A 72,089-nucleotide genomic window follows, 5' to 3' on the forward strand; every position below is an offset into this window, starting at 1 on the left:
CTCTGGAGTTTTACCAGCGGGCGCTTTCTCTGCTCGACTCTGTCTTAATATCATCTGTCTCATGCACAATAGATCACAGCTCTCCATCTCAAGGCTGCCTTATCTGTGCTGAGAATAAAAAAAAGGCAGGAAAATCCTGGGCTTGCGAAGAGCTGCTAATAGATTATTAACAACAGTCACGTCATGGATTTGTATTAAGACTATTGTGTTAGTTACCAGAGACCTTTACAGTAACACTCCTGAATCATCCCTCACTTTGCCTTCTGGGTGATAATCACTCTGTGCTCTTTAAAGCCAGTATTTTCATCTTCTGTTTCTTTTCTTTTTTTTTTTTTTTTAACATGTATGCATTTATCGGCATGTCTGCGTTTGCAAGTTCTTTTCTAATCATTTGCAAATAAAATGTGTGTGTGTGTGTCGTGTCTGACTGGCAGCTTGCGTGTAAAAGGCAGAGTTACTGGGATTTAGCCCAGGGCGCCTGCGGTCAGCCCGATATGTGTACTATAAATAATTTGACTATGCCGTGCGATTGTGTGAGCAGGGTGAGAGAGCGAGAGAGAGAGAGAGAGAGAGAGAGCGAGCTCCACACACACCGGGATCAGGGCTTCCTCTTTTGTAAGTGTCTGCAGTCAGAGCGCAGGTACAATAGGGAGCATTGTTCAGCTGGCAGGCCCGTGCGTGCCGGCTCCCCCTCCATACCTGAGCACAGAGACAGGTGTATTTCTTCTAGTCACGCATAGCCCTGCCACACTCCCAGCTGCCTACACACTGAGCGCTCACTCAAACACACACTCAAAGAATCCTCCACTGTCTAATGCTGGCGTTGGCTTTCCCTCTGAATACAGGTAGAATCTCTTAACTTTAAAGTTTTTCAAATTAAAATTTTAATATTAAATTGATCTTTTTAGACAAAAAGAGCAACATTTCATGTAACTTTTCATTTAAATAAAATTGCCAACATGTATTGAAAAACTGAGGCTTTAAATTTAGATTTTTATGTTTTCTGCTTGACGTTGATACTCCTGCCCTGCACCTGCAAGGCAAAAGGAAACCTCCCGGTCACACTATGGTAAAGCTCCAGGAAGGGAGTGTTTGTCCAAATAAATTCCCCTCCTTTCCCAGTGTCGGAGTGTGTGCTCAGGAGGAAAAGCCAATGAGTCACACTTATGACAGCGATACTGTAGGGTGAGAGCGCGCCAAAAGTCCATCAAATTTCCTCTTTCGTAGGAAAACGCTCGAAATAAACATGAGACCTCCATTTACGATCCAAGGGGAGTGATCCTGGTTGAGAAAACACAAGATAACTACAGATTTCAGGAACAAAGGTGCTTAATTCGGCAAAATCTTTACGGTCAGCACCGATCAAACGGGGTGTCGGAGGAGGGTTTGTGTCATTGATTACATGGTTTCCTTTTCAAGGGGCCTTTCTCGCACAGATCTGACTCCCCAAGGTGCTGGAAGAAATCCAGCCCTATCAGTCTCCCGGTGCAAGAGGATTAGCTCTTTATCCTTGGTGATTCTATAGAACAGTGCTGCATGCCACATTATGTCTCATTATGTAAAGGAGGCACAAGGCATTTCTCAGCAGCTTTCACATGAAGAAATCTTCATTCACGTCACTCTGGAACCTCGCCTCGACCCCTGCTCAACTCCGCTTCACCCGTTCCCAGAGCGGAGCCAAAACAAAGCGTGCATGTCGGTTGTACGTGAACGCGCGGCCGCTGCCAGCGCTCTATCTAACATCAGGTTTTCCTGCCTGATGTCTACCAAATGTTCTCCCAAGTGCACGTATAAGTAACGACACTTATGAAAACGAGGGAAACCAATCGCGGCAGATTAGAAAGCCTTTGATGCGAGCGCTGCTAGCAAAATAGCTTCGAGCTATTGGGAAATATTTTGTTTCTATAATGCATTTACCAACCACCCGTCAGCTCCACACCCATAATGCAGCTCTTAGTCCTCTGTGATGCTCTGAGTGACGATACGGTTGCACTGATACAACGTTCTCTATCTGTTCCCGATCCTTTCCTAGAAGTTTCGGCCACTCGGAGCCGCATAAGGAAACATTTGTTCCCGGTCTGGTTGAATAGAGCCTTGTGTTGGAGGTAGTCAAAGAGATACAAGGGGATCGGACATCCACACAGTCCAGCACAAGAGCTGAGCTCTGAAGCCCCTCTCTGTCTGAGCCGAGCCCGTAATGAATGTGCCTCTAGTCTTAATCACTATCCGAGCACACACTGGAGATATGACTGACTCGATTGTCCTCGTCTCCGTGTTTTGTATGTTGAAAGCAGAAGTCACTGAGGTCAGAGCTTCCAGTAAATACCAGGTGATCGCTGCTCCGCCTCACCTCTCAGCCGCCGTGGAATCTTAAGTTTGACCTCTTTAAGGTGTACTCTGAAGAGAGAGAGAGAAAATAAAGGCTGCTTAACATGATCAGAGGCTTCTCTGCTCTCAGTCGACCCTGTTCCTCCTTTTTCACTAATGCGTTCCTCCTTTTCCTCAGCATCATTCAGAATGGGCTGTGCACTCTCTGGATATGATTATCCCTGTCACACCAACCTGGAAAACATCTGTGAGCACATTAGCACACCTAACATACACACATAGGTGGAGGACGCACAAAATGGGTCACACTTTGAATACATGTGTTAAACACAGAGACAAGCTCAGAATAATACATTTAATTTGACTCTATTGTGAAGCTGATCGGGTTTAAAGAAGTACTTATGCCATTGTTTACATTCGCCACATAGTTTTGGATGAGAGACAATCTTCTCAAGTACCATTCAAGATTACAGCCTTAATGCATTTCTGATTAATGACTAATGAGCTTGAAGAGAATCTTTAAGGAAGGGGTGAGATCAACACCCTGAACCAGATAAAAATGTGCAACCCTTCTTTTTTTTTCTTCTTCTTCTTCTTCTCTAAAAGAAAACCCTTCACACAGCAGCGGTGGCTTAGGAATGCGAGACAGGAATGCTGTTGAGTTACTATAAAGGGGGTTTGATCACTGAAAACAATGTCTTTGTGTTTTCATCCCAGGCTCCAGTCACGCAATGCTGTGTGCGCAAACCACCGGCAACTTTTCAACCCCGGCACACAAGAAAGCCATCAAGTACCTGCAATTGACAGAATCGCGTGCAATTCAGGTACTGCTCCACTCTGCTGGACGCCAGCCAGAGGAGTGAGGGAAAAGGTGGAGTGGAGCCTCACCTGCTGCAGCCTGCAATGGAGCACATGGAGGCGCGTGCTGCAGTTTGAAGTGTGGGAAATGAGTTTGTAAGAATAAACAGAGGAAGAAAATGTCCCCCCCTAAGACAATAAAAAACAAATAAACTTAAAAGCTTATTTTTCCTAATTGAATCTTTTGGACCCGTGCGCCATTCCAAAAACATTCCAGTCCTCCTTTTGGGTTTTCAGGGCAGCTATGATCCCAGAAATACAAGCAAGCCTGGAGGTGGTTAGGACATGAAAGTGAGGTAAGTAAGACAAGAGATTCATTCATGGGAAGGCGATTCAAGGCACCGACATCTCTGTATCTCTGCGCGGCGACAGATGATCATTATTACTCACACACGCTGCTCACGCAGGGCTCACACGCAACCTGGAGCGCACTGACAGATGATGAGTGACTGCGGCCAAATTACCCAGAGCCGCAGTCTTATATAATTCGACACCAACAGTGTCAATTACGAAAGTGTAAAATAAAGAATCTACCATGGATTTGTCACTTTTTAAATTATACATGTTGTAGTCATATTCTTACATACACTATAGAGACTAAAATATTTCTGTATTTCCACAATTCATCCAAACTCACTGTGGTTTTAATGCATTGCACGCAGTGATTTAAAACGTGTTATTTTATTCCACAGAATTGTAGCTTTTATAAATTAATGCACATAAGACACTTTGGAAAATTCAAGGTGTAAGTTAATTAACAAGAGAAGCAGCACTGGTAGTAATATCCATAATATTCATAATCACAGTAATGTTTTTAGTTTTTAAGTAAAATTAAATCAACTTGTCCAAAGGACGACAGTTAGGAGAAGCCAGTAATTTTTATTATTTGCTCAGGATTTCCATTAGTCTTTACATTAAAATTCTTGTTTTACGTTTGGAGCGATTGTGTTATTCTCACGTTTCTTTGTAGGGGCCCCTTCATTGACTACACATCCCGTCATGCCGTGCGCGCCTACGTCCGCAGAGAGCAGCATGTGCTGCGCCGCTGCGCTCCAACTATGGCTCAGTGAGGCTGCGGCTCTGCTCAGGAGCGCGTCTCGTCGGGAGGAACTCTACGAGGAGCCGCAGCAGTTTCCATCACCGCAACTGGATCGTGCGGGAAGACCCGGCGTCTGCCGCCACTTCACGGGAATAATCACACTTGATTTGCCACGAAGCGTAAAGGATTCTTTGATCGCGTCAAGAGGATTAACTTACTCTCATTTCGAACCTGACACGCGCGGGGAAGTTATTATTATTGCTGTTTTTGATTGATCACGATGACCACAGTTGATGGATTCAGAATCCCGGCCATGGATCTCGCGCGTTATGAGGAATGTAGTGTGATCTGGATGCGCGTCCTGCTGCCGCAGCGCCGGACAAGCCGAGCCTCCTGGGATAATTGGGATACACGCGTGGTCAAGTTTGGCAATTGTCAGAGATGGTCCGTGTCATGTGCTGCCATATGTTTGTTGAAACGGATCCTGCTTTGGGTTTTGGAAGCAAGATGATAACTTGGAATGTATCAGGAGATGTCCAGTGATTTGGATAATGCGCACCACCTGGACCAACAGGTATGTGATCACTGACTCTTATAAAAACTTTCCTTTTTTTTGGGCTGTGTACAGTGGTGCTTTTCTCAGTGTGTTTAGGAAATTCTCAAGCTGTGATTGCTCCCAAATAACGCGGGTCTTATATTTCAAATCATGCCGTTGCGCAAACGATTAAAACGTCCACTGATGTCTGTTTTGGGCAAAGGTCCTGTCCTTATCTCTCCAACAACACACCCATTTTCTCCTTATCATATCTTAACTACTGAAATTACAGTTTATAATCAAATTCCCTTTGTTTGGGACTCAATAGAATAATAAAAGTTCTATTTGTGTCCCTCTCCAGTTCAGAGTTGCATGTTTTACATAAGAAGTCAAAGTCTTGAAGCGTCTCTCTGGTAGATTCACCTGTTCACGGAGGGGCAGCTCTTCTGCTCCGTTATTCTCTGTAATCCAGAGTGCATCACACATAGGTAACTCTCAAATGCACTGCTTTACATCCAATGTGTGAATGTTTTCCACCTCGCCATCAGCATGCACCTGCAGTGCCAGGTGTCCGCAGAGCGCTGACCCGGCTCAGGTCATGGAGACCAGGGCAGCAGAGTAAACGCGCTGTGTGCTCCATAAAAAGCATGTTGTGAGCAGCTCCTACACTGACTCCTTTCAGGTTAAAGCAACTCAGTCTGAGCTCCATGCCGGCTGCTTCTTCCAGTCATAAATCACAAATCTGTGTTGGAAATTATTTTCAGAAGGAGCCGGATTGTGTGAACTGACAGAAGCATGTGATCTTTCAGTCTTGGGAAATACTGGAAAACAGTGACGTTGCATCCTTTATCTGTGTGTCTGTGTACTGTCATTTGATGGTGTAACCACCCCCCCCCCCCCCCCCCCTTCTTAGAGCATCTTCCTCCTCCTTTGTTTTTCCTCAATGTTATGTTATCCACTTCCTTAGTAATAAAGAATTCTCTCTATTGTTAGGGCTGGGCACAGAGCCCCACTATATGTCTGTATACAGCACAGAGCACAGGCTGAGCAACCCCCCCCCCTCCAATGCAGCCCCCCCCAAACACCCCCTCTATTAAAAATCTTCTCCAAACAAGACCCCCTTTCTCCAGTGAAGAGGGACCCTCTGTCTAATGCCAAGTGACTCTCATGGCCAGCATTGACGGTGGGACACTTGCTTGACAAAAGGGGCTGAAGTGTCAAATAAACTCGGTCAGAGCCCCCGACACACAAGAATTCCTTTATCTGGCACCCTGGGAGGCAGACAAAGACAGACTTTGTGTCAGTGAGCAGGCCTTGACTAAACACTGGGGCTTTAAAAAAAAAAAAAAAACTCCTATTCTCACAACTTGTGCCTCTTCTTCCTCCTCTTCCTCCGTTTGTCGTTCAAACGGCGAAGCGGGAGCGCGTGTGTTGACGTGACCCCGCCGGCCCAGCATCTGTCCTGCACACGGCCAGCATCCCTCCAGCGCAGCGCTCCCTCACAGCTGTCGGATAAACATCTGAGCAGACGTAACATTTCAATACCCGCGTCTGTGAAGTGAATACTGTCTTTTTCTTCTTCTTCTTTTTTTTTTAAATAATAGCAGGATCCATAGCAGAGAACGCCGCTTTCTCACAGGAATGAATGTTCTGGCTGTGCTGTCATATGATACGCTTGTGGTGAACCGCAGCAGAGAACCATGTACACACCAGGGAAAGACTTAACAGCCCTGTATTTACTCCACTCAACATTTCCAGAGAACTTTCTCATCACTGGCAGTTCTTCAGGACTCCCTAGTTCGAGCAAGAATTGTGCTAAACTTTCACCTTGAGTTTATGCGTTTATGGAAATGACATTTTTGCAATGTCAGCTTCCGTGACCTTAAATCGGGTCACGCGCTCTGCAGTAAAAGAGCTGGAAAGAGACGCGACAGCGGTGAAACGTCACTTTCTTAGTGGTACGGACTCGTCTGGCCCCTCCGTGACAGACGTGCACATCAGGCCCTCCAGACGTGCTAATACACGCCTGCCCGGAGCGCCGCAGTCCCCGGCGTAGTGGTTGAGGTAAACAGCTCGAGTGGCTGTGGTTGAGCGTGTTAATAACGTGTTTATGAGATTACCTTGAGTGGTGATTTATCATGCCTGCCTGCCTGCCTCGCAACGCCCCGGCCTCGGCGGAGCTCATGAGGTCGCTGCACTTAACAGAGTGACCTCCTGGTGAACCGTGTGCCAATGTCACGAGCATTTAGAATCACTAAAAGGAAATGGAAGGCGGCGGAAATGTATTAGGCATCCATTACTCTGTTTATCTTGTCTGCAGGTAGAAAACATCCTCACATCATTAGTGCCGGATAACATTTTAATGAGAAAAATGAGGCTGTGGAAAAATCAGCCGTTGTGCATCAGGTCGTATAGAGAAGCCTTTACGCTTGCTGTGCGTGTGTGTTTGTCCAGAGTGGACCCTAAAGTTTGTCTAAACAGGAGAACTGTCATTTATTAGTAGTGCGGGAACAATGGGGAGCTTGTCTCTGGGGTGGTGGGGGCCAGTGGGGAGCCGGAGGGGGCCGGCGGAGCCGGGGGAGGGCGGCCTGAGATTGGGCAGCAGCCTCTGACCAAGAACAAGCCCCTGTCTGATGGAGGGAACTGCTGACCCTTCCTGAGTAAAATGGCAGCTTTGTTTCAAGGTGTATGTGTTTGTGCCTATGTGTTTATACGTGTGTGAAAGAGAGGAGGAGAGGGGTTTAGAAAAGCTGGGAGCGCCGCGCCGGAGTGTTTGTCTCAATATGGAGGCGATTTTCCATCGCTTCATGGCCTTTCTCAGGTTTATCCTCAGTGTTTGTGACGGATTCTCACATGATTCAGCTGCTGTTGTGAAACATTTCATCCATGAGGCATAATTAAAGCCATCAAACTATGCCCCGGTGTGTTTTTTTCCCCCTCATCACTCCAGCCATTAGAGTATCCGTGATGCCACACACCGCCTCGGCCTTCTGCAGCGCCATGACACCAGACTGCAGCTTTAGACTAATTAGCTATTTTGTGCGTCCCTCTGGCCTGTTGCCACCGCCTGCGTGTCGCTGTCTTCTTACAGGCCTGCGAACAATCGCTTCCCCTCTAATGACGCTCACGGGGGAGAGGGGCTTTGTTCGAACATCGGGGTAAAGAAACAGGAGGGAGGAGAGAGGAGGCCTGATTGCTGGTGGGTAATAGCGGCGGATTGACCACGGCTCGGAGCACGAGGGCGGTGCTGTCCTGGTTTGGGAGCGATCGGGGAAGCGGGTGAGCATGAGAGGGTCTTCTTCGGAGCAACGCCTCTGGGTCTGACACTTTAAACCTGCCCTCGGCTCCCCACTGCACCAGGTGTGAGGACCTCACCCTGTGAAAGAATAACATCCACTGCTCTTCTTGAAACTTTCACGATGATCCCAGGATCCCCTCTGTCCTTTACCGCCTGTGTGAGCACAGCAGGAATACAGAAGATGATACAACAAGATGAAAGGATGGGTGGAGAACTGGATTTTTTTCTCTCTCTCTCTCTCCTCTAACATGCACTTGACCTGCACCCAGTGCAAGTATACACACCAGGGAGCAAACAGTGAAAAAAAACCCCGTGCAGCACAGGGGCATCTCTGTCAGCTCAGACAGACAGAAAGCCGTCCATTCACTGCCACAGACGAGTGACGGGATGCTCGGAAATAGCTGCAGCAAAGCTCCGCTGTGATGCTTTTACAGCGTGAAAATGTCAATTGAGTTCAGCTAAATGGCATTAAGGAATGTTGTCAGGTGTCTCTGTGCATTTTTTCAGTTTTTTTGGACGGGGTTATGTGTACAATAAGGACAATATGCCTAAAACTGACCCTCAGGTGAAATCGTAACCTTTCCTTCATGCAATAGAAGGAATCAGTCTAATCTAGATTGTGCCATACTTTGAATTCCATACATTTCTACCTCTGTTTTCTCTCAAGCCGACCTCGCTTGTTCTACTATCGCCTCCGTTTTGGAGGGAAAAAATTCCTCCCTTGTGTTGTTCTTCTCACAATTGTCACATTCCAGTGAACCTGTGACCACGTCCCTCCTCCGCCCGGCTGGGTGTGGGTCTCCATGGCAGCGTTTCAGCCAGTCACACCTACAGGAGGAAAGCCATCCACATTCAGGAGTTGTTTTCCCCTCTTTTTTTTTTTTTTTTGTCTCGCATTCAGTCCACTCTTTCTTTCTTTCCTCCTCCCTTTTATTTGGCTCTCGGTGGGGAGGATAAAGGAGACATTTTCAGTGTGAAGAGGAGCGTGAAATTTCCTGTGTGACCTCCCTGGGACGCGGCAGACCACCGGGCTCCTCAGACAGCGCTCCCTGTGCGTCCGAGTCCGGCGCTGGTGTCGGGGATGTGTGTACGATTTGGACAGCCTTTCGGTGCATGACTGTTTTCATCTGCTTAACGGAGGATGAATGAAGCAGACGTGCAGGCCTTTTCCACACAAAAACTGCAATTATGGCTAACCGCTGGTTACCTCGGCGTGCCCCGACTGCTGCAAGATGCTCACTAATTACGCCATATTATCGGTCCAGGTTGGCTCATTAGGTGGCAGATGCTGTTATGTTCCCAGAAGGCCTGTTTATATGTCATTAATCTACTGCAGTGGCCCCGGAGCCCCACATGGTGTAGAAGTGGAAAAAGTGGATGTTTATTCTCATGATCAGAGGGAGATCTCAAGCTGTCATCAGCAGACATCAATCACTGAAGTAAGATACAGAGGGGGAAAAAAAATCAATCAGAAAGAGATGCAAAAGAAGCAGGGGGCAGTAAAAGATGAGCATTAGACTGTGATGTAATGTTTAAGCTGCCTGCAGGCATTGCTTAGACTCTGCTGCCCTCTTGCGGAGAGTTTCTATCATGACATGAAGGCGTTTCTGTCTGCAGTTCAGAGTTCTGCCACTTGCTCCATGTGGCGCTGTTTCCAGGTGTTTGGGCACGCGGGGGGGGGGGGGGGGGGGGGGGTTATGTGGGGGTCATTTATCACAGTTATGTGATGAATGAATGGCTGTGAAACTTCCATTTCACAATTAATTGAGACGTTTTTTCTGATCAGTGAATAGAAAATAGAAAAAAGGGGAAATTTGCTCTCTCTCTCTCTCTCTCTCTCTCTCTCTCTCTCTCTCTCTCTCTCTCTTCGCTATTCTAAACCTTTCTTAAAATAAAATTTTCAACATTTAGTACTTTCATTGCTCATGTATTTGTTTGATAACAGGTTAAATGTTTCAAATGAATATCAAGAAATGTTTTGGAAACCATCCAAAAATTATACACAAATGTGCTGTTATGTATCTTCCTTAATGCACCTTAGCAGTGCTGTCAATCGATTAAAAACTGGAACTAATTAATCACGTTGACCACAATTGATCAAGATTAGTCGCGCCATTTGTGAACTTGTAATCAACACACAAAATCACCAATTTAATGCACAAAAATGACAGAAAGAGATGCAAAAGAAGCAGGGGGCAGTAAACTTAAGAAAAGCAATTTCACATCAGAAAATACTCACCAATGTAGAAGCTATCCAACATTTTGAAGTTGAGATGCTCAAGGGAAGACCAGTCCCATTTTCTCTTTCGGTGTGGAACAGTCCAAAACGCCACAGGAGGATATTTGTAACATTTTCAAGCTTCAAATGAAGAATCCGATCCTCATAATTTGCCTGTACTGCACAGGGATGATAAAAGCAATGTCCCATTGACAGTAAAATCAGTTTTCTCTCCTCTTTCTTTTCTTTGAGCCAGTTGCTAACCCGAACCCTGTAATTCTGGACTAATCACAATTTCAAAAAAATTACACACAGGGCAAACACACAGAGGCGGACAACCACACACACTTCAAGGGTCAAATTCGTTCAATTAACCTCACATGCATGAGGAGTATAAGTAAGATGAAGAAATTAAATATAAAGTTATCCTCAACTTACTAATCTATATAATGCATAATGAGAGTATGTTTGGGTAAAAATGTAAGCTAGATAAATTAGTTTAAAAAAACACTATATGAGGATTCATGCTGCTGGGTCTGGTGTGAAATAGTTCTGCAGAAGGTTATCATCTATCGTTTCCTCCAGTTCACCACTAGAGGTCGCATGTGGATCACTTTTCTGTTGATAGAGGACTATTGGAGGGTCTGCACTGAGCTTTCTGGAAAGTGGAGCCTTTTCAGTCACTTGTCTCCCTGGATAAAGTCTGAGGTCTCTGGTGATGCATTGAAGTGGAGCCTGAAGAGTTGGAGAACCTTACCCTTGGTTATTTTGCCTGCTATTTTGAACTTTCATGGTTGTCTGATGGCTTCAGTCTGAGTTTTGTGCTTTTGCAGTTTAAAAATGAGATATTTTTTGTTACTGTGCAAACAAAACATTTTTGGAGACAATAATGCTGTTGGAGGGTTTTTTTAATAACCTAATGGAAAACAGGACAGAATTATTAGCTTTTTTCTTTACCTTTAGTTTTAAACTTTAATGCAGAAAGAAGCACAGGCCAGAAGTTTAGTTTCAATCTTGACCACTAGATGGCAATGTGGCTGCATGAAAGCAGGCTGTAGTTGTTGAAAGTAAAAGCCACATGTGCCTGTTGCAGTCACCCTGTGATCTCTGGAGTAATGGATGTAGATTGGCATTATTATCTCCTTATTGCCCCTCATTGCAGCTCATCTCCCTTTGAAGATCAAAGTGTTTGTGTGCCTCTGTGTGTACCGACGCTGATAAAACCAGAGTGAACTTCAATAAAGTCAACTGTTCACGTTGTACATCTGTCTCTCTCGACCCTTCTCCGGCATTAGAAGTTGTTTTGCTGTCAAACACACGGCCGTGTAGATACAGACTTTGAGTAAAGTTGGAGATATTATTTGAAAACATTATGATTTTGAGATCAGAGATGGGGAAAAAAAACCCGGCACATCGGCCAGTCCAAGTCGAAAGTGCTTTTGGTCTTTGTTGGCTTCACTGCAGGTCTCTGAAAATCAGACATTACTGAAGGCAAAATGAATGAAAGAGACATGCAGGTGACGGGGTTGAGGAATGGGTGGGGCGGCTCAGAGTGGCTTGACAGCCATCGCACTGCTGCAGAGCCAGTTCACTGGCTGGATCTGATCTGCTGCATGTGACCTGTGTGCCTGCACATGTCAGCGCTGCTGTGCTTCTATATCCAACAAGTCCAGGCCAGGAGTGTTAGCTCACGATTATCACTGGTGACTGTTTCTCTGGCTACTGAACTTCAGAGGAAAATTGTACCAAATCCTTTCCAATTTAGTTTCATCACGTCCGGCGTTGGAAGAGATTCTGTCGTTTTCACTGTTCTCTTTCAAGTTCTATTCTTTTGGGTTCTCAGTTTTGAAGGCCTCGTGTTTCATTTCCACGCTGCTCTGGTGACCGTTGGCCAGTTCGCTTGCAGCAAATCAGATTTGAGAGCATGCAGTCATTCAGGTTTGTGCCATGGGATTATAGGAAAGAGTGTCATGGGACATTGTAATCGCAACAGACTGTTGTGCAACTTGTTGCACATGCAGAGTGTTTAAATGCAAGTGCACACTCATTTCACGCATGCACATGCACATGCACATGCAATGCATTTTTTTTATTATTTTGTTTTGCCTTCATTAACCTCAGACTCTCGGGTGCAGCGCATTTACAGTTTGTATGCACAGCCACTCCTGGTACAATAGTACAAATTACTTCCACAGTCTGCAGCTAATCAAATGGCTCTTATCAAATTCTCTTGCACTTGGCTGCTAAGCTATGCACACACAGAACACAGCCTTCAGCATAGCTCAGTAACGCGCACTGTAATTCGTGCATCAGGATTCTCAGCCTCCATTAGTTCCTCCAGCTATTGTATTCATTTGTTTCCATTAGATTCTCAGTGAAATGCAGGCTTCCAGGCTTTTACAGGTTGTGCACGCTTTGCTTCCCAGCCCTGGTGGAGACCTTGTTGAAATTAGCACCTGTGCCTAAACTAATTCATTTTCAATTACAGTTACTAATCCTCCACAGGACGGTTACAGCAGTGCTCCCAGCTGCTTATCGGGGCCTCCGTTCTCCACAGTTACTCATCTTCTTGCAGCAATTGATCGATGAGATCCTTCACCAGCCTGTGATAACAACAACCACAGGTCTGCTGAGCGGAGAACCTGACCAGACGTGTTCAAAGTGAGCAAACGGATAACTGTAGGAGCTCGCTTGTTTTCACAGAAAAGACTTTTCTCACAGCTGTCCTTTTGGTGAATCTTGGCAGAGCCGCCACGGACAAGCATGTTGAAGGAGGAACTTTCACAGAATTCTGAAGAAGGAAGTGTGTAGCGTTGAGTCAGTGGCTCAGGTAAACCACCGTCTACTGTTCCAGTTAATCATTGATGCCAGAGTTCAGCCTTTCTGTCCTTTGTAGGCAAGTCGGACTGCAGGAAAACACTTCTTCCTTCGTTGCATTTAAAGTATTTTATGCCTCAGAATGCTACGTCCGTGCATCAAGCACATTTTGCAGCTGTTGAGGCTTTCTCGGTTTACATTTATTATTGCTCTGTGTCTTTGCTCCCTGAAGTTGACGTTAATGGGGTGTTGTTAGCAGCAGCAGCTCCTTTATTTGGCCCTTCTCAGTGCTTGTAGCTCACTTTTTTTCATCTTTCCACTGGGTCACTTCCATAGAAACAAGGGGTAATATTGGCAAAAACCCCAATTATAAACCCAGCGAAGCCCTAGCGCAGTGAAAAAGTGTGTTCGGCCCTTCGGCTCCTGCCCCTAATGGGTGCTGCGGCCCTCCATCAACAGCAGCCCAAATGTGGCGCATGTGTGTCGGGGTGCGAACAGCTGTAGCGACAGAGTCTGGAGCAGTCGGAGCAGACGCGTCTGCATACACAGAAACCGAGTCATATACACAAGGAGCGCGCTGGCGGCGGTGCATGACCGGCGCGGGTTTGGCTTCCAGTGTTGTGTAAGGGGAGGTGGGTACACATGTTTGTGTGTGTTCCTCCGGCCGTTTATAAAGCCTGCACCCCTCCACTGTAAACTCTACCAGCCTCTTCCAGACATCTGTCTTTTCCCACTGCGCCTCACACAGACATACACACATATGCTCACACACCGCGGCTGTCCAAACTTCTTTTCATGGAGGCCACGTTTTTGGAGTGTCCAGTCGAGCGAGGGAGGCCTGTGCTGGTGTTGATGTCGTAACGCTCGGCGTTGCTCGGAGGCTTGAGGGAGAGCCCGGCCGCCTGGACGACAGGGCAGAGGCCATTAAGGTGAGATCGGACTTTTCCAGCCCTCCCAGAGTTTGTGGCGCCGCACATCAAGACCAACTGGCTTGAGCTGCGCGGCGCCGGCGCCGGGGACAGGGCCGGGTCCGGTCGAGCCGAGGCAGGCAAGGCAGATTGCGAAAACATTTTTGGAAAATGTGAGCGAGGTGGTCGGGGGACCCGGTGCTTACAGATGGCAAGCTTCCCCCCCCCCTGCCAGCTGCCAGCTTATCGACTTTAACGACGTGAGTGAGTGATGGCCGCTGCCTCCGCCCCGCGGGTCCCCGCGTCCTCCGTGCCCGCCAAGGCAACAGGAACGGCAGCAATAAAGCCCCACATGGTCCCGCTCGAGAGGCACTGAAGTCCTCTTTCACTCATTCAATGAATCATGCAGATCAAAGAAATGGGAAGAGCCGGTTCGACATTCTCCCTCACTCCAATTACTTCTGTTTGGATTTGGAACAATCATCAACGCAGTCTGATTTTTGGATGTTAAACTTTAACTTTGCTCTGGTTTTATAAGTAAAAGCTTTAGCGCGGGGCGCTGTGGGTCAGTGTCATCTACCTACACACTTTGTTGTGTAATTTCCAGCGGCCTCCGCTGTTCGGCTGAGCTGTTTTTTTTTCACGAAGCTCCGGGGGCAGCGTTCATTTAGGAGACGGGTGTAAACAGGCGTTAAAAACCAGCGTGGTCGCAATTAGCTGAAGCTGCATGCGTGTTCCTTACGAAGGCGTAATGTTTATATTTCAGCGTGTTTGTGAGAGAGTTGCTGCACGCTTTTATCAGGCCACGCTCCTAATCGCCCAACCTTGGTTTTATTGCCCCGTGCGGTGTTGTAACGATGCCGGGGTGAGACCGGCAGACAGCGCTCGCACTGAGTCACAGAAACAGCAGACGTCTGTTGCAGTTATCACTCTGATAATGCTATCAAGGTTAAAAAAAACCCAGCTCTCTTTTGCATAATTTGACATCTAAAATAATTACAGTTTCTCTCAATCAGGTCGATGTAATGTATGAGGTGGTTGTGATGTTCGGGATATTGGGAGCAAGTCTTCATGCATTCTCACATTTCTCATTCGACGACACTGGAACACGTTCTGCTGCTTATTTCATGTATTGTTTACAGAAAGCAGAAATAGTCCTGCTGAGTATTCTAAACATAACACAATAAATGCTGCAGGTTTTGTGTGTCAATGACTGCAGTGTGTTCTAACCTGCTTTTCGGTCTGCACAGGTAAATTCTTATCAATGCTTCCTCATTTTAACTTGCGTCTTTATGAAGCATCCTCCAGCGATTATGAAACCAGTATACGTCTCGCCGCTTTTCCTGCAGGAGGCCTCGCTCCCCTCGCCGTACAGTACAGCTATGACATTTGGCCGGGTCATAAAGGAGCTACAAGAACCATAAAAACACCTTCCGATGTCTGGGTTTCTGTAGCCCGGCTATTAAGCTGTAAAGACCTGCTGTAAAAATCGAGATTGAGCCGATATAGTCGAGTAGAGCGCAGCAGAGATGAAAAGAGCGCCATTCTGTCATACTTTAATAAACCTGCAGTGGGCTTGGCTTTGACCGGTAAGCACACGGGGAAATTCTTTGAATTCCCCGGCCTCACACCCTCACTCTACTTTTGCCGCCTGGCAGCCAGCAGTCGGGCTGCGTCGGCTTGTTTGTGGCACGTTTGACATCACAGAGTCTCATTACTGAGTTGTTGCTGAAGATGTTTTACTTTATAGTTTGTACATTGGACTGAATCTGTAGATAAGACGAAACCGTATGTGGGAAAATTCACTTTTATGCTCGTGCACGCGCCACACGCACAGCTCCTTTGTAGGTGGGCCAGCTCAACCCTGTCCGGCCGTGCTGGAAGCTGACCACTGCTCCTCTGCACTTTCCCTTTTGTCCCTCATCTCTTCTATCTTTCTGTAATTGTGTCCCAGACTCAGACATGTCCATAAATAAACGGGGGCTCCCTCTCCTCGACCATGTTTATGTTCAGGCCTGAGCTGTGGGGGGGGGGGGTGAATCTGGACCGCTGGGCCCGCTTCACCAGCTTTCCCCGAGCTCAGGTGGAGTCAAGATGTTCCACAAGGATATGCCTAATGGCCACACATACTCTTAGGACTCTGAATTTCTGAATTGAAAATAAAAGATCCAGATGAAGATGTGAAGTTTGTATTAAATATCTCTGTCCTGTAGTATTTCAATGTTTGCTTCTCTCTTTTCAAAACATGTATGGCATCCAAAAATGTTCCCTGACAATAATTATTGCCAAAAAAAAAACAAAAAACCCACAATCCTCTCTTTTCACTCAGGACGTCATGCACTTTACATTCCAAGCTGTTTAAGAAAGTGAGGGAGATTTTTTAAAACAGACAGTAGAGGAGATTTGGGGTTTATTTACATTAGCTGGATGTGGTCTCCTGGTCTTCATTTTCATTTGGTCCGGGAGCCAAGCTATTAAAACTAATGAACACTTATTACCCCGAGTTGGATCCTGAGCTCCTTGCTAAACATCCCTTCTGTGGCTGTTTGTTTTACTTGTACCTGATTATTCAAACAGAGCCGTAAAACATGTGGCTGAGCCCCTGCCGCTGGTCTTTACAGGTAGTCTCTTAAAGAGTCCGAACCGTATTATGTGATTGGACAGGCAGGGCTTTTATATGAACAAACATGGGTGGGCTTCATTTTACTTGACTAATCATCTACGAATGGTATTTTTGATGCGCCGGCAGAACAATCGGATGACCTGTGAGCCGGATCATCCAGGCGCAAGGACTCATGTTTTCTTGAAGGTCAATACTCAAAACATCTGTTTTTATGAATATTTCAAGTCAACTATCTTGTTTAAATTATATTTTTTTTGACATCTGCATTGCAAACGTTCATTTCAGCCGATTGTTTTCATTCCCCATGAAATCTTTGACATTAAGCAGCCTTTTTTTTAACCGCTGTTCTCATTCTGATATAATCTACCGTTTATAATTCACGGCATAAAGCCACCTTCCCCACATGGCTGTTTTGATTGCTTGTTGGTTTTATAATTGTTTGCCGATCGCCAGGTGTCAGGCTGAAGACGGCGGTGACGATGAGCTGTGCTGTGTGGAGAGAGTGGCACATAAAAGTGTGTTTTTCTCTCTCCTCGCCGTGACCTTTCGAGCAACATAAATCAGCCTGAACAGTAATGCTGAGGGAAGGAAGGAGCCTTTTTTTCTTCTTCTTCTTCTTCTTCTTCTTCTTCTGCCCCTTCTCCTGACACTTGTGGTTTTTAATATGATACCTGCATATGGAAGGCATGGTCAAATAAACAGCGTGTAAAGTTTCCCGTGTCTGTACCAATCTGTCAAAAGGAGTGGGATCTCAGCTTTCATCCCCCTCCTTCTAGGCATCGCCCTCACACAACCCCTCCCAGCATGCTCTGCTGTCCCTGTTTTCCCCAGGTGGATTTCCCCCGGAAAGAGATTTGGATGTTTTATGTTTTAACCTCATTAGATAATATTTGATGAAAGAAATGTAGAATGGGTGATGGACTAAATACAGCTTTTTGACTTTTTTTTTTTTTTTTTTGCAGAAATGGTTGAAATTATTTAAATATTTAAATTTTGGTTTAAAATGAAAAGGCAGGGCTCTGATCGGCTGCAGTGTCTGTGTCACAGCAACGGGTCGAACGCTCTTGTGTTACGCTTCATTTAAAATGCTATCGTCGTAAAAATCTGTAATTAAATATAGAATACGAGGCACCACACCTATAAGTCGAGCCCGATTATAAAGGCCTGTGTCGGCTTGATGTGTGGACCCCACCCACGTTAGTGGCATGGCTGGCACTCTGCTGCGTGTGCGTGTGTGTGTGTGCGTGCTCACAGGTCATGGACTATATCAGTCCCACTTGCACTTCGTCATTCTTTGCTCTGAAGAGTTTGGAGATCTCGCAATGGCAAAAAAAAACTTCCTTTACAAGCCTGCCGTACTCGTTTGCGCTCAAACTTTCAGAACGTTCAGGCGAAATCGGCGAACAATGGAAAGAACGGATTAGAACATGACGTGACGACAAAATCTCCAGAGCTGGAATGGGCCCGGAACATGGAAGACAGACTCATGAAAAGAGTTTCGGGCTCCTCAAAGTGTCCTAACCAGGGCCACTGATGGAGGAAATGCAGAATCCTCACTGCGGGGGCCTTCCTCTGTCCTCTCCCGGAGAGATGGCGTCTCCACAGTGCCTGATAGCACAAGTTTTCTTTGGATGCCGCACAAAGTTTTTCATCCTTTCCCCCTCCTCCACACATCTGAAGATGTATTTTTATCGCAGAACAGATGACGGGGGTAATCCTTTGGTGTCTTGCCACCCCCCAACTGACCGTTTATTTCCTCTTTTTGTTTTGCTTTCCCTCTTTTTCTTCACCCCCTCTTATCAGCTAATCCCCCCTTGCATAGAACGCTCAATTAAGAGGCTTAGCAGATAGAAAATGAGACCGTTTTGGATGCACGGAATGTGTGAAAATGTCCTGAAAAGGGGGTTGTGACTGGCTCTCCAGCTCAATAAAGGAAGGAAATTGAGCTTTTTGCTGGAATTCATTTACCAGAGGATTGTCTTTGTCGCCTCTGAGAGGTTTGAAACAGAACGTTTGAATGGTTGCAGCAAAAACCGAGTCGAGGAATCGCACTTCCCCGGCCCGTTTTTGTTACACAAGCGGTTTAGACGAGGGATTTCAGACGTCGCGATCCGACACTGTTGTAACTGTAGCTTTTGCATTGCAGCGACCTCAGCATTCCCGACCTTTGTCTTGAATGCTGAAAAATGGGCACAGTAGCATCTTGCATTTCTGATCTCCTTACTCAGATTAGACACAGGATTATGACGCTCCGAAACTCAGCGCTTTAATAGCCGTGGAATTATATTTTTAAAGCCTAATGCCTTCCACTTTTGTCTCATTCAGTAAAACATATTTCACAAGACTTAGCTGATTAGGGGAGGCCCAAGTTTCAACTGGATACTGATTGCTGCTATGAAATTTTGATGAAATCGATCTTCTTACATTAATAAATGGATATGCAGCACATGTTTCTGCAGTGTTCATGTAATCTACCGTAAGTCGTTTGAGTGGCGGGCCCGTTCCCCTCTGAAGTCTGAGATGAAGCCGGGGTGGAGGTGAAAGAAATGCCTTCTGTGTACAAAACATCAGCGAAATGTGCCTCGGAACAGACGCCGCGCTGTGCCGCTCGGGGAGGAGAGAAGTGGTGACGGAGAGGGAAGGGTGGAGGTAATTGCCACATTAAGGGGAAGGAATTCAAAATAAATTTAATCTCCCAAACCCTTTCACCCCCCAAGAGGTTTTACGGCGAGCGTGCTCCGTCTTGTTATGAGACACAAGGAGAGTACAGAGAGTGAAACGGAGGCCGGCGAGGAGGAGGAGGAGGAGGGTGAGGTCCCGATCGAGGCAATCGACTGGCTCCTCACCGGCGTGAACTTTGGTGGGAAGGTTCACTCAGAAGGGCTAACTCTTACATGCACAAAAAAAAATCCTTGTGGTTGAAGTAGTTTTACTTTAGAAGCCAGTTTCAGATTTACTCCTTTCTGCCATGCTGCTCCCACAATGCTTCACTCTGTCAAGTGAGTAGTACCATTAAGGTTCAGGAGTGTGTGTGTGGAGTCTTTTTAAACACACTTTTCTGGCTCATTCTGAAGAAACATTGATGTCAGAATCAATAAAACCAGCAAATGATGCTTTTTGAGACTTCTGAGAATCAGACAGGCTGATTGAAAGTTTGCTAAAAGACGGCCGTCCCGATGACTCCGAGGCCCGTTTTCCCCCGGCGGGAGGCTTGCTTAATAAACAATAGAAGGCACTTCATTTGGAGATTTTTTTTCCCTGAAAATCCCCTCAGGTGAGTGGATTCCTCGACGCTGCGGTGAGGCGCTGTCAGCGTGTGAGGCGCAGCAGCCGGGGTTAAAGGCCTGCTGGGTTTTACTCTTTGTCACCGTGCGGTTTGGACTCTCGCTAGGACATGTGGTGTGTGTGTAGTATTTTTTTTATAATGTAATCATTCCCCCTCCTGCAACAACACTGTTAAAACCTTCTTGCATGCTGGGGCAAGAATTCAGTCAAAGGCCCCGCTGACCCAGACACAGCGGAGCATAAACAATGGAGAAAAAGCTGCTGCAACACACACGAAACAGGCGGACGCGCAACGGAACACACACCGACCCACAAAGTCTTTTATCGGCGCAAAAAAACTGTTTATTTCTCATAAATTCACCGCGGTCGTCCCTTTCAGAAGTCTTTTTTTTTGCAGTAACCTGTCCAAACGTGGGTCAGCGACACACACATGTGGGCCCTCTCCAGCGGTTTTATTAGATCGGCGTGTTTACTTGGTCAAATGTAACCTGTGGTTTTCTGCGGTGAGTCATCTTCCGCCGCCGAGGAGAGGCGGCGGCGGCGAGGTCAGCCCGAGGTCTTTTCGCTCGGGAGCAAGTTTTAAGTGACAACGATTCGCCTTTCAGGGAGCAGCGGTAATTAAGACGGTTTCACAATCGAGTAATTACAGCCTCGGCTCATGCGTCGCCCACGTGCGTCCCGTCATAAAATTCTGCGTATTGCTGGCAGGAAGCTGGCTAAAGAAGAACGACGCCGTTCTGCTCAGCCTGATGTTATTTTTTAATTTTGAACCTTTTTTTTTTTATTATTTTTTTTTTTTTTGCTTCCAGTATAGAAATGTCACCTAACCTGCTGCTGTGACGCAGCGGGACTGACAGCGTGATTGAATGGGATTGTCTTCGCCGTGCCCCCCCCCCCCCCCCCCCCCCCCCCGCCCCCCACCTCATTAAGGAAACACCAGCCTGGATCTCAGGGTGCTGACAGGCTGATTCGGTGTGATGGCTCGCCCCGCGCGCAGACACGCCATCCCCTCGGCTCGGCGGCTGAACACTGCGCCCTGTGTTGGCGGCGGCGGCGGCGGCGGCGGCAGGCGCGCAGATCACATTTCCAGCAGAAGCAGGAAGTGAGAATTGGAGGGTTCCTGCTACCAGGCCCCCTTTCTTTCCTCCCGAGTCGTACATGGAGCCAAACTGAAACCATGTGTCGCTCTCGCCCCGTGGACCTCTGCGTACAGCCGGCCCCGGCCGCCCGGATGGCCGGCTGGCAAGTGATGTGGTCGTTCTAACAACATGTGATCTCAGGAAGCGCGCGTCTCCTCCTCCCTCGCCATTGTTATTTGAACTCCCCCCTCTCTCTGTCTAACTTGACTGGGGTCTCTTGTGGGGGAGCGGTAAGCGATTCCTCTCCGTGTCCGGACTCCATCAGATACACCCCCTCCCTTTTGAAGCCTTCATTCGGGGATGGATGTGATTGGGGGGAAGTACAGTAGTCTGTCCCCAGACCCAAAGGTCATTTCCTGCTGCCACGGGTTAACAAGGAGCAGATTAGGAAAAATGGCTTTAACACACTGTGACATTAAGCCGCGATAATTAAGTATAGTTCAGGTAGTATAAACAGGTGTGATAAAGAAAGATGCATTCTCCTGCGTGCTTCATCCCCTCTGAACAATAAACCCTCCATATCTTTGATATTAACGAATGCAACTTGAAAGCTTCAGCCTCATAATAAAAAATGTGTTTCAATGCAGACTTGGTGTATTTCTACTGGTGAAATTCTTTTTTGAAGCATTAACGGTGTCATCAGTCAATATTTAGTCAGTGGTGACATGTTCAGGCACGGGAATACCCCTAAGATGAGGCATTTATGTGGATGGAAAGTGAGGGTGTATGAGGCTGATTAGGTAAAATACCTGCCTCTTCTCGCAATCCTTCCAATTCAAAACTCCTGTTTACAGAAAACACCGGCTGATGAAGGGATAATCTGTTGAAAATATACAGTATGTTGCACTGATTCCTTTGTGCCACTCTTTCTTACCGACTTCTGCTCCTCTTACTTTTTATTCGAGCAGAAACCTTCGCATTTAGACATTTAAAACTGCGACTGTATCTTCAAGCAAAAATCGGGTTTGGAAAAACTGCCCCGTCAGCGTTGCTGTTAAATCCTTTTCTCAGAAGATGTTTGGGTAATTCCCTCCGTTCCGATCCTCTTTCTCGTGTGAAAAGTCAGCCCTGACCCACCTCCCATCCATTTTTTTCTAATGAGACGTGCATTGTAGGGACACCTGTGGGCTGCCGTTTCCATTGAGGGGGATTGAGCGATGGGGGCGTGGCGGCATTGCTAGCTTTTAATCGAGACGCGTTGACTAATCGCCCGAGGATTAGGCTCTTAGACAAGGCCTCTTTCATTCTGATACTCCGTATAGTGCAGAGACTCTGTGCGGAGATGGAGGCGGTGGGGGAGAGGAGGGGTTTTTTTGACGGGGCATGGGGGAGTGTGGGGGCGGTGGGGGGGCTGCAGATGGAATACTGTACCTGGGTGTGCTTTGTTTGATCATGCCTGAGCCCTCTGCATGTACACACAACACACACACACATATATCCCGGGGCTGGATCTTTTCCCAGTTTTTTAACAGGAGACAGCGCTGCATATTTCTCACAGCAGTCACAAACTCTGCCTCCGCCGTCAGAGGAGTGCAGCGCATTAACAAGCCGTCCATTAAAAAAAGCAGAGTTTTGGTAAAAACTGTTGAACACAACTTTTTTTTTTTAACTAACTAACACACACTTGTGCCAGTCGATTCACACACTGCTGACCCCCCTCTGACTAAGATTGAGTTTAGTTGAGTTTAGCGTGCCGTGAATTGTTTGTGTTGAAGTTTTTCGGTGCGAGCCATCCGGCTGTATATTTTTGTATGTAAATGAAGCAGGGAGTCGGTGTCGGGGAATAGTTTGGACGTGACGCTGGCCAGACTCCTCCGCTGTGTGTATCGTGGAGATTGATGAGGTCATCTATATCGTGCAATGTAAACACACACACACACACACACACACACACACACACACACACACACACACACACGTTCAACAACACTCACTTATGCTGCAGTGAGAAAGACATAAGACTTGTATTTCTTATTTATTGCTGCATGCAGAAGCAGGGGAAGAGATGATTGGCCAGTTATTATCTCCTAACTCCAGTAGGTTTTAGTCACTTTCTGATGCACAAAAATCTTTCTTTTATGATTTTTAGTGTAATTTTTCCAGTTATTTATGAATTCCACGTTTTTTTGTTTTTTTTTAAATTCAGAAATTATGATTTAAGTTTAGTGAAGGCTTGGCGATCAAATAATAATGATATATATCAGGATATACAAATATAACGCTCTGTGTCCCAGACAGAATAGAAAAAAAATATTTGAATAAAAACTTATCTTCTGGTAAATTCAAATCTCACTAAAGAGTAACAATCATTTCATATTAACAAAAAGAGATTTGTTTAATATAGTGATATTTTTATCAGAAGCCTTTTAGAAAAACGTCTTTAAATTGAAGGGTGAATGATTTGTCACAGGTTTCGAGGACTCAGCAGATTCTATCCTTCGCTCACTCATTTTCACACACTTCTGTAGCCAAGTGGTGCAGCCAGACTGTTCAGGTTTATATAAGAACGGTCAATTTCAAGGTCGGTGCAGGACAAAGCGCTGCCACTGTCGATAATCTGCTTGTGTCTTTTGGGATTTACGACTGGAAGGTGTGACATGCCGTTTTTCTGGATCCTCCGTCTGCCTCTGATACCTGCGAGTTTCAGGTTTCACACACCTATCGGAGGAACCTGCTACACTCTAAAGCCATCGCTTGAATGGAATGCGGCGCGGAGCGAGCGCAGGGCCTCGAGACAAGCCCTGTAACATGACGAGGGACAAAGGAGGGCAAACACCGCCGTGATTCTCGTCTTTTCAAAAGCTCCTGTCGGAGGGCAGCACGTTCCGGAGGTACTCCATTGTTCCTCCGAGTAAATCTGGCTCAGGGATGTGTTTGCACTGAGCACGCTTTAACCAGCAGGCTGGGATCTGAAGAAGTCGTCCTGATGCCTGATTAGTCACAGTGACACCCTTTAAAACAGGAAGAGAAAAAAGAAAAAACGTCATGTTTATGTGACAGGTGAGCTGGGCTGAAGGTGTGAATTGTCGGCCACGTTTGCTCAGTGGTTTTGTGTTATTCTCTCTGTCGTGTACTCTCTCAAGCAGCCTCCGCTCGGGCAAACATGGAAGAAGAAACGAGCTGATGAATCATAATCTGCTGCCTGAAACTGGGAAAGTTTACTTCCTTTTGTTGAACTGAGACGTTCAGCTTATCAGACTGTGTGTCTGTTTGCTCACTGACCACTTGTGGTCTGCTGTTTGTGGAAGCGGCGCTGCAGGTAGCCTAGTTTCACCCAGATAGCAAAGTGGCGATAACAAATCAATCATTTCATATGATTGAGACGTTTTACAGGTAAAGGGAGGCGCAGGGGAGATGCTGAGAGTGCAGGATATGAGTGTGTGTGTGTGTGTGTGTGTGTTAAAAGGCTGCGTTCATGGAGCACGGGGCTGGGAAATGTGTGTTTGGCCCTCCAGGTGTGTGCGCCTGTGGTTGTCGGGACTTGTGAGGCCCGCTGCGGAGGTGGCTACGTGACGGTGGTAATGATAGGTTGCGGCTGGTGAAGACATGAGTGGATGTGTGTGTGTGTGTGTGTGTGTGTGTGTGTGTGTGTGTGTGGCTGCAGGCAAGAGTTAACTTGGCTCCTGATGACATATACACACACACAGACGCGCGCGCACACACACACACACACACACACCCCTGCACACAGTCAACAATGTACCTTATATCAGACTTCACGTCCCACGCAGTGCCAGCAATTAGACGCCTGACATCAGGGCGGGTGAGCACACGCCAAACGGGGAGGGCCGAGTTCTGCAAGCCGGGGTCAGATCGTCCTCAACCAACCAGTTCCGTCTGCCGCGCAGGCGCTGCCACCGGGTGAAACGCGGGTCAAGTTCAGGTTAAAGCTGTAATTTAGCAGAGACAGCCGAACACCTCCAGTCTGGCTTCCTGCTCTCAATCAATCAATCCGTCAAACTTTATTTACACGGCATTGTTAGAACAAGAAAACGCAACTCATCGCGTTTTACTGGGGAAAAAACAAAATAACTATAGTGATACCCGCCCGTCCGCCCGGCCCACGCTGCAGCAGATATGAACACGAACGCTCCCTGCAGCCCGCGGGTTCGCTGGCAGACTGTTCCATAAACGCGGTGTGTCGTGCTGGAAGCAGCTTTAACTGTAGGTTCCACGATTAATGAAGAGATTAATGATTGAACTCTGATTTGGCCTCAAAGAGGCACGATCATGCTGTTTGTCTTCGAAACTTAACATTAGAATGATGTTGGACTCCCATCCCAGAATGCAAAGTTGACTCCTAAATAATAACCTAATGGGAGACGGTTTTCAAAAAAGTCACTGTATTAAAGTTAAAGTTGCATCTGCTGTTTCATCGCCCAAATAAATGTTCTTTCATATAAGAAATTCCCCCCACTGAATTGATTTGAGTGCCACACACTCGGTCGTGTTGAATATACCATTGTTCAGGATAAATGAACTTTGTGCAAGAGTTCCCCTGTAAAACCTGCTTCCAGATCAGCGACTCTCAAACATTAAAGCCTGGCGAGTCGAGCTCCGCAGATGTTTAGATCAGCTTCTGGTTTGGTGACTGGCGCATACCTGGAGCTCATTAAGCGGGATATTCTCCGCGCTGCTCTCCTGTCATTTACAGTAATGTGTAAAGATAATAGTCGCGTCTGACAAAGATGCTCATTGTTGTGGCCCGCGGCGGGGCCTTGCATCTGGGGGAAGCGGAGCTGGCTGCGGCCGGCCGCCCCACACAATAAAGCTCTCAGGAGGACCGTCTCTTCGCCGCGGCGGTCTCGCCGCTGCAGCCGCATCCGTTCACCCCGTTCTGCGAGTTTCTGTTGCAATACCGCAATATGTGAAAACACATACACATAAATACAGAGGACGAGCAGGAGGAGAGACAACAGGCGCGCTATTGTCTTGTCTCGCAGAGGACGAGCTCGGAACTGCTGGTGTCTGCATGTCTCATCTAAACTGCGAGTTGTGGTTAAGGATGGTCAAACTGCCATTTAACTCTTAAAAGGAAGACGTACGAAGATAATGATTCAGGTGACAATGATTTCTAGACAGACCCCAGCCGTCCTCTGAGTGGCAGCCTGCCACATACCATGCTCGGTGGGGGAAAGTAATAAAAAAATAATGCTCTTTGACAGAAAACCAGCGGGAATCTTCGCTTTTTGTTTTGGGAGCTTTTGTGCGCCGAGATCAGACGGGATTGTCAGGTACGGAGAAGATTATTTTTCAATTAGATTTTATATTCTGAATCGGGCCGTAATTGTCCCCGAGTTCAAAGACGTGGAGAGGATATTTCCTGCTGTCTGAAGGCTTAGAGCTACTTCAAAGAAATCCAACTGTTGACAGCAGCTGGTCTTCTCAGGAGCTCCGACTTTGTCCTACTGTATAAAGACGCTCCCGCCCCAGTCGATCCCCCCGCAGTACAATAGTTTACATCCCCTCATGCACTGCAGCGGAGAGCTTTATGCTTTTGACAGTATTAAGCTGTCTGGAGAGATATCAAAGCTCCTGTCCTCCAATCTCTGACTCTTGTTGTTCCTCTGCGGCTCATTTCTTTTCACGTCCCGGAGACAGCCATGCCCGGCGGCGGTTATCGCCGCTTATAGTTGTGATTTTTTTTTTGTTGGCAGAGGAACAATGCTTCAGTTTAGGCAGTGCATTCCTGATTATTGACACACTGCGGTATGGAGAGGGATTAGCGAGCGCCTCAGCTCTCCGCTTCTTCGACTCGGGGCTCGTGAGCAACACCTGGGCGTATCCATGGCGACGGGCATCACAATGCACAGCGATTTCGCCACCGACCGGTCGGACGGGGAGTCGGCGATCGCCCTCGCGCAAGCGGCGAATATATCAGCCTGACAGAGTCACCGCTGCTGCTGAAAAGCACGTTTCTCTTTCCGGCGCGCCTTTCTACCTGAAGTATCATGAAGACAACAAAAACAGTGTGGCGGATTTCTGACCCGTCCGTGCAGCGGGAACAGTGCGAGGGGCTGAAGATGGCGGTTTACAGTTTCTGCAAGAGGAGCCGGTCCCATTCTGACAGCCCTGATTACCTGTGTCCGGCCGGCCCACATGTGGCCGGGGGTGAGATTTCCCGATAGCCGGGACTGAGGCGGCATTGTCAAACCAACAAGTAGTTCGCTGAGGGTCTCGTAATGACCTTGCTCCTCAATCTTATCAGCAGGAGCCCACAGGACTCGTATCAAGCGTCCTGGTCAAGTCTTCCACTGACATCATGGTCTTCAGGGCTCAGTCTATATTCTGATGCTTGGGAATCTGCAGTTTGCTGTCAAAAACACACACAAACTACATTATTTACAGGCCATTGAAATAAATCTTTTGTAACAAGAATGATATTAATTGTATTTGCTTCTCCTAGTTATCAATTGCTGAACATTTTCTGAAATCTTTGTCCTCAGTGGCGCCATGTTTCATTCTTTTGTTAACTATTAAAGGCCTCGGCAGTTGTTAATTACTGGAACTGAAAGTTCAATCTAGTAACTTCTGTTTGACGTCCTGAATGGAGGAAAATCCTTGAGAATGAGCAGATAGATCCCGCTGTTCGGAAGAAGAACACACTTGTATCCATAAAAAAAAAGTTACTGTCTATACGTTCCAGAGGCGGGAGCTTTATCTGGAGCCGCGCGCCCAGCGTACATTGATAAGTGTGGTATTTAGGGCAATTGACTTCCCAGCTGCTGTCCGCTCTGCGGTGCTTCGCCCGGCGACCAGACAGCTGACAAGTCCGCCAGGTGAGGAAAAAACCCATCAGCACGGCGCCCGTCTGAGTCACGCTTTCCGTCCGACTCACTTTTACCTCACCTGTGTGACTGTGTGTGTGTGAGTGTGTGTGAGTATTTACAAGGGGAAAAAAAAAGATGTCTACAGGAGTTTTAACAGCAAATGAGCACAGATGTTACTGAAGTTAACTAATTGTACGAGCGATTACACGACAATAAAATTGGAGTGAATAAGTGCCGCCTTTTTTCCAAGGTGATTATTATCTCGAAAGTAACAATTAGTGATAGTGTGGAGGAAATTAGCCAAGCTCAATGTCTGAAAGGAAATCTGAAGACTTTTTCTGGAGAATGTGCAACATCGCTGTGCACAAAGTATGACATAATTGAAAATATATTTGTTTTTTTTTAATTTTTCCATCATTATAGCCTCCAAACCATCTGATCTCATTAACTTATAAGCTTAATCATGAAGAATTGAACAAAAACCTGCAATATTTCAGTTTACGTGTAATAAATCAATATGGAAGTTTTTGAGCAGGAAAAGGAACTCCCATCATGCTCAAGTAGCTTGAGATTCACCTGTACAGGATGAAGTCATCTGAGAGCAGCATGTGGGCGGCTGCCAAAATTAGCACATCATTTTCAGGGAAGAGCAAACATGTCATGTTCTTCCTGATGGCAGGAATGTTAGAGGAGAGGTGAGCGGAGAACCAGACCCGGCCTGATCCGGAGTGCTTTCGTTGGCACTGTCCCTCCGCTGATGGCGTCAGGTTTCCATGCTATCGACGGGCGCCATTGTCTGGCGCCGTTCCACCACGGATTCACCACCCGCTTGAGCTGCTGTAATGGTTTTTGGTGGAGTTGGATGGAAATTTCTCTCTCTCTCTTGGATATTATAAATGATGGGTGTGTAATTGACGCGCTAGCCTTGTCATGCTGATGAGGAAGTTCGTTTTTTTTTTTATTTTATTTATTTTTCCGTCGGCTCATCCCTGTGTGGGCTCTCGAGCGCGGCCCTTTCAGAGGAAAAAAAACCAAAAAGAAAAACCCGCCTTGCCAATAATGAAGTGTTGCAGGCGGCGGCCGCGGTCTCTCTGGTGTGCGGCAGCGTGGGAAGTTTGCTGAACTTCCTGACCCCACGCACCACCGCAGACCATTGACCCTCGTCACGTGATAAAGGAATGCTCCTCGCCTTTTGTTTTAACATCCACGGCACTCATGGAGTCGAGAGCAATTTTGCATACTATAGAATGATCGCCGGCTTGGCATCCCGCCTCCCCATTCTCCTCCGCCGATATTCTCCGGCGGGATTTGCGGGGCAAGCGTCTTTTAAATCACTTTAAGCGCTACTGAAGCCTTTTTCACCCGGAGCGGGCACCAATCTAATGGCATCATTTGGGCATGCACAGATCGAGAGAATCAACCCCCTTTTTTTTTTTTTTTTTTTTTTTTTTTTTCTTCTTTGCTTAAGGTTTTGTGAACGGGGCGAAACAAAAGGCTGGCCCAGTGAAGCGCATCTCGGCTGGCGGGCTGAATAGAGGGGCCCCTTTCATGGCTGTTTATGAGCACCCCTCTTCAAAAACACACATACAAATCACATCCAGTTCTCTCAGCGGCTCCTCCGATACGAGGGATGACGGCCGCGCAGGGAGGGGAGGGCGCCCCTCTCTCCTCTTCTTCTCTTCAAGTTTATTTCCACCCGGCTTCGCCCTTCGTTTGTTTTTCCTGGTTTCAGTCGTGTTGCATAAGAACAAGTCGGCCATCTGCTCTATTTGAGCCCTTCTGTAGTTAACAGTGGACATAAAGACCCCAAGATTATGAAATAGTTTGTCGCTGTTTGCGTTCTAACTGGAATAACGAGTCGTTACAAGATTGTTGCTGTCAAGAAGGTAGAAACTGTGAATCACTAGATACAGCAAAAGCTCCTGCTAACATCCAGCATTTTCCTCCATTATTTATTGGTTTTATATGATCAGCATTTCATTCAGTTTTCTTGCTGTCCCTGACTTTTTGTCTAATTTTTAATGTTATAAATCCTAAAAACTGGTTTATTTCATAAAATAGTGTTTTGTTTTTTTTGTTGTATTTTTATCAGTAGAAGACTAAAAAGATAACAAGTTTAAAAACTGCTGTTTCAGCTGTATAAATATCCTTCATGTTACATTTGTTTATTCTTTTCATTCCAATAACTAATTTACAGAAGAAAAAACCCCCAATAGATTTGTCATTTAAACCACATCCCAACATCATTTAAGAATCAAATACTTTATAATGACAGTATTGAATTCTGAACCGAACTGAAATATAATTTTCTGTCTTTGCGGTGAAAATTTTCAGTCACAGTTTGGCCTCCTGATAGAGGAGAAAGATGTTTTGTGGTTGTCAAAAACACATCCCTGGTTCAGATGTTATATAACGATATGAAGGGGTGAGACTGCATGTGTTTGCGGCGCGACTCTGTGCACGTTCGAGAGAGCGAGCCGTGGATCCGACGTGAAGGTCAGAGAGCTGACAGCTTTTTAAAACAAATTGCAAGTCATCTGGGCCCGGAGTGGCTCTTCCTGTTAACCACCTCTTCCGCTCGGTGTCACATCTTGTTCAACAGGTAGGATTTGACGGACGGCAGGAATGCAGGCGGAGAGATTTGTTTTGTAATGGCCGTCCATTCTTTGGGTGCTCTTGAGCAAACAGGCCTGTTTTTTACGGGTTTCACACGTCACTTGTTCAAACTCTCAAACAGGCTGGTCCCCAAGAGTACATGGAGGAGAGCAAACAGCGCTCTAATACTTCACCACTCTGACCTTCTGCTAACTTGGTGTACACACTGACAAACACACACTCACACACTCACAAAGGATGTGTGAAATGGTCGCTGCATGTTTGTGTTTGATGTGTAACTGAAAAAAAATGAAGCTGCAAAGGCACAAATAATGTTATTACAAACTAAAACTTCAACATTTGCTTCATATTTAAACTCGTCTTTGCTGCGTTTCATATTCAAGCAGCGCACGAGGTGTGCAGTTTTATCTTCTCGCGCCAGCCTAATTGAGTGCTGCTTTAACGTGCACGGGTCAAATGTACGGAAAAATGGCGAGAATTCTGTGGGAAAGTTTGAAAGCCCATAAAATGATGGATTTTCAAGCGCTCCCCTTAATTCCAACAGAATGTAATGAAACGGTGCAAGGTCTATTTTTATTAATGGCATGGAAAAAATCTGAAGGAAGCGTGCAGCGATCCCCCAGCCGGTGCACAATGCGGCTGATTTAGTTTATATAAGCCTGTGCAAAGTAGTTAGCTGTGTATGTGTCCGGACTTGTGTGTGGCTGCAGTAGACTCTATTTCACAATACAGCCAAGCTCCCTGCCATGTGTGTGTGTGTTTTTTTTCTTTTCTACACAACTTAAAAGAACCAAACAACACCTCTTGCTTCTATAGATCCCGGACGACCCCTCTTTTCTGCTTGTTTTAAATCAGTCTCGGGGCATTCTTCGGCGGTTGTGTAACATGATTTGAGGCGAACAGAGAGGAGAATTAAGACGGGGGAGATAGAAAAAAACAAGAGAGAGAGAGAGCAGGGGAAATGGTTTGTCTTGCCAGGGTTGCATGTCCTACTGTGCACTCATATTTCTCTGCCCGCCTGCGAGTGGCTGGCTTATCGTTGGACTCCCCGGCTCTCTTCCTCCACCCCCCCTCCCTCCATGCGTGGCCTGCCTTAATCTCTCCTGTGTACTGTAAACCACAGCTAATAACCCCGAACACGATTAAAGCAAACATCCTAATAACACCCTGCCTCATTATCGACACCAACGGTTCACCTCCAGCCTGCAGAACAGCCACTCAACGAGATAAATAAGAGTTACAAGACAGGGCGACTGTCCAGAACCTGTGAGATGAAATTAAATTTAGGAATCTAACAGCTTTTTTAGTTACAGTTCAATTTGTTTTTCATATAGAAACTAGTTTGGATGAAAAGTCAAACCCAGGACTAGAAGCGTTGCGCTGCTCTAGAGGGAGCTGTTCACTGAGGAAATCCTGTCTGCGCCTCCTTCCTCTCCGCAGCTCGCACCACAACTTATTCCTCACGCTTCATGAACAGTTTTGATCCAGTCCTGCAGATGGAATCGACATGTTAAGATGAAAATATTTGGCAAAAAAAAGACGCTCGGAGCAGGTGTACGTTTAGGGGGAATTCCACAATGTAGGTGTGAGGTCAAAATTAACTCTCAAGGAAAAAAACAGGGATCTCTCGAAGGAAAGAGATTTTGAAAGGCTTTGAAGGAATGCGGAGCATTACGCTGCAAGGCTTTTTTTTCCTGACATTTTCGGCCATTGCAATCCTCTTCGTGTGTGTGTTACGCATTCACATCGCCCCACACACACACACACACACACACACACACACACACACACACACACACACAGAAACGCCTCCATATGTTTACACAAGTTCCACACAGCCAGCGAGAGCGGATGACGAGCTGTCAGTCAGACCTCTGAGCGGCGGAGACGGGGAAGAATGCCTCGGCGGCGACGGCTACACCTGCGCCGTCTGCCATTTCCTGCGGCGCTGCGGCAGGGTGTAATCCCTGACATCGCCCGTGTTTACGCCTGTGTTTTAGTTACAGGCCCGACACCCGCATGCTTTCGAGCTTAGATGGGACTTCTGCTTCACTTAGTGCTCAGCTTCGGCCCCGGGGCATCGTCCCCAGTCTGCCACACACACACACACATACACACACACACACACGCCCGTCACCAGCATGGAGAGACTCAGCCATGACATTTTAATGAAGGATATTTTAATAATTTACAGTGCAAAACTCCCGGCTGTGCCATTTACACTTGATAAAGTGCTCTTAAAAGCCTGAAATCACACACATTTCACAATTTATAGTTAATATTTATCTAAACTGGGTGAATTTCTCAATAGATTCTGAGAAATGTTGACCAAGTGCCTTTGATCACTGCTGTCCTATAATGTAATGTGTCATTTCTAATAGAAGTGACATAATTTTGACTTACTAAAAGCATTTGGCTCATGATTGAAAACTAGTAGAACGCTTTGCTCAACTTGTTTTCTGGATTTTTTTTGGAGGTTTTTTTTCTTCCCATATCAACCGGACTGCAAGGAAAAGATGCAATGGGAGCAACACGTGCTTTTTTTATTTTAATCACTCTCGTTTTCAGACATGTTATTGCATTATCAGTAGTTGGAATTCAATCAAATTTACCTGTATATAATAAAAAGCACATTTTTGAATATATTAATATAAATTGTGGCTTCTTCAGCGACTTATGATCTGTGTTAAATAGTGAATCACATAGAGAAAAACTGCACCGAAGTCTGACTAATGCTGCGCAGCCATCACGTTCATCTTTTGCTCACAGCACAGTGTGTGAGACGTTCAAGGAGGAAAAAAAAAGCCTTTCAGCTTTCTGAGTTCTCAGTACCTCACTACAGACTGTGTTTTCTGTCACGTTGTTTTGTAAAAGATCCCTCAAATTGGCTTTTCTAATTTTAGAATGCAAGAAAAATCTATTTTTATCTGTTGTTTTGGAGCTGGATTTCCTTAACTAGATCATTTACTGGAAACCTTAAATTGTGGCTGCTTCCTTATGTACTGAGTATTTGAGGAGGCCTTTTTTTTGTTGTTTTATATGGTTAGCGTTTCGTCACGAGTGACGCCGGCTGCACCGCTGAGGTCATGAATGGGGAGGAGAGACTTTCTGTGCCAGCGGCTGAACTCACTTTTTATTTTAGTAAATACGCTAAATTTAGAACTCCGCCGCCGCCAAAAGTTTGTCCCAAACTCCCTGAATGACACACCTTTCGAGAAGTGACTCTTAACATCTGCTATTTTTATTATAATCATACTTTTTCCCCTTGTTTTTGTTCCTTTCTCTTGTTTCTCTCTCTCTTTTTTTCTTCTTCTCCCCCGACAGACACGCTGTAAAAGTTCTGTTTTTCATTTATAAGATTTGTTGGGTGGATTATTACTGCGAGGATCTGAACTCCCTTCCGAAAGAGCGGGCACGCTTCAGGAGCGTCTGTGAAAAACACTTTATTGGGTGACGTGGGCGAGGAGGTTCGGACCAGTGAACGGTCCTCTCCGCTCACACGCCCACCTCACGCCGCCGCCCAGTGAAAGGCCCGGTGTTAATGGCGGCGATCTGAACCTCTTTAAAGTTCGACGGCCGATTGGATGATTGGATTTGGTTTCGGTTCTTTGGGGGGGGCGGGGGAGAAACCGAGCCGCGATGGTGCATAAAGTTGCATTATGGGAACTTCTGATTGAACGCTGCGTTAAGTCTCGGCCTCGTCTCAGTAGAGAGTTGAATCTCTGAGGTTCTTCAGTTCGGCGTGCTGATCCTCCTAACGCCGGCACGTGCTTCGGTTCCCCGCTCCTCAAATCTCCCTTCCTTATATGTTTCAAGTCTCCACTTGAGTAAATACAACTAAATGAGTAGGGAGTGAAAGATTAACCGGTGTTTTTTGTTAAACGGTGTGTAAACGGCATGTGAAGTGATGTTGTCTTTCATTTCTTTTTTCACAGTGAACCAAATTCTTGGGATGAGATGCCAGCCGTTAACCGCCTCTCAGCGATCCCGCGGTGAGTGTGTGCTTTCACTAAAGACACTCAAATCATCCGAGTGTGTTTATGGCTTTTCGGCGTTAAAACCCGGCCGTTAATCTTCGCTTTATAGAACATATCTGGAAACACGTATCCCCTTATTAGTCCAGTCTTGATTGTGTAAGGTCAAACGATGTCTTCTCCCCGGCTTCTGTGTTTCAGTCCGCAGCTTCTGCGGCTCGGCCAGATGTGCACGGCGTTCTGTAACGGAGTGTTTGTGTGCCAGAGCCTTATAGTGTTACTGTGGTTCAGGCCTGTAAAACTGACGCAACTCCTGCTTTTACTGGTGGCGCGACTGGGAGCCAAACGTTGTTAACTGTTTAGCTTAACATGAAGAATCTGAGCGTGATTTACTCGGCGATCTTTGTTGTGGCGAAACATTGTTATCGTCCCCGAAATGTTTTTCTAACACATTTAACTGCGCCGCTTTGCGAGGGCAGCAAGCGCTCTGTGTGCTGAGCCACTGTCACGTCCCATCAGCCCCCCCCTTCACCCCCCTCGCAGGGAGCCCACAGCTCCCTCCACCAGCCTGTCACTGTGTCACCCCTGGGTGATGCCCCGCTCTCAGTCCCTCGGGGCCCTTTTGCCTCCGCCGCACTCCATGTTTGCCCAATCATTTGGGAGCCGGATACGGGGATGAATTGTTAACTACAGCAGGTCAACCATTGCCCCGAAGCCCCCCCACCCCCCTACCCCCCCCCCCCCATTCCCCGGCCCTCTTTGCTCTCCCTCGACCTGCTGTTGACTCATCTCCATGGTGATCGGGCTGGAATTTTTTTTTTTTTTTTTTTTCTCCCTCATGCGGCCGCTGCCAGTCAGCTCCACCGCTTCCTCTCCGCTTCTGAGCGTCCAATCACAGAGCGGCTGGGGGGGGGGGGTCATGTGGTCAGGAAGTTTTGAGGGCGCATCCCACTGAGCAGAGAGATACTGTCCTTGGAGTTCTGATTTTTTTTTTTTTTTTTTTTTTTTTGTATCCAGGCCCAGGATCAAAATGTGTGTGTGTCGTTTGTTTGGTAGGAATTCTTCATTCATATTCACGCAGACATTTAACACACATTCAGGAATGAACGCATATAAGTGAAGTTCATGACCGGGCTGTATACTTTATGGGGTCAGAAGATTAAAAGCACTGTATTACGATATACACTCTGTGAGCCACTTAAATCCTTTTCCTGCAGCCATTGTTATGGCCTGGGTTCACATCTTCTCTGTTTATGGATTATCTTAATCATAGCATGGACGAACAACTAAACACAGCAGGTCTGAATGCATATACAGTTCCTCGCATCGCGTCGCGCCGCAGTACAGCATGAGAGACCTTTTTGTTGACAACATTTTATCTTAAATTCATTTGTCTGAATAACAATTTGTGCAGCAGTCCAGTGCAGCTTTTACACTAGCATCAGTGTCGAGTCGTCAACACAGTCGCAGCAAATCAAGGGACAAGTGCCTGTGTATGCTCGTGTGTGTGTGTGTGTGTGTTTGCCTGTTTGCCTCCACATGTGTTATTAGCTTAGGGCAGGTGAGTGTTTGCCTACCTGTCTGCCTTTATGAGATCAGTGTTTGCCCAAGGAATGCACCACGTCCGATTTGTCATTGACTCTTATTGTTCCTCTCATCCGACTGGTGCCGTGAGCTGGAGTTGTGTTATGCCCTGGCAAGTGAGAAATATGTGCCTTTCTCTTCTTCTTTTTTTTTTTTCCCCCCTATTTTTCTTCCTTTTCTTTTTCACTCTGGACTTTGCCAGTCGTCAGTCTCGGAGGAAATCCTGACTTAATACTAAAGCATTATGGGTCACGTCTGAATCCAAAACAGGGAACCGACTGAGAGCGTACTGTCCAGCTAAATGTCGCCCATTGGAGAGAAGTGGCATTTCATCAGTAAATATATGCTTTGTTTCCGATCACAATCGGTTAAGATAGGGTTGTGTTTACTTGTTGTGAGCAGAAGAATAAAAACTGAATGATGAATGGTATGTTGGAGCAGAAACAGTTTTGTAAATAGTTTCATCGTGCACGTGCAGCTGAACACTGATGAGCACAGCCAGCTAAAGTCTAAGCTCGACAGTAACACAGCCTACTGCACTTGAGGGCTGCCAATTTTCATGCTGGTTTATTTTCACATAGTTTTACTTTACGATATTACATTTTAGGAGTTTAGCATTTGCTGGCTTTGTCGATTAATTGTTTGCATTTCTGACTGAATAATTGTTAAATGTGCATATTAGTGATATGTATTTGCATTTTTCTGCATGTCTGCCTTGTATGTGTGTGTGTGTATGTGTGTGTGTGCGTGTGTGCGGCCGTCGTCCTGTGCCACCATCTGGGTGGTCCTCATGGCTGGTTTGATGGTAATCCCCCTATCCCATAAATCAGTGTCCGGGCCCTGGCCGGGAGCTGATGCTGTGTGCCTCAGTGGAGCGAGGGGCTCGAGGCACTAAGCCGAGACCCCAGCCGGTGCCCTGCCCCGGCCACACGTCAGCTCTCCACACCACCTTTAAAATAACTCGTCATGCATGGCTGCCCTTGGGAAATGGCCTCCGCTCCAGATACATACGAGCCACCAACGCTACATCCAGAAGTATCATTAACTCTCTAAAGAACAAGTTTTTTTTGTTATTTTTTTTAATTCACTTCTCATGTTTTTCATCATGGACATTTTTCTTGAAATCTATTCCAATAAACAACTTGTTTGTTCTGACTAGCGGCTAACCCAAAGTGACTCTTACAGCCGTCTGGAGACCCGCTCTCAGTTCAAATGCTTCCGTCTGACTCGAAGATGAAAGTCACATATCTTCATCTGTGGGATTGCAGCTCTCTCTGTGAATAAGTGAGGGAGGATGAAGGCCGGTCCGAGCCGTCTGGCTTGCATACAGCTCTCCACTGAGCTTTTATCTAGGGAGATTGGTCGCAGCCGTGTCCAGACCCCGGCTCCGGGGGAGCGCACAGTCCAAAGACCTGTGGCATTAATAAAGATAATGCTGTTTGGAATAATAACAGTCAATTCTGCCCAATAGAGGAGAGAGACAACAGACACAGCGGAATACAAAAGGGAGCAAGATGAAAGGCTGAGAGGCAGGTCGGTGCACCTCTCCGGCTCTCTTGTGGGAACTGATGGAACCTATATCAGCATGCTCGCATCCAGACAGTGCTGAGTGGGACCCTATGCCAATTTTGACCCTCGGCGGCATGACGCAGAAATGCAATTTGTTCTTTTGTCTGCCAGGATCACAGAGGGAGGCTGGTGACTTGTTTTCCCTTTTATTTTATCCCTGTTGATTTTTTTTCTTTACTCGCTTCCCTCTTTTTCACTTTCTCTATTTCCCATTGCTTTCAGTCGATGCAATTTAGTTTGATGAGCAGGTGGTCTTTTTTGAATGTGACAGTGCTTCGGCCACCACCTCTGGCGTGCGGGGCTTTCAGTCAGAGTCAGTCATGTAGGCCAGGATTAGACGGGTGGAGGAGGAGGAGGAGGGGGTCCAGTCAGACTCTGGGTTTTGGCGACCTCAACACCCTGCAGTCAGAACCATGCAGAGTGCAGCTTGAAAGAGTTATTTTGTTGCTTAAGCCCTCAGCCGCACCCCAGATGGCTTTTGTGCTGGCCGGGGACAGGCTTGGGGACGGGGTTAAAGCGACAGAGTCCCTCAGGTCTGGCGAGTCTCTGAGCTCAGCAGGTAAAAGCACCGCGGTGGAAAAACAGGCTGAGAAGGCAAAACGTCGCCTCTTCTGCACTTTTCCACCTCAAATCTGAACAGCGGACCGAGACGGAATCGGTGGATTAGAGTGAAGGCAAAGCGTCTCTGCACACCCACAAAGACACACACCCTGAGAGTGAGATCTGAATGTTCACCAAAGCAAAGAACTGGTAAAACAAGAGATGAGTTACTTGATCCACATTTCCAGCACTCGAAGATTTTTTTCCCCTCCTATTTTTTTTTTTTTTTAACCTGACTGGATTACAACCTGCTGTCACTGCTTTACCTTTGATCTCCGTTTCATCACCGGCTACTATCAAACCCACCCTGTTACTACTTAAAGGAATTTATGGTCCATTACATTATCTGTCAAACATTCCTTTACAATAACCTCCATGGTGACGCCAAGGCAAGAAATCAATGTTTTGTCAATAATGCTCGGCGGGTGTGCTGCTCAGCTGCTTTCCTCCCATTGATTTTTATCAGAAAACTCTGTTTGCAGCCAGTGATTTTATTTTTAGTTCACTTAATGAACTGGTTAATAATTTATTTGATGGTTGTCTTAAGCAATATTCAACCAGAAGTGAGATTCCTTTTTTTTTTCTGCATGATTATTATTGTTTCTTTAACTATAGCAAATATGACAGTTGGGCAATATGTACAAATACTTAAATCTACTCCATCTGGGGAATCTAAGGTGGATATTACCATTCAGTGGTCAAGTTGAAGTGAAATTGAGACCGCACACACTTTGCAGCTGAAATGGAGGCAAAGACAGGTTGAATAACGAAGTGGTAACAACCGGGCCCGAAAACCAGACTGTGGTCTTTGAGGTCTGCGATGCAAATGGCGGTGGGAGGGGTGACTTTGCCGGACTGCTCTGTTCAACCGCTCTCGGATTGTCCCCCGAGTGTTTACCGTGGAGGTTTGACAAGTGGCCACTTTCTGCTCGCGCTGATAAACAGCAGGGATTGGATCCAGACCCTGCTGGGTCCGGGCTGGAACCCTGGAGCTTGTAACCACACAGGCCGAGAGTGTTAGTCATTTGTTTATTATCAGTGATATTTGCCTGCTCCTAATCCTTGGCCGGATTAGACGGATTACATGTGTTCCTCGTCCTGCCTTTTTTCCATTGTTGAAGTCCCTGACATTTACATGAGGAGTTTAGCATGATTTATTAAGGAGTGCGCGGACGATATGTGAACACGTGCGTATGCAGGGCGGCGATCTCGGCCTGCTGAGTGTGTGTTCAAGTGTTTCCGGTGTGCTGCTGAAGGATATTTGTAATCAACGGAGACTGAAAGATATCCCCTCTAACTCAATCCCATTTAATGCTGTGATCAGGGTCAACAGGGAAACTTTACTGTGGTGGATTTTTTTTATCCCACACCGAGCCGTCTTGCTTTGTGGTCATGCTGAAGCTGAAGTACTGTTCGGATCTTGCCGTTCGAGGCTCCAGAAACAGTTTTGTCATTTATTTTTCAGGAAAAGCTCCAAAACGCCCTGTAGGAACCAATTAATCAACGTAAGTGAATGTCGCTGTGGCGTCACTGGAATCGGAAATTACTGATGTCATGAGAGGAGGGAAAGTGGTCAGTGGTTAAATTTCGGCTGTGTGTGTCGTGAAACTTTTGGCCCGGAGTCACCTGGAGCGGGGACGGAGCGGGCTTTTCTGAGCGGAGCTCACTTGTTCAGTGTGACCTTTATGAAGCTGATCCCGAACACTACATAAATCTGTTTCCAGTTTCCAAACGCGACCGTGCTCATGCTCATTAACATGCCGAACCCTTTCACCCACACTATGTTATTGCGGGCGAGAAAGTCCTCCAAATCTGCACAAACACCCTGCATGCAATGCCCCCCTCCCCACTTCAGTTCCTCCCATAAACATACACAGAAGCAAATGCACCAGTGCTGAAAGACTGACAGATGTGCAGCATGCAATTATCTGTGTTTATGTGTGTGGATTTAGAGGCCAAAAGGTTAAAAATGACAGTTCATCATTTTCTGGAATTCACAACTTGAACTTGTCCCTTTTTCTTTTCTGGATTAAAGAAAAAGTACATCAGCACTGTCAAAGTAAGATCATATTTCAAGGTATTTAAAACACCTGAATCGTGTCAAAACTATAGAATCAAGTCTGAATGCAAGTAAAACACTTTGCATTTAAACATGAAGTGATTCTCTCTTTAATTTCGTCAACAGTCTCAATTCTCAGGTTTAATTCTTTTAAAACTGGCAAAATTAAAGTTCAGTGAACCCTCAACATTGCATCCCTCAAACCGCCCAGTGAAGAAACTGATGTTTAGTGTTGCTGACAAATGAAGGTCCAACAATCCCTCCTCTGACTGTGCACAGAGAGCCTGTTTTGCTTGGTGCACATGCAAGCCCTTCAGCTGAAACAGTCGCAGCTGAGCTTCATGGGGCGTTGGTTAATTGGCAGTTTTTGGTAAGTGCAGATATGCTTCACTATGCATATCTTCTTTAATGTCCCTTGCACCGTTGGCCTTTTAAAGTGTCCTTTAATTGGCTGCACAGTCACAGTCTCCTGCTTTAACTCTCCCCTGTGGTACCTGAATGTGGCCTATTTGACCCTGGAGCCCAGGAGTGAAAACCTTCCATATCACAGCTTCCAGCCAAGACCATCTTTTTCTACTTAACCTCTGTCATTTCTTCTTTTTTTTTTTTCTTTCTTTCTCTGCTCCTGTTTCTGTTTTTGTGAGTTTTAAAGGTGAACTCTTTGTCATTAGAACTGGATTGGGCCTCTGAAAGCAAAATCCGCTCCATTTCATCACCTTTGAATAATCTGTACCCGGCGTGTGTTTGTGCGAGCGTCCAGCTGCCTCCTTCAGGCGGCTCTTTCAACATGGTAGCCTCAAATTCGGGCTCTGGAGAACCCTGACCGGTCCAGAGCTTCTCTCTCTCTCTCTCTCTCTCTCTCTCTCTCTCTCCACACAGCAGCCACTTCCAGCCGGGCTGCATCAGCAGTACTCAAAGACCTGAGAGCACTGTGATCCCACCATGGGGTGTATAGCTGTGGCTCCGGCCGCACAACACTTTAATCCCCTTCCCTTTTAACCACAATGGGAAACATGTGCTTACTCTGTGTAGGGCGCAGGCCCACCGTGGAAGAGGCTGTTTACTTTCACTCTAAAACCAACAGTTCACAGCTCCTGTGACCACTGCTGGTCGCCGCATCGTCGCGAGCGGATCGTTCGGCGACGTTTTTCGAGATAATTCATCGCCACTGTTACTTCTAGATAAAGCAGCGTACTCGCTTCACACATAGTAAAAGTTGACACCCAAATTAGCTTTTTTTGTTTCCACAGTAGTTTCCCCGAAGGAAGAGGCTCGGTCTTCTAATTTGTTTTGTTAAAAAGATATTTGATTAAGCTTAGTATATCCTCCTAAAATTTCCATAGCGAAAGCGAGTCAGCATGTGACAGCGACATTTAACACGTTTCGATTCTTAGTAAGAGAAAAACTTCAACCTAAATCTAACATGAGCCGTTTCCGGATGCTCGGAGTATATTTGTCAATTTGCAACAACTTGAATCAAAGTCTTTAGCCCGTTTTCAGGGGTGAGAAGATTCTGTGCAGGGAGTACAGGACATCGGGGATACAGCGGTGTAAAAGAAGAACAAGCAGCCATATGTCAACTCTTAGGGCAGGAAGTGCTCTCCAGATGCGGATGGTACAATGTGGTTTAATTTCACTGCTGTGAGAATGTTTGTGTGTCTGCTGTACGTCTCCTAAGGTAGTTTGCAGCTCTTTGATTTTCAAATTGTTTTTTTCTTTTCTTTTTTGGCACGACTCAATAAAAATGTTTAACAAATACGTAGTAAATGTCACCAGTAATGGTAGATCACTCAGTCACCAGACGCCGCATAGCTTCGCTCGGTTGGCTGAGTAGCAACACAAAAGAAGATCCAACACAGAATCACTGCAAATTGTTGGATTAAAAAAGTTTGCGCAAAGTAAAATGCTACTGATCAATGCTAAAAGAGCCTTGCCTTAAAAACTACCATGCAAGGATTTTAGACGTCATTACCTTCCTATTTGCTTGAGCTCCTGTTTGCATTTTGTTTTACAGTCGAGTAGATTAAGAAAAATAGCTTTGTGCAGTAACAGGCGACAGTGTTCAGGTGGTAATGGGTCTTAAAGTGTTCTAGTTGTTTCATTCTCTGAAAATTATATTTCTACTGAAAACTAATTTTTCTGCCACCACATGTAATGTTTAGTGAATGAAGTCTGAGTTGCCTGCATGACAATTCACATTAAAAAGTACCATTCCTTTTTCTATGGGAGCTTCAATCTGGCTTGATATCTGCTCCGAGCCGTTTTCTGGTAGAAATATGAGCGTAGTGTAGAATCACATGTAGTGCAGCTGTTCCTAGTAAAGGTCAGCTGCACAACTGGTACAACCTTTGTTTTGCTATATGAACCACTTAGCTTCAGCATAGCGTCAGATTAGCACCAGTCCAAGCCTTATGTATAATTTCATCGCCCACTTCCCTTTTGTCTCTGCTGTTTATCTTAAACTCTCTCCGCAGCACCGAGGACCATTTGCAGCATTGCTGATTAGCTGCTCTGCTGAAAGCTTGATGATGGTTCTTGTCAAGCTTGGAGTATTAAGTTTGATAAATTGAATACTTTAACAAGTTCCTGCAAGCGGCATCAGCTCCAGTAACCAACACTGCAAAACCCATTAAAAGCAACGGCGTTACATGCTCAGCATTAACACATCAAATTGTGTGTGCAGCTTTAGTCTGTGTTGAGTAAAATCCGAGGCTGCGGTGGCCGTTTCCCATCCCCGGCCGGCGACACTGAATGAATCAGATGTTGACCTCTCTGCAGGTGTGGCAGGTGATCTCAGGGATGAGTGAGATCTTCCTGGAGTAACAGTAGCCCCAGCCAGCCTCCCAAGTTCCCCTGCCCCAATCTGCCCTTTCCTGTCGTCTTATCTGAGCGCGCGGTGCAATCTAACCCGGGGCGCGGTGCCTCTGCTCCTCCGCTCCCCTTGCTGCCTGCCTCCGTTGCCGGTCGTGTCGGGTGTCACTGTGAGGAGAGAATGACCCGTTTGAGCTGAACTTGAGTTGGACTGACTGACAGAGTCCTGACACCCCATTGTAGGCACAACCATCTCAGCTTCCTGCCACCCAGAACTTCCCACCCTCTGACCTCTGTGGCAGCAAGGGTAGAGGAACCGGCAACAATGAGCCACACAGCCCATCTTTTAAGGATTCCAGTTATTGCAATGAACACACTGATCGTTTTACCAGACTCGATAAGTGAAGTAATTCCTGCAGCTCTTTTAAAATTTGTAACGGCGACGAGATTTGGTTGTGGAGTCGGGCCGGAGGGACCTGCCGATGCAGTTCGAGGGGTTTTCGATTAGCAGAGTGGCGACTTAACGTGGATCCTTCAGGGGCAGATCGTACTTCCTCCAGCTGTCTGGGTTTCATTAGGCCAAACAGTCCTGCCGCAGCCAGCCAGCTAACTTCTTTCACACTGTGACTTGAAAGACTTGGAGCAAAAAGCTTCGTGGCAAACGGTGAGCTGCAAGTCCGCTCACTGAAGTTAAAAACGTGTGCGTGAATCCAGAGTGCTTAACGCAGCAGTAGTCTGCAAGTATTTTTACTCGTCACCATGTTTAATTGCTGTGCTACTTTATTCTAGCGTTCACGTTTTACTCGATCACTCAATTGAATAATTAGGGTTGTTTTTAATAAAATCATTGACCCCTGAATATTTGACTGTAATTTAAACAGATGTAACTACTGTGATTTTCCTGTTTTTAATACACTGGCGCTTGGTAACCTGAATAGGATTTGAATCATTTGTGAATCATCTATCATTTGCATTCCTGCCAAACGCGCTATAAACATGTTTCCACACGCGCTCATTCCAGCGCTGAGCTGCCAAACAGCAGTTGAGCGCCGCTGAAAGGAGGCTTATCGTGAAAGTCTATGATTTTACTTGACAGAGAAATTGTTTTGTTTTCATGTATTTCGAGAAATCTCCGGCCTTATAGGAATACCCGGTGCGTGAAATAACGTCAGTATGTGCATCATACCTACAGGAGTAAAGTTAACGTGGAGCCCTGGCGGTTTGCACACACTCGCAGAGACAAGAAAGTTTGTGGGGCAAAATCTGATTAAGGTGTGTGTGTGTGTGTGTGTGTGTGTGTGTGTGTGTGTGTGTGTGTGTGTGTGTGAGGGTGGGGGTGGGCGACTTGCAGACCTCAGCTCGGAGAAGTAATCTGATTTGCAGAAAGGAGCGGGTCGTTTCACATGACTGGTTTAAAGGACTGCTGGCGCAAGGTTGTGCCAGTGTCCCTGACTGGTCTGGGCATGTGTGTGTGTGTGTGTGGGGATATATGCATGTGTGCCTGAACGGTTGCATATACACACCTCCAAGTTTCTGTTTTCACACTGCAGAAATCCGAGTGTGTGTTTGCGCAGACTCTTATACAGTAGAAATAGAGAGGTGTTGAAGAGCAAACCCGGCTGCTGCTTCTACCCAGCTGTCCTTGCTTTTCTTTGCCATTTATTTGGGAAAAGGTTACATGAAGTAAGGCCCCCGCTAATTAACAGTCCATTACACATCTGGAAAAAGTAAAGCTTCGCTCCATACTCTGATGCGGGATTTTGTTTGCAACTTTGTGTTTACAGCATGACTGATAATCAGAGCTTTATTTTGAACTAATGGACCATCAGAAATTATATCAAATAATTGAAATCATCCTATAGCCTCTGCCCTCTTTACAGGACTTGGACTCGGATCCCCTTAAAGCCATGCTGCTGAATCCTCTCTTCCTCTTACTTTTTTTTTTTTCTTTTAAACATTGTTTGTTGATGTTTTTTTGTGGTTGAGATGCTCGGTCGTTTTTTTTTTTTTTTTTTTTCCTATTTAGAGCTGGATGAGGTCCATCATGTGATTTTTGTTGGAGACTGGCCGGAGGAGACGAGTCGACCACAGTTTAAGCAACTGAGCTTGTGTGTGTGAGTGTGTGTGTGTGTGTGTGTGTTTGTGTGTGTGTCATCTGGTATTGTTAATAAAAGCAGGTCGTTTTGTTCTATTTCGGGGTCATCAGTTGACACGCAGAAGTGGAATATGCTGCGCCGTTTGCAGCCACGTCTGTGTAAAAGCGTGTTTATATGTGAGGCATGAAGAGACCTTTTGGGCGAAGAGTGTGTGCTGAGGTGTTTGCATGTTTTCCGTCCTGTGTGCGGAGCGCTCATAAGCAGCTGATGCGGCGGGCAGGAAGCTCTGATCCCAACGGGCATGTCAGCAGGGGCAGTTTTTCATAAGGTAGTAATCTCGCCACACAAAGGGGCGTCCAATATTAGAGAGGGTCCCTACCCCTGAGCTAATCAAGACCTGACCAGCCCTTCTCCTGGCTCGCCAACTCTCTAAACATTACCTCATCTGGAGGCTTAGCCGTAGCCACATGCAACCCCAGCCCGCTGGTGTACATGATAACTCACTTAGCACAGTATGATAGCTAGAAAGAACAGTCATATAAGAAAGGACATAAAAGAAAGGAGACCAGCACAAAACTACCTATGGTGCCTGGTGCCAGGGAAAGGTATTTTAAAAGGGAGAGGAAAGAAAGAATCATTTTACCATGTCCTCCAGGAACTCTGGGAAGCAATTTGCCAGTATTCAGTTTCTCTCCCCACCGTCCCGTTATTGCTGTTTTCCCCTCAACTCTTGGAGCCTTCAACCTGAAAGGAGGTTTTCAGTTCGGGCTTTGTGTCACTCGGAAACAGTGCATTTGTTGTCAAGGTAGCAGGTCCGGAACAGTGAAGCTCAGAAGCAGGGAGCACCTCTGAAGAGGTGTCTCCGCTGTTGTTGCTCTGGTCCGCAATGTGTTTTGTTTATTCAAGAGCCTGCATGTTCTTCATCCAAAAACCCCTCGAACCTATTGACCTTTAGAAGTAAAACCAGCACACCAAATAAAATTTAAGCGGTACAATGAAAAGGCCATTTTAACTACTCCCGTTCTCCTCAACTGGCCAGATTTTACAGCGCTCCCCTGAAACCTTAGATTTATGTTGAATTAAAAAAAAAAAAAAAAAAGGGAGAAGTTGGTTGAGGTCAGTTCTCAATTCAGGTTTGAATTTTTTAATGTTCTAAGAAAACACTCAAAAAAACCTCCGGTGGTGCATCTGATTAAGTCTCGACCTTGACCTAGATCTTTGGTGGCTGTGGTTCAGTGGGGAGAGCGGTTGTCTCACAATCAGGAGGTTGGTAGTTTGATTCCAGGGCTGTGATAAAAAGGCATCTGATGCAACGAGTAGTCAAGTCTTTTATCTTTGGGTTTTTTGACTTATTAAGATTTAATATTGACATTTAAAGGTTTAAAAGCTGTTATTGTATCTGTGTGAGACCAGGCCTGCAGACAGCACCGTGTGTAGTTTGCATGTTCTCCTCGTGCATGGATTTTCTGCAGGTTAGTCTGGTTTTCTCCCACATTCCAAAAACATGCATTTTAGCTAAACTTTGACCTGCTCTATCTTAGGGTGACCCGAAATGGCATAAAGCAGAAGAGGTGGTGGGTTGATTATGAATGAATGATTCTCTTTTGAAGATCCACCCAAAGTCAGAAACGGAAAACCACCAGCCGTTCACCTTATCGTACCCCTGCAAGCCAGAAAGTATGTGCTCCTTCGTTTAAAAGAAAGTGTGTTTTTGCAAGTTTGGGCAGCGCTGGACTGGATTAAATTTGATTCCCCGGGTTTTGGTTGTCTTTAATGTTCATCCTTAAATGAGCCTCGCTCTGAATCATTCTATTTCCCCATCCTTTATCTTTTTCAGATGATCTTCGGTGAGCGCCGAGAAGAGGCTGAGTAATGGAAACATGATCTCAGGAGATTCGGCAGGTAGGGATGGCTCTGTGCTCTCCTTTGATCTCCGTTCGGTTTTAATACGTGATCACACACGGCGCAGTGGCATGACGGATGCTGACGGTCGCTATAAACAACCGAAGCACAATCGCGGCTCTAGCAGGTGGCGCAGGTAGTTCACCAGTTCGCGCATATACAATCCGATCGGGGTGGTGGCACTGGATTTATGCCCATCCTTTTTTTTTTTTTTTTTTTTTTTTTTTGTGTGTGTAACCCAAGTCATGACAGCACGGTAAAGAATGCAGTGGCACAGAGATATCACTTCAAACAACTCGTCTCAGATCCTTTTCAGTGGGGCTGAATGAAGATATGCTTTGATGGCCCACCGCAGAGTCGCAGGCCTTCAAAGAAACCCGTTGACGGGACGGTGTGGGGCGGCCAGCAGGCTGAATGAGTGGTACTGTATTAAAACCACCTCTCGCAGCAGCCGTGGGTGTTCCCGGAGGAGGTCAAACATGCTTGACCCCGACATAAGTAGTCATTTTCTATAGATTTTAGGCCGGCGTTGTCTCCCCTTTCCCCTCCCTTCTGCTCGGTTCTCCCTCTAAATGAAGGGGAACTTGTGTGTGAGTGGCAGGGTGCCAGCAGACAGGTACAGTAGATGTGCTGATGAAGGAGGACGATAGGGGCCGGCCTCAGCCGCAGCCCCGGGCACAGAAAGACGTACCCGGGCAGGCTGAGACTCCCAGGCAGGTTGGAACCTGGCTCTCTGTGCTGATGCTGCCCCGCTGGCTCCGCTCCAAGCTGAGGCCGAGGAGAGAAACGTGGGAAGGTGGGAAGGGAAAAACCAGAAAAGAGAGATAAAAGAAAATCAGGCAAAATGAAGTTATTGAGGGGTAACGCCACGAAGGGGCCAGGCAATATATAATGGCATGAAATAAGTATGTCAGAGTTCGCACTGTGGAGGGAGACGTCTGAAGCCTCGAGGCGGGACGGAGGACGAGATAGATATGAAGAAAGAGTGTGAGAGAGTGAGGCCGACTCCTCCGAGCTGGTGGAACGTGACTTCTCACAGGTAAAGCAGCTCATAGGTGCAGACAGGCAGAAAGCAGATGAGAACCACTGATGGATGACTACTTATCCTCTGACATGTCGCTCCCTCCCCGGGCGAAGAACAAGAACAACAACTTTTGCTGCCGTCCCGGCTGCAGGGCTGAGTGGATGTTTTCTCGTGGGGGTGGACGGAGTGTTGTCATGCAGCGGAGGAGGCCGTGAGAGCAGGCACAGGTAGCGCCACGGCGGGGTTGTCGAGAAGCCACCCACCTGCATTACCTCATCTGGGGATATTTGAACCTTTAAAAGCAGAAATCTGATGACACTTGCAGAACGCTCAGCAGTTCATGTGGATGTAACAAAATGTACTCAACTGGAGTTATATTTACGATAAAAGAGGTGTTTTAACTATGTCTTTGGTTGCTTTTTTATGCTCGTAGTTGCTTTAAGCTTTTTAAGGAAGTGGAAATGAAGAAAATATCTTATTCCTGCCAATATTTATGGAGCTTTATGTACAGTCATTTTTCCACTTGAATTCTTTATCCTTGTATATTCATATTAAGAGTCATATTTATTGGTGTTGTTTTTAAAGAACAACACTTTCAGAAAAGCAGTATTTTTCTTTGGTATATGTATCACAAATGTCAACCAAGTGTTTTTTTTTGGCTCCAGTCAGTCATTAGTTTCTGTATTATGTTTCCAGGATCATATGAAATCCCGGTCTGGACTGCGAACCAGCGTCGGCCTGCAGCAGATGTTCGGTCCTGGCGCCGCTACTGACGGCCTCTGAGCTCCGTCTGTGACGGTCGACGGCCTCGGGATCCACTCAGCGGAGACACGGCGACACAAACCCAGCAGGACGGCGGAGTCGACCCAGTCTGGAGCGACGGGCAATAGAAAATGCCAGCGTGGACACTCACTGCAGTTACCTCGACTGACCTGCAAATTGTTCCAATTTGTTCCTTTCCGTATGTGCTTTTGTCTCGGTGACAATGCAGCTCATGGTACTTTACCCTCCTTCCTCTCTCCACAAGCTGCTCCCTCCTTCTAGATGCACCTTAACTTAGTTCTGCAGCTGTAACTAGAAAATCTAAATTATTTATTTGGAACTCCTTAAAAGAAAATCATGATGGGATTATCAGAGTGGTTAAAGGTATGCACTTAAAAAATACCATCAAAGTAAGATACAGGTTCTGCCAGTCTTAATTCAGAGGGCGCTGATGGAAAAAGCACGTCATTGTTTATCGTGAACCTTGGCTCTGTTCGAGGATCTCCAGTGAGGCTGTGGGGTCACACGAGTGGAAGCTGAGCGTCAAAATGTATTAATAATACTTGAAATTACAGAGAAGCTCGGATTGGGGTGATGTGGTGTTTTCATGATTAAGTTTAACAGAATTATTCCTTTTTAATTTCCCACTAACATGAAGCTGTTACGTAGTGAACAGAGTACAATGTGTCCACTGTGTGACGATTAAATCCTTTTAAAAGATTCGTAAGAAGCTGCTGTCATCAAGGTGCAGATAAAGACACACTCCCACAAAGAAAAGCACATCAGCAGCCTGTACCGGTTATTAGTCATGTCAGGGTATCTAATGCCAGATCTATTTATTGCTTCATGAGTTTTGTTGTGTCTGCATGACTCTGCTTCATGATGGGTTTTTTTTTTTTTTTAAATTGCAGCAGCGGAACTTGTCAGATCAATAATAAGAGGCTTTCGTGCCATTTGTTTTTATTCTGCTGTGCGTTCTTTTCTTGTTGGTTATTTTTTTTTCCTTTTGTTAATGAAAACGTGAGTAAAAGTAAAGAATAAATGAATCCCTGTTGCAAATCACTGTGTCTTATTCTTTACTTTAATTGCGTGTCTTCTCTAACTGAAAAGAAGAGTCATGATGGAAAGTTGGGTAGCCCCTGTTGAGTCGAGTTTCTGTAAACCTTCTATGACAGAGAAGTGCTTAATGTCAGTCTGGGTCAACATGTGACAAACTGCAGGAAGTTTTCAAGAATTTCGAACATGGAAAAAAAAAAAAATCCCCTTGGGCTCCCGCCTTCTTCTGCAGAAAGGCATTCCAGCTTACACTGCGAACATGCGTATTGCTTTCAATTAGTCTGAGTGATTTTAGCATTTCGGCAGTGACTTCCCATTCAACTGTCCTCCATTGTCACTTTCAGCTGGGTTTTAAAAAGGTTCGGCGAGGGGCGGCCGGGCACTATTGGCCCTGGTGGGGGGGCGGTGGTGGAGCTGGGAGGGTGTAGGAGTGCAGAGCGGTGAAGTTGCTAAGGGTGTAATTATTCCTCAAGGGGCTGCTTATTGTTGTCTTTCTCTGGGCGATAAAACAAAAGCCGCCCGGGCTCCGTTCCACTGCAGTTTGTTCAGGCTTTTATTCTGGTGCTTGACAATGTTCTGACAAGTTGTTTAAAGCATCATAGGGATTATATTAACAATCAGATTTGAGAGGGGACGAGGTCAACGCCGTCTGAAAAAAAAAAAATAAAAAATAAAATAAGGAGAGAAGAAGGGGTGTGTGAAGGCCGCGGCGCTGATGTTTTGGAAGTTGAGCTTCATGACATCTTTATGGCTCTGCTTATGGTCAACAACATTAGCATGTCCACAATACACTCCTCTGCTTGTGTGCCCCCCCTTGCCTCCCCTCCCCACCTTTTTCTCACACACATACACATATACACGACTCCGGGGGGAAAAAATGACCTCTCCGCGGCTCTCAATTCACTGCGCCTCTATAGGCCTGAATGGACCGGCTCAACAAAGGGTGACATAATTTTCTCAGGGTTTGATTGGCCCCCTCCCTGCCACAGGATGACATCATGCAGCCCCCCCCACACCCCCCCCCCCCCCCCTCCACCACGACACATTACCACGACCGGCACCGTCACAAACCACCGCCGCCACCACCACCCACCCACCCACCCGCCCCTCAGCTACTTGGATGCTGGGTTACCACGGCAACGGGACGAGTCCCAGGCAGCGGGGCAGGACTTGGCAGGACCCTGCAGCTTGGCGGTCCATAATGAGCTCGGGCAGCGTTGCTCTTGTGTTTGTGGTAAACAGTCTTGGGAAATGATACGGGCGGACGCTGAGAAGGGGGGATATTACACGCAGTCTCGGATATAATGATGGGTTCCCTTTTCATCCCGCGTCTCCTTCACACGGACTAATTTTATGCGAGAGAAAAACCCGTTCCGGCCTGATGTGTCAGGGTTCAGAACTTTAACGTTAAGTCATGCGAGAGGCTGTCAAATAGAGTTCCCCGATGTTTTACGTTTGAACGTGACTGTCACACAGTGTCAGCTCAGGGAAGTTTGGATGACAGATGAGTCATTTTAACAAAGTTTCATTTAATTTTGTTGTTTTAATGCTTATTATTATTGAATAAAGGCATTGTTTGCTTCAAAACAAGGAGCTGTTCTCAATTTGAAATGTGATATTTCATGTTTGAGAGTGAAAAAAAGACTGGAAAATAACCCTTTTCTGTGCATTGCAGTTTAAAAAAATACTAATTTCATTGGTCCATGACATCAAGCAACACATCCTCCTGCAGGATCAGAGCCAGACGAGCCGTGCAGGACGACCTGTGACCCCCGGCTACTAAATGCCACTCTTCGCGCTGGTGTGCGTCCAGGATGATTACAGACCAAGTATCGCGGGGTTACAAATGGCCGTTTCCCCTCTTGAAATTGTCATTAATGAGGATAATTTGAAGTGAGGCTGACATGCCGCTCATTGCCAAACCTTGTTGGTTCCAAACACTCCTGCTGCAGAGGCGCCTTTGAGCGCACTCCAAACCATTTCCTCAAACTGGAGCCGTATCCTAAGGAAAAATGACACAGTTGCCACTTGGTCTTGGAGAAAGCTTCATGCTGAACCAGTCATGTGTGATGCACGGCAGCATTGCTGACCGGTTTGAGTTGTCGGAGTTGAGACAACTTCTCATGCGGCTTTCTGTCTTTATCTCATTCATCTCGCCAAGTCTCTTCCCCACTCGTAGAGCGCCCCTTTCCTTGGTTTTCATGCTCTCTCCCTCTCGCCGTTCCCTGCGGCGTGATGTGATTAGCTGTGGTGCGTTGGGTCGGCCCCTCCTTGGAAGGGAGCACGGCTGCAGTGGGTTTCTCAGCTTGGATGAGCGCTGGCTGGGTATCGGTTACCTCTGGCATGCCCGGGCTGCGTGGGCTCCCAGTGGCCATGACGTCGATCCGCCCGGCGCTTGCTCGCACGGTAGAAACGGTGGGAATACGCCGCTTTTTGCCTCTGCTCCGTATTTTCCACCATTGTTCAACCTTTTTCCAACAGGTTTTTTTTTTTTTTTTTTTTTTTTTTTTTAATGTGTCATGGAATCTACCTTGTGTGACTGTTTAATGCCTTTATTTTCCCACAAAGGAACATAATCAATACCTCAGCTACATATTAATAGTGACATTAGGATTATGTGCTTCCAAAAGCAGAAAAGCACACATCAGTATTTTGGGTTTATTCATGGTCATAGCCCTCGGTGACACTGAGGAGGCGACTGCATGGCAAAGCATCCCTCCGTCTGGGCAAAGCAGCCTCTCTCACCCTCTCCATCCCTCGCCCCTCTTCTAATCCTCATTGAGAGAGAGAGAGAGAGACGGGGAGACTCGGGAAGCAGGAGAGGATAAGGAGGAGGGGGGGGGGGAGGGAGGAGGAGGGGAGGGGGAGCAACAAAACAGGCCAAAGGCTTCACTGACATCCATGGGAATCTGCAGATCCATTCAGTGGTAATTATCAGCATCAATGCAGAGAGGCAGTGGCAAGGCGAGGGGTGGGGGCAAGGGGGTGTGGGAGCGTTTTTGGGGGTGCGGCCGGGCAGAATGAAGGTGGGGGGAGGTGGTGTGTGTGGTGGCGGTGGTGGCGGTGGCGGTGGGGCGGGTCGGGTCTGTCCGAGATGGAAATAATGGCGTACCAGAACAACCAAAAAGGGGTTGTAGGGAGAGGGAGAGTGATGTGAAGAGCGGCGGCGGGTTCACTTTCAATTACGGCAGGGATGACGTGAGGCCGACCTTATGAGCAAGCACATTTTGATTCAGAGCGGCGCTTCCCTTTACTTCATGTCTGGTCTCTGGAGAAGTGATTCCAGGAAAAGAATTATTTATAGCCGGACAAATAATAAAGTACATGATTCAAATGAGGAAGCGCGGATGATGAACTTTTATGATTAAATTACGATTGTGTAATTTACTAGTTATCTTTTACAGTTCAGCTTTTTGTCACTTTCTAATGATTTTTTTTTTATTATATACTTAGGAATTTATAAATAATTGATGGCATCAATGTTTAACTTGTTTTCGTCGCTCTTGATCTTCTAATTTTGTTAAAGTTAATGACAGTCACAGGATCCATCCTGTATTTGTAAAAGTGCCTGAAAAAGGGAGATGGACACATCAAATGATGCAGCATCCATTAAAAAAGTAGGTTTTTTTTTCCTTCTTTTTTTGGGATATATGAGAGAGTAAGCAGTTGTGTGAAATGAAAGGCGAGTGTAAACGCTGGAGTCCAGGACGTCAGCCCTCCGTCCCCCCTACATCATACATCACTCTGACAGTCCGGTTCGCTCCTGGATCCAGAGTTCAGCCTGACTGACCACCTCAAACGCTCTGGGTTGCCCTCGCTCGGCGAGAACGTCACTCCCAGCCCGCTAAATGCCGCGTTTGAACCGCCGCCAACTGACTGAGCCAAGTCTGTCCGAAAGGGGAAATTATGACAAATGATTTTTTATTTTCTCTCCCTCTTTCACTTGAAACTTAAAAAGAAAAAAAGAAAAAAAATTCCAGCAGTAGATTCAATGCAGCAACTTCAGCAGTCTGACCTTTAACTGATTAGTTCGCAGGAAGAGTCACGCTGAAATGTGTAGATGTGCATTTTCCCTGAAAGTGTGTCTCATTTCTCTGTTCTCTGTGAAGGAGCGGGGTCATGTCAAAGGTCGTGTCAGCACTTGTCCTCTTCGGTAGAAAAGTCTGAGGCCGTTGTGGAGTTTACCTCGGGAAGCACTGTGATAGAGACGTCTCATTAGGCCTCGTGTGGACGGAGACGGGGGGCGTCAAACTGTCACCCGCACAGAGAAATGATGTCTTAATGTGAAGCTCTCAGAGAGAAATGTCATTATTCACCGTCAGCCAGAGCATTTCTGTGACATTACTTCAGTTTAAAAACACTGACAGCAAAGAAATCGACTGATTAAAGTTATGATTATGTTGCCGTATTGAGCTGAACAGTGGAAATATTTCTCTAGAAAATCAGATGAATATTTATATATATATATATATTTTTTTTTTTTTTTTTTGCATTTATGTAGTTTTTGTCAGTGTAACATGAAAAATATAAAGCAAAATATAAAAAAACTTAACAAGTTAATGTCAAGATAAGATGTCAAGTCTTGCTCGTGCACCACAAGTGTCAAAACTCTTATTTTCTTCATCACTGAAACCCAAACTCCTTGAGATATTCTGAGAAATCTCACCAGCAGCGACGTACAATAGCTGAGAGGACGGTCTGCTGCGGGAACCCTCTGGTCAGGGAAAAGACTGACCCCTTGACACACACAAACACAGAGTTCCTTTTTGCATGCGGCGCTTGAATTTCGTCCGCCGATGTGTAAAGCTGGCAGCTCGGTGACGAGCAACGAGAACTCACACGGCCATCTATCACGACGACGGCGCGGCGAGGCGGCGGCGGTGGCGGGGCGTCGCCCCGTCGTGTCGTCAGCAGCCGGGGATTCTCTGCGCCGAGCGTGAACCTGCTGCTCTGAAACCGAGCGCACGCTCCCGCGCAGACGTCTGTCTCAGACTGCCAATCGCCGTGCCAGATAAGACCTGTCATTCCAGTGTCTGGCCCGGTCGATAGCCATCAGCTCTGAGGGTAGCGAGCTTCTGTTTACACAGCCAGAGAGGTCCCGAGGACCGACACACGCTTCTGATTCAGCCGCCGCGCCACGGCGGCGCGATCCCCCGTCCTATACTGTGATGAAAAGCAAGGAATAAGATCAACAAACGCTCTGCCAGCAGCATTGTGTGATTGATGACACTCATAGCAGTGAGAGCAAAGATTAAACTCAACAAGTGCCAAAAAAATCCAAAAAGTATGACCCACATTTAGGCTTGCTTTTATCTATCAACAGAGAAAGATCAAAATACTGCAGACTCAAGCTTTTTCCTGCTCTTAAAGTTTGTATTTCAAAGGCAAATTTGTCTTTCTTTTCCTTGAAATGTGGCCCAGAAAGTTAATGTTGTGTGATCCTATCAGACACACCAGAACATTACTTCTTCTTCTTCTTTTACTTTTTCTTTTTATTTATTTAGGGCATTTCCTATTTCTTGAAAAGCTCTTGGATCCAAATCTTCAAGTGTATCACATGTATGTCATTTTCAGTAGAGTTGAGTCTTGGGCAAGATTTACAGAACATGTTTAAAAGTATTTATTGTATCAGTATAAATGGGCTGCTTCTGAGGGGATCAGATAAAGATCTTTAATCAACACAGATTAAAACACAATTCATCAGTGAAATGGCTGAAAATTATAACCCATATTTACCATCATTTAAATCCAGGTTTTGACTAAAGCCTTTAACCTTGACTAAAGAATGACTGCAGACTGCAGGCCTCTACAACCTTTTCACAGAAAGGCTGAATGAAACGCGCAAAAGCAGAAGATTTAAAAGAAGTGTTTTTCCGTTTTGCTCCAGATTCTCACAAGTGTTGCAAGACATTTTATTTTGACACGTGCAGATTTAATCATGTTGACCACGGGACAGATAAAGTCTCAGGCCTCCTTCCGTGATCTCTGGCTCACCAGAAGGGCGTCTGGGACTTCGGGTTTGGAACCACTTCAGTAAGTGATATTGAAAATTTCAGGGGCATGGGCCGCAGTATGGAAGCTATTGAAACATCTGCGCAGCATTTATTGATTTTTGGTTAAAATCAACTGGATTCAACTCAGCAGTCTTTTTCCCAGGGCATCGCAGTAATGAAGGAGAAGTGTGTTTTCACTATGCTGAGGAACAAACCTGAAGTTGTTTATTGAATTTTATTTGTATGGGAAAATGCATTACGCTGCCAATTTTTCCCCCTTTTCTTTTCCAGTCAGCGAAGGTCATGAGATGCTGCAGTAGCGTCTGTCGTGACAAAGTATGAGGCACGGTTCACAGCTTCCTCACTGAATACGCTCATATTATGAGACTATGAGAGTCTGAGAGATTACAGGAGTCTCTAATTGCACATTTGTCGCTTTGTGTATGTCCGTTGTGTGTTTTAGTGCCGCTTCTCGCATGCTACCGTCCAGCTCTTTATGTGAAGCTGCATTACGCCCGGCGTTCCCACGCAGGGTCCTCCTGAGAATGGCCATTAGTATTTACTCCCATTTCCACCTCGAACAGCTTGAATGACACTCATCTCTGCAGGTGAGTGTAATTCAGCACCTGTTGGGACCGGCCAGTTTCTCAGGAGATAAAAACCATTTACTGAGAACATGCATGCACTGTGTGAATACTAATTCTGCTGATTTTTTTTTTTTTTTTTTTTTGCTGCAGCGATGCAGAGAGACAGCACCTAACAGGCAAACTGAATCTGGTCTTTCTTCTGCATTTTTGCTCGACATACACTGAGATCAACAGCAGTGAAATGCCCCAAACTTATAGTCGGGTTTCTTCTTTTGGAACGGTGATCTCATTTCTTCTTCCTTCGTTTATTAAATGCACCTGGGAACTCCCCCTGCAGGAGTGAAAGCGAGCGTCAGATCTATTTGGAGTAATGAGAAGAGAGAAGTGACAGGGACCTTGCGGTGCAGACTGAGAAAGCAGACAGCCCAGCTATTTGAAGAATCCCATCAGCAGTACAGCAGTGTGTTCCACTCTTGTTTATGTGTTTACAACCGGTCCATGTGGAAGTCGTTCGGCGTTGGAGCTGTGGTGAACTTTATATATCTCCCGATTAGTGTTCTAGCCGTCTTTTAATGAGGGAAATAGGTTCCAGTGATTGATAACAGCGAGTGTTGGGATGCACTGAGGAGAATGAGCGTCCCGGGAGTGGAGCACATCCTGTCAGCTGAGCTCCGGCTCCGCCTCATCATTCCTCCGTGGCTCCTAACAGCTGGCGCTCCCCGCTGCACCCGGGGTGATGTGTGGGTTGATGAGGTCTCTCCTTTGGGGTCTCCAGCTGAATCGGGGCCCGGCCTGAAGTTGTGCTCCAGGGTTTCCTGACCTTTTGACCCCGGGGGTTAACCTCTCAGCTTCATCTCTCCCAAGGGCCAAACAAATAGCCATACTGAACGCATTAACCCGCTGACCCGCTCTGTCCTGCTTACCGATACGCAGGACGCTTCGTTTTCAAGCAGTAACTGCTGCTGCTGCCCGTCGGTGGCAACAAGCGAGTGGAAGCCCAGATGAGAGGGATCTTCTGGATCTTCTGCGTGGGGGCTGAGCGGACGGGGCACTTTAGGACACAGTCGCACCAACAGCAAGCTCAAAGTCTTTCTTCAGCCTGACTTAGCAGTATCCGCCGAGCAGCCCCCTGATTGAAGCTGAAGCCTGAGTTTTCAGGCTTGCGGGGCTGCCAGGCCGGTCAGGTGGAAGGCTCGGGGCCGAGTGACTGCCACGGGGTAGCACCACTCCTCCCTCGGGCCCTGATCTGCCCAGCGTGCACAGGACTTAGGGCAAAAGCCGGGGATTATCTCCACTGCACTTCCACCTCTACCACCCACTGCCTCCCTGCAATGCAACACTGTGCAGTACCCCCCCCCCCCCCCCCCCCACCCCACCCCCACCCCCACCCCCACCCCACCCCCACCCCCACCCCCACCCCCACCCCCACCTCCAGTATGCAACTGCATAACAGGACACACAGATGCACGCACGCGTTTCTTGTCAGTTTTTGTGAACGTACTGTACGCAAAACCGTGACAAGCGAAACGTCAATATCAATCCCTTTCAGTGAAGAGTTGTTTTGCTCCCAGTGCCTTCAAGTGTCACCAAGTCTGTCTTATGGAGAGAGAAAAAACACTTCTGTGACAGTTCTAGTTTTTCATGTTCCGTTTGAGTCCTCGGCTGCTGCTCACCCACACACTCACCCGTCACTCACCGATCTACCCTGACTGCATTTGTGAAGGCAAGACTGACAAAACAGCTTTATTGCTTCTCTGTCTAATGTTTATAGTATAAAAAGAATTGATGTAATTTTTGGATTGTTTGTTGTAAGAAAGAAACCCAAAAGCACCAAATTTAATAAAAAATCTTTCACAGAAGACATTTTGTAAGTTCAGACATTGCTTTATTGTTTGTGTTGGCTCATGGCGTCGCACCGCAGACTCTGATTACAGCATGAAGCGACAGATCCCTCCGTTTGTTAAAGGTTAAACATGGATTTCTGTATTGAAAGATACGACAGGGGGAATCGAAGGCCTCTACTCTCTGTAGGTCCTTCTCTCCACAGGACGCTGTTTTGAAACTGAGTTTATATTTCATTTCCTCATAACTCACGGCCTACTCTGTGCGTGTGTGTGAGTGTGTGTGATTTTTTTCATTCTGCCTCGGCGCTTCTCCATTAGTCACTCGCACATCAAACTCGGTCATACATCCAGAGAAACCTGCGCTCTAATGAGCCGCCTCTCACTCATGAGGTCATGTGTGCGCGCCGACAGGCAGCCTGTCTCCGCGCACGATCGAAAAACAAACAGTAGCTGAATGAAGATGACGGCCGATAGAGACAGTAGCTACAGCAACGTCTCCCAAACTGCATGACATCAGTTAGCCTGCGACTGACCCCGCGAGAGATCAGCGCGAGATTCGGAAGACTCCAAAACAAAAGCAAAACAGGAAAGAAACATTGGAGTTATCAAACGTAAGATGAAGCGATATGTCCCTCGGTTAAAGAGGGAAAAGGTACAAAAGTGATTCAGGGGGATATGCAGTGAGAGAGAATCATTTTCTGCATATAGTTGATAAAAAAAACGCAATAAATCCTATATTTATGTGAACAAAGACATTGACACATTTACACACACACACACCCCATCAACACCGATGAGAGTCAGCTGTGAAGCTGCAGCAGACGCAGAGGCCGGACAGACACACAGGTAACAATGAGCTCTCATTGTTTGAAGTTCATCCAGCGTGTAAGTGCATACAAATGTTAAACAAATTTCCCAAACATTCAGAGTTGGTGAATGAAGAAAATGTTGCAGTTGTTTGTGAACTAATGTGAATATGAGTCTTGTTCTGATTGACTGAGCTTGTGGTGATTTATCTGGAGTGATGAGTTTCATAGTGACAGACAAGAATGGTAAAAAAGCTGAAACTTCTACAGACAAGTAAAACATTTAAAGCAGCTAAAAGAGTCACATAGTGAAAATAGTATTAAATGCTAAAATGGATCAAGTAGAAAAAAAGCTAAATTCACTAAATTGTTCTAAGTTGTAGCTATGAACCCTCAGGGATGCAACAAAAAGCACAGTTATAGTATTTATTGCAAACCTACACATAAAACTTTGTTTATGAGCTGCGTTATCTTGATCTTAAACTCTTAAAGGTTAAACATGTTTTGCCGCTCCAGACAAATGTTGATCACAACGGTTGCTGATCTATGACCTGAATCCAACATTTCTGAACTTTTGTTACCTTGGTCATGTTTTTAAATTCTGGAATCAAAAGCCTTTTAGCCGTTCAGACTGTGTGCATATTCATATTGTGACTTGTGGTCTTCCCAAAGCAAAACAGATCACACTGAGTAAATTGGAGCTAAGTGATATCAAAATTCCATACTAGGAAAATGCAGTACTCATTAAAAGTATTCGGAAGCACTTCTTAATTAGTGTAATGTGTGTATTTGTAATGCCCTCCTTCCATCCCTGGCAGTGGATTTGTTCGGTATCGTGTTGATGAGGTTTATTTCTTGGTCTTTCCTGATTTGACTTGGTGATGCGTGTGTCTATACGTCCATCGGAGGCTAAGAGCCGTGGTGCTGCTGCAGCTGCAGGGCGGGATCCGCTTGGCGCGCCGACACAGCTGCTGAGCTGAAATCAGGGAGAAGAGCAGCGCCGCCTGTGCATCTCTCTGGCGCGAATGTAAAACGATATCAAAAAAAAAAAAAAAAGATTAGTGTTGTTGTTGGAAGACAGATGCAAAACAGCTTTACGCTGTCTCCCCGGCTCAGGTTTAGACAAGCTAAACAAGCTAAAATGGCCTCCAAGAAAGTGGATATGTGGAGACATGTTCTCACGCCGCTGCCTGCTGCAGAATTTGGCTCAGTTTACAAGGCAGGGGTGGCAATGCGAGTGTGTCCGCTTGTGCTTTCATGCAGAATATAAAGGAGAGAGGAGAATTTGTGGCTATTTGTTGATAGTAACCGAGGAAACAGCGAGGCATCCTGGCTGCTCCGGCGGCAGTTTAGAATCAAGGGGACGGAGAGATAAGGGTTAAAATGTGCTCAGAGGGGCTGTAGGTGAGCAGGAGGGGATTTTGGACCGGTGTTTTTCAGGCCGGGCTGTGATGGATGCGATACGGAGGGGATTACGTGTTATTTAGCTTGTTCTTGGTATGCATTTGTGCAAAATGCACATAGCATATCTGTGTGCGGAGCATGGTGGCAGACCCCTGAGCACAATATGGGGGATGAATGACTTTACTTCGTCATCTCTTTCCCCACCTCTCCCTCTCTCTGTCTCTCTCTCTCTTTACCCCGTCCCCTGCGCCTGGCCCCAGTTAAACCGCTTTGCAGGCACGTAGCCACTGCACCCCCCCCCCCCCTTCACCTGCCCCTGTTTGCAGCCACATTGCCCTCACACACTTCTTTTGGCAAGCAGCCATGTAAGTGGACCGTTTTTCCTGCATGCCTGTGTACAAACAGCCGGCAGACTGAATGGTCGCAAGCATCAAAACAGCAGCTGCTGAGGTTTAGCTTTAAACAGCTCGTATGATATTAATCTGATTAAGACTAAAAAATTTGGACAGCTAATTCAAATCAAGTCTCAGCTCTGCGCCCTGGTATTTTAAAGTAGACACAGATTGTACACAACCGCTTCTATTGACGTTTCTGTTTTCAATCTCCATGTAGTCAGTTCATGCAAAGATATGGACTCCGCTGAAAGATATATAACATATATAATTACAGCTCTAATGGTGGAATGTCTGATGTTGTTGAATTGGGTTGAAACAGTCTTTCTGTGTGGATTTTGCATTTTCAGGTTCGTGAGAGACTACAGCACTCATAATGGGGAATGTTCGTGAGATTGTCCATCTCTATAGGTTGGGGAACTTTCCAGCGTGTATCCTCCCTCTGATGAATGGATGGATGCTTTCACAGTCAGCCTGTAAACAGCTTGTGTGTAGAACTAGGTCATGTTTGAACATGAAAGCAGGTTCTCTGGCAAAATGAAACTTAAATAAGATAAATGTTAATCAAATCAGGCTGTAAGAATATATATACCCCGACTCCTGCGGTGGTCAGTAGAAATGTGAGATTCGCTTTGCATAATTGAAACATAGCTGTAACACATGACCAACTGTGATAAATAACAGTTAGCGCAAATGAAACCGATCACTCTTATGGAGCGATTTGGGTCATTCAGCCAGAGGTTCGCTGCAGTTTTGGGTGAAGCCGAAAGCCTCGCCGTCTAGGTGGGCCTACTGTGTTAGCTTAGCTCTGAGAGCACCTGGGACTGTTTAGCATCTTGGCTGGAGTCAGACAGAGCTGCTGGACAAAGTTCAGCTCTGTGGGAGAGGGCTGAAACGTACAAAGAGAGAGGAAAGGCTCTCTAATGCAGGCTTGAAGGGAGTGCTGCCACATGTTTCCTGAAACATCTGAAATCTACAAATCAATTCACACCAATCTATAATTCGAGTGCAGGTCATCTGGCAATTTGTTGATAAACTCACATTTACACACAAAAAGGATGATCAGCCTATTTTAAAATGATTGATCTGTACTTTTGGTCACAGATGAAGCGTACTCTCCTCGCCACTCTCACCTACCGTAGCAGGAATTAGGATTAGAATTTCCCGAATACCTTAATAATCTATCAGGCATTTTTCAGGCATATTTTCCTTTATCTCCCAGCAGGATGTATTCTATCACCACTCCATTTCATCCACTCAGGGTAGTGTTCCTTAATCCCCCAAATAGCGCTCCTACTTGCTCTCACATGCAGCCTTACTTTTCACATTAGAGCAGTGGTTCCACCTCGACAGCCAGTTGGCTGCGATCCTCGTTCCAACTCCAGCTTCTGCCCCGGCATGGCAGCTCAACCCAAAAAGGAGTTTCACACAATCGAGGGTCCAGGTCAGAAAGAGGGGTTCCTCTCTCGTGACGCAGTCGCGCTAGAAGCCGGCGTAAGCCCTCTTCGCTGGATGGATGGGGCGATGTTCTGCCTTGACCAGTGTTGACCCGACTAGACGACCACAAGCACTTGGCCGGCTCCGGCTCATTTTTGGGCAGCCGTCCCACCTCCATGTTCGGCGCTCCTTTTGGGCTTTCTTGATCCGCCCCCGAACAAAACCACAGAAGTGGAGCGGCTGCTGCAGGGGGACTGCGGAGCGGCTCTGCCTCTTCGCAGAGCGGTGAAGTCATAGGCTGCATGTCCCGGCCTAATCCTTGGCATGCTGCATGGGAACCGTCTTTTAATCTCTCTCGGCACCGCTCTACCTTCCTCGCATACATCTGTGCCCTTCCCTCTTCGCTGTCACCCAGGTTTCTCTCGGAGATCCGAGGTCCTAACACCTCATCACGCCGCACATCCTCATCTGGAGACGAGGAATTGGAACATGTGTTATCTATATTATGTTATACTCGTATTACTCATCTTTAAGTCTCTCAAGATCCCATTCATGCATGCCGCACTGGCTTTCCCACACAGTGAAAGTCATTAGTTTGTCCTCGTCTTGGCATTACGAAATGGCGCTATGACGTGATATGTTAGCATAAGACCGGCGCTGCCAAATGGACTATATGGTGAGGCTAGGAGACTTTTAAATGCGAGTGCTGCCACACGTCACAGAAGGATATCAATCCTTAGCCAAAGCTTTGGCGCTCTGAGAAGGCCCTACAGTCCTCCTGCTTCTTCATCAGCGTCCTGTTAAAGTGGTCTCGAGGCATTTCTGCGTCAAGTCCAAAGACAGATATGCTGACTGAGAGATTAGCCAAACAAAGGGGTAGTCGACACGGTGCCTGCGGGCACCTGATGGCTTGCAGAGGCCTTGTGGGAAGCCCCCAGGGCGTGAGCTGAAAGCAGTGGGCCTCATAAACAACATCATCTAAACTCATAAGAAGTGTACCTTAATGCTTTTTGCTACCATTTAAGAATAAATTCACACCGCGTAAACTAGACAATGAATGAAGTGATTTATATTCCCAGAAACAGACATTTATTTCAGGATGCAATGTGTGGGAATTCTGGGATTTAAATGAACTGACTTGGAAAATCCAAAGGAGATATTCTGAATATGATCTAGCAGTATTTGTTTAGATCATTTTGCCCAGTTCAGCAACATGCGCCAGGCAATTGTAAACAGGAAAGAGGAGAAGTTCGACTTCCCTCGGCGTCTTGCTCGGCAGTGACTTGCTCACAGGAGACCGCGATACTTCCACAGCTCAGTTACTGCCTGGGCAAGCTCCAGGAGCAATTTTCCCGTTCTGCACCGTGTTGAATGGTAATATCCCTCTGCTGTTCAAACCGTGTTGAACTTTTACACATGATGAGACACGCACAGCAGGGGCGCATATTGCTTGTCAGTCACACATTACCTTGTTCTAACACCTTCGCAGACACAAAGGTGCCAGTATTGTTTCTATAATGCTCCCTCTACTCGGGGTTTAATTCTTTATTTTACTGTGTGAGAGAGAGTGAGTGAGCAAGAGAAGAAGAAGAAGAAAAAAAAAACACACTTCCTGCATCAGAACGTTTCATGTTTCTGTCTCACACAAACAGTCCCTTGTCTCGGAGTGCAATTTACCTGTCCCATAGCCATGAGGGCTGTTGTTCCCCTTCGCTTCGTCAGCCCGCCGAGCACAGTTCACCGGGAGGACAGGCTTATGTAGATGTTGTCTAGGTGATACACAACCGCTCCGGAGTGAGACGAGATTCAGATTATGGGATGTCACATACGGCGGTGTGAAGCCTGAACAGTGCTGCTCCTTGTTGTGAAATGTTTTCTCCAGTGACGCGCGCCGTACACGTACACCGCCTTAAGTTTCACAAGTCGGCGGTGCAGCATCCAGCGAGCAAACACAATCAGATAAAATACACAAGTTAACTGCGGGTAATATAGTTATTGAGATAATGATGGTGCTTATTTGTTAAATGTTAAATACCACTGTTTGCAGGCTGGTAAAGTATTGTGCTCCGCTGCCAGATCTGGTGCCACGGTAATGAGTACGCGAGCCCCACCCTGCTCTTGACTGCCTACTGTGTCGAAGGCCTCAGGCCAGAAGTAATGAAAAAGTGTATGAATACACACCGCTCAGACTTGTTTGGCCTGTCACTGTAGCCGGAGAGTATCAGTCCAAATGAACCGTCAGCAGCTCCGTATCCGATGGCTCTGCGCAGTCCTCCGGCTTGCACACTTGCAAGAATTGGCGTGGGTTTTTGTACTTGGCGTTTAACCGTCTGATTGTGCATCTCTCGCAAGGCCTCTCCCTAAATCCACCATGAATCTGTCACCAGGCTGCAGTCCTTCCATTTCATACTACCCACTTTATTATCCCACCGCCTTAAAAATTAAGAAGAGAAAGAAGGAAGAAAGAGCACGAGATGAAAGAAGCTGGATTAGAGCTCCGGAGTTTATGGTATTATCCTGCTTGTAAAAACACACTGGTGATGATTTCACATTTGTGGAAAATTATCCATAAATCATGAAGCTGCAGTGTGACGGGTCTTTCAGAAGCTCAGTCTTGCAAGACCTATGGCTTGTAAACTGACTTCAGTTGTCAGAACATAACACAGAGTTGGATCAGTCTTAGAGATGGTAAAAGTAGAGTGCAATCTGAGGGCTGCATTAGTCTCCTCTCACCTTCCTCTAAGGTTTTTGGGGGTTTTTTCGCTGATGATACCTGCTTACAGGCTGATCATAGAGAAAAGTCTGCAAAGATGTTACAAGAATCCTGAATGCCAAGTAAGATAATTCTCACAGAGCTCACAATCCATTCTTGCATAAGCCCGGGGTGTTAACTGCTTTATTTGGCTCATAATAATGTTCTTTTAATCAGACCGGTTCAGTATGCAAAGGTTGAAGAGTCGGTGGATGGAACATTTCATCAAGTGAGAAAATCAAGAAAAATCTGAAGCTGGATTAAACTGTAGACTTCTCAGTTGTGAATGGTAAATCTTTTCTCAGGAGAGCCTGTTTGACTGCTCATTTACAAAGGCTGTGACAGCAAATCATTGTTCATTCAGGGTTAGACTTTATGAATGAGGATAGAAACTCAAGTTTCTGACCCGTCCAACTCTTACGCACTTATTAAAAATATGAAAAAGGTCACATGTGCACATTGGAACATCTCAAAAAAAGAACCCAGAGCCAATACTAAACTTGACTTTAAACTATTTGTAGTAGCTGAAATAAAGCATATATGATATCAGCAATACTTAGATGTTTTAAATTTATGGATCAACATTGTTCACATGGAGGTGAACTCAGTTCTTGAAGTTGTATGCGACTTTCTTTTTGAACGATTGACGACTGCTAAGGCCTTTTGCTGAACTCTTTACCGGAGACACAACCATGTGAAACACAAAGTCCGTTTTGACGTCATAAGTCAAAGTGTCATGCAGCAACTTCACCGAAATGGATGTTTTTTTTCTCTCTCTCTCTGCATCGTTCCTCGGACACATTTGTTTCTTGTTGCACAGAGTCCATGCAAACAGGCCACCAATCAGAAAATCTGAGTCATGCAGAACACATGGACTGACAGCTTGTGCCCAGTAAACTGCGCTGGGTGGGTGAAGCTCGTGAACCGGTATGAGCTACTCTAGGGCCACACTCGTACAAATGGCTCCAGCTATTATTTGACTTGACATTACGGTGAGTGACAGTGTTAATAGTGGGATTTGCTGGCCAGATTAACTGTGCCTGGGTTATCCAGCATATATGCACACTTTACTGCCCCATTGTTTGTCGAAGTTAAACATCTTTTATGGGATATTTTTTGACTTTGCATGTCACAAACGCGCTCGCCATACACTATTTTATACAGTGTTTTTTTGATAGTTTGCCAAAGATTCCGGCTTTCTTTTATATAAAATCACAGGGTTTAAGGCCTTTGAAAGACCAGATCCGGTAAACTGTGACTGCTCTGCCTGCTGCTGCCTGCCTCTCATTCTGATAACTAGGAAAGGTGTGCTTGAGTGTGTGTGTCGGGGGTGGGGGTGGAGGGGTGGGGGGGGGGGGGGGGGGGGGTTGATGTTCCGGGGTAGTTTTGACAAAGAAATGAGAATAGGGGAGGAGAGACTGACTGATCCTAAATAGCGGGGTGGAAATTCTGCTCTGACACGGGCCTGTCAGCACTCCGAGCAGCCATCTCGGAGCGCCGCCGCCGTCGCCGTGGCGACGGCAAGAGTGTTTTCTTTAATAATAGGCAACCGCTAGCCTGTGAGCGCCCACATGCACAGATGCGCTCACTCAAAAGTTAACGACACCTGTCAGAGAAGCAGTCACCTCCGAGCCCGATGAGCTCAGCAGCTACTGCGAGGAAGTGTTCGGGCCTATTGGTGGTAAACACACACACACACACACACACACACACACACACACGCTCACACGTACACACACATCCTTCCAGATGAGTGCAGATCAGGAAAGAGCCCTAAAGGAAGAGAGTTTTGACAAGGATCCTGTCTCACTGTCTCCGCTGACAAAACAAAACAAAAAAAACGTACGTACTCGCAGTGGAACTCCGGAGACGTGAGCGAGGAGGACAAATTACACAGACATTGTTCGCGGAGGGATGTTTGGGAGCCTGCATGTGATGTTATCGCTGCCGTGCGATGGTATCGCACCTCGAGGTGGTGCTGGGCGCTGCGCGGCGGGGAGGGAGGCTCGGTCACGTCTCATTGCTGTAATCTGGATAACGCGCTGATGTTTACAGCAGAAATGCAGCTCCGGCTCCGAGAGCCGCGCTTCTCGGTCGCGTCACGATTACGTTTTCCGCTTCCGACGCGTTGCCGCTTTACGATGGTGCTTTGTGCGTTGATGAGATGGAGATGACAGCTGAAAGAGATGATTTACGTACTTCCATATAAACTACGCTGTCATCATCAAAGCATAAATCTCCCACCAGCTGACTGCACCTGAGTAACAGCCGCAGTCATAAAATCTGTTTTTTCATGTTCCTGTAATGCACAAATGATAGACAGCGACTCTACTTATTAAGCCTGAGCACAGAAGGTGCTCATTAAAACTGAAATTGATACGGCTCCCTATCTCCAGTTGCTCAGCGCCTTTGTTCTGTATGGGAATGGCCCTGTGAGCCAGGGTGCTTGGCAGTGGCGCAGTGGCTCGTCTTGGCTCCGCGTCCTGTTGTGTCTTTGTCAATCACCTGCCCTGAGAGGAAATGGCTGTGTGGGACGGCAACATCCTGGCAAACACGCAGGACAGACGATACCTTGGGAATAGAAACTCAAGGCAGTTATATTCTTGCATTGTACAGTCGTATTTATATGTTCCACATGTAAAGCAGCTTCCCCAGGAGGAAAATCAACGTGTTCATGTTCATCAGCTGACTTGAAAGACTGACTCATCCATATGACTTGTGGGAAACTTTTTGTTTTATGGGCATCACTGTGATTTCAGGAAATAGATGTTTGATTTTTCCCTAATTAGCTGAATGTCATTGAATTTACAGGCCGGAAGATTTGTTGTTGAGCAGCGCATCTGATCATAAATCTAAAATAGGAAGAGGGTCTTTTCTACCAAATGAGCCTCAGCTCAACAGAAGTGGTGTGTCCCGTCGAGTTCAGATCGAGTTCGACATGCGTTTGGAAAGCAGTCCACATCAGGACATTTTCCCTGTCGAGATAAAATGACCCGGTCCCGAATAAGCCTCAAGTGTCCAGTTAACAGCTTCGCAGCTTGGCTGAAAAATACTTTCCAAATAATTTTACAGTGGAAAACATTTTGTTCTCCATTCAAGTGCAGCTCCCCAAAGACGATACCTTTTAAATGCATTTAATTATTAAGCTTTTTGTACATCATACAAACTTACTGGTCCCTCCTTTATGATCAGAACTCGTCAGCCTGACTCCTCATATAAGTACAGCCCCGCCATACAGAGGCCAAACGCACGGCTGGCTGCAGGAGAACACATTACGCGGACAATCCATGCAGTTTGTCATAATTTGAGGCAAAGCCGAGTCATGATCCTGTAATCACTCCGAGCCAATATAACAAAGAACAGACCATGCAAGCAGATCTGATTCAAAGCAATTTGTTCAGTTATAGGGAGCTGGAAAGTGAAAACTGATACTCGGCGTGAGACTTTAGTTCCACTGCATTCACGAAAGAGCAATGGAAAGAAAATCCCTGTTCTATGGCTTTGACTGTTTGTCCCATAGCATGTACAGGATTACTCGGGAACTTTTGACACACTTACTTTGCAATTTGTTGTACTGTGCAGAAGCATCGATAATGGCACATGTGAGCAACGCCAGACTTTCACATACTCTCAATAACCAGAGAAGCTGTCATGTTCACACGTGCACTAACAGAAAGCAGAAACCAAGGTGACAATCGTGATTTGTTTTTAAATAGGATATTAAGTTCTATATTGAGTTTTCTTTTACTGTTCTTTGAAAAAAAAATCACAGCTGTAAATTGATGCACATTAATGCTGTGGCAGACGTCATTATAGTCTCAAGCCGCCCTCATTCAGCCATGTGTCACAAGAACATCCTGAGATGTTTCCAATGGGTGAATGTGCTTAAAGCTGCTAAAATTATTAAAGTGTGCAATATTAGCAAGGTTTGTTTCATGAAAAAACTCAAGTTCTGGATAGTTATGTCTTTTTCCCAGCATACCTCACTCCCTGCTTTGTTAAACAGAGATTATGCTTAAAATAAAGTTTAAAATTAAAAGTTGTTTTCATTTAAACACACATCTTTAGAATATAAAATAAATGTCATGAAAGAAAAGGAGCTACAGTGAAAGTGTAACTCATGAGGTTAGCAGGACTATTACCTGATTTCCACAAACATTTAATGAGCGTACTTTCAATTATGCTTTCGGCCAATGGAAAATAAACATTATCAAACTATTTTAGTATATGGTCCTTAAAAAGTTAGTTGGCAAACTCCGCATACTGCATGTAGCCTGTAATGTTAACTTTCACTCTAAATGTCGGCAACACTGCCTCATGGGGATTTTAAAATATTTATAAAATGATTAGTCTTTTGTCCAGTTTGCTGTTGAAATCACTTTAACTGCTGTGGCAGAGAGATTTTCTCTCATAGTGAAAATAATGATTGCTTTTCCCCATAATAAAAGGTATAAATTTGTCAATATAAAAGTTGTAAAATGTTGCAAACTTTATTAACAAATGAAGATTTTAATGAAATATCTGCTAATATGAACTGAAGGAAATACTGGTACTTATTTAAGAGCAGGTGCAATTTATAGTATTATTGTTAAATAATATTCAACCCATAAATCAGAAAACAATTAAACAGGCTTCCTGAAGTCATTCAATACTCGCGTTCAGCTCGTTTTCCTGTATCGTGTTCCAGCTCACATTGCATGTTTCGCAGAGCGGAGACGTTCTCAGAGAGCTCAGACGTCTGATCTTCATGAGACTCGCACATCATTACTGTGGACTAAACGCAGACATTATGCACTTTCACTTCTCCCTGGTGTTCTCACGTCTGTCTGACACTACTGATATCATTTGTCACCAGCCTCACAAATGGGGAAGCTCCGAGACGGTCGCATCTAAATACACCTTCCATTTTTTCGTTTCCCTCGCCGGAGTGACGTAACGGAGGCCGCAACTCATCTCTGGGACGGATTCTGTTATATCCTGTGTGGGCTGAGCTTCCCTATTCTCCAGAGCTTGTTGGGAGTGTCCTGCCGCTTCGCAGGGTGCATTCCCTCTGCCATGGGGAGTGTACACTTGACACAACTTCACTTGGTTCTAGTAGTGGGGATTCACAACTTCCGTCTCGGCAGGCTTCCGCCGTCAAATCTGCTACTGCGGTCGGATCTCTTTCACAGCAGAGCAACACCGAAATTTCCCATCTGTCGTCATAATTTGGATTAGAACGATGTGTGATTGCATTAAATCGACAATAACAAACAGAAAAGCACTTCCTGAGGCTTTCTTATGAACTGCTGTGCATGAAGTGAATGAGACAGAAAAATTCACAAATATGGAAATTCCAGATTCACTTCTTTGATTTAAATTTTTATGCGCATGTTTTTTTGTTTTTTTTTTCCTTTCCTAAACACACTAGTGAAATATTCTGTATTGTATTGACCATGAAAAGAAGCATGCGGTTCCAAAACAAGAAGTCACTCCTCAGGAGGCCAAATTTATGGTGAGAACCCGGCAAAGAGCAAACAAGCAGAAGGACAAGCCGCTTCATGAATACCAATTTTGGTGCTTTTATTCGACAGGCTCCTACATCAGGTAGCTGTTGTTACAAGAGCAGCACAACAAGGCTACTTTTCGCTGTTTCTACCGCTAATATTCGCGTGTTGCAGGCATGTTGTCAAGCTGCTACCTCTAATTCAGCTGGACGGGGCGCAGTGGTGAATGGAAAAGTGTGAAAAATGGAAAAGAGGCAATAACAGCCCGAATCAACGCCGCCAAAAGCCTGACATCTCCTGTTCCCCAACCAACAACAGGAGCTTACTCTGCCAAGTGCGTATCTCACTCACTGTGTGTGTGTGTGTCCCCCAAAGAACTCCCAAGAGGTCACCTCGGAAAATAACACTCCCTGGTTTCCCCATAAATAATCTGCTACTTATTTTCTTTAATTTTTTTTTCTTCTTTTCATCCCATGACCCTGAGTATGTAATGAGTTGGGATTAATCATAATGGATGTGCTGGATATGCCCGGTGCTTCTACGATGCAAATCCAGCCTATAAGAAGTGGGTCAACTGCCAGGAGGAGGTGATTAGGGTTTGTCTGTTTGACAGACACCCAAAGCCTGACAAAGAGGGGTAAACTTAACTGTGGCGCCTGATTTTTTTTCACGAAGGTGAAAGATGACGGCACCCGCCCAAAACGTCAGTGACTTCAAGTCTGAGCAGAACACTTTCACCCCGTTTACACCAGCATGACCCCCATCACTGCGGCGGTCCAGAGCCATGGCTTTCATACTGGACCGACCATGTTTTATATTTTTTTATGACGATGCTGAATTTTATTGAGAGGAAAAATATTGATGGCTCATTTTTAGTTTCAAGCTCAGCTCCGAGATGTGAGATGTGAAGTTTAATTGCAGCAAATTACATAGACTATTCATAGCTAAGTTACTCAGAAAATTACAGCAATGACTTCTGTAGATTTTTGGAATTCTCATTTCACTGCTCAGGTGTTGTGTGTTAATGTTCACTGACGTCTGACAGCTTATTGGCTCATAGTCTACCGCTACTTAGGCGCTACATATAACTTGAAACAGTTGAGGGAGGAAATGTCAGTGAGGCAGGGTCTGCCTGCTCTGCCACTTTGAAACAAGGAGCTCTTACCCATATGTCCTCCCCTAATCTATTGCCCCTCTCCCCGGCCCGCTGTGTCCCTGCCCTCACCCCTTTCCAGCCAGACCTGATCCATTAATGACATCCACTTTTGGAGGCGGTGAGAGCGATCCTTTTATGTGGCAGCGATAAAATAGCTTTTTGCCTGTGCTTACCAATGGCGCTGCTCTGGGCAGTAGACCATTACAGGAAAATAAACCTAATTATTTTCTGTGCTGCTCCAAACTGCGGCCGCCAGTCTGCAGCTGCGAATTCAGACCATATCCTCGGCTTCTGAGTCTCACGAGGCCGTGCTTTCCCCACCTCGGCCCTGACTAATGTACGAAGTAAGACCGGTTCACTT

The 72,089-nt window shown here is 46.1% G+C and overlaps 1 long non-coding RNA gene across 1 annotated transcript; it reads left to right on the forward strand.

The window, feature by feature from the left end:
• The first annotated feature begins 4,174 nt into the window (after positions 1 to 4,174).
• Positions 4,175 to 49,833, forward strand: LOC115387789 (uncharacterized). The gene is made up of 4 exons (XR_003931416.1): positions 4,175 to 4,799; positions 34,370 to 34,426; positions 46,965 to 47,029; positions 48,750 to 49,833. It is a non-coding gene; the product is annotated as an uncharacterized LOC115387789 (long non-coding RNA).
• The last annotated feature ends 22,256 nt before the right edge of the window (positions 49,834 to 72,089 follow it).

The sequence above is a fragment of the Salarias fasciatus genome, chromosome 4 (genome assembly GCF_902148845.1).
Source record: "Salarias fasciatus chromosome 4, fSalaFa1.1, whole genome shotgun sequence".
Classification (NCBI taxonomy): Eukaryota; Metazoa; Chordata; class Actinopteri; order Blenniiformes; family Blenniidae; genus Salarias; species Salarias fasciatus.